Below are 72,089 nucleotides of genomic sequence, written 5' to 3'. Positions count from 1 at the left end.
GGGAATGCCTATGACTGCACCCATGTTTGGGAGAATCTGGTTGTTCATAAGCCTTGAAGTCTGGATGAACTCCTTCAGCACCTGCTCACCATTCCCTGTAGACTTTAGCAACTTTAAAGAAATCTATAAAGTACCAAACATTCGCATAATTATAGCAACAGCCAGAAGAAATCAAACAGCAACTAATCTGAAAGATGTTCCCTTTAAATAACACTGGTGCAGGGATCCATCCTGCTTCTGAACGCATGCTCAGCCCTGTGTGATTAAGAGATGGCATTAGCCGGAGAGTTGATCTCCAAAATAGCAATGTTAGCGTCAAATCAATGTTACATGCTGATTGATGTCATAAGCTGCCTGCACTGCATGCTTCTGCCAGATGCAAACTGTGCGTGTGCTAATGCCCACGCCAATATGGTGTCACAGACATGTGTGTTGTGCCACAGATGCCATTTTTGATGTCTAAAGCTGCTCGTGGCCCTCAAAAAAATGGGTGTTACACATCCGAATTTTGTACCACCTAAATGTGCTGCATTTAGGACCCATAGAGACAGCAGAGAAGTGTCTCAACAATCAGAACTAGTTTTGAGCTTAAGGCATTGAGGCGTGCGTACAGTGCACTAACTAATGTGACCACCTTGTCTCCCAGCATTAATACTTTTGCAAAGTGACAGATACCTACAATGTTTTAGATAGTTAATGGGTTTTGCACTCCACTAATATTTCCGACAACCCCCCTTTGTGCATTTTATGAAGAAATCTCTTCCTATGAACTCACTTATAATTTTCCTGTTACTGAATTCTTGTTGACAGTGTGATGTAGTATTACATGATTTCACAAGCACACTGTCAAAAGGTGAATGTTCCTAAAGATGCTACTTGCACACAGTGTAAAACACATAATGTTCCTCACTTTTCAAATGGCTCTGACACTGATTGACAAGCCAATGATTAAAGTGACTATTGCCTTGACACATTTGTTATGGGAGAGGCTGATTGCTGCCACGTCTTCTCCTTTCACGTGTGCAGCATATGACAGCTTTGCTGAAATCTGTTGCCATTTATAAATATTTTTCACTTGGATTAGTACCACTTGGCACTGTAAATTACAAATTGGCAAGTGGATGTTTATATGGCCATTAAATTGTGTTCTTGCAATGCAGAGCTTTGGGCTGCCATAAAATTACCAAATTCAAAGTCCAACCTGATTTTCAAGCGTACAATCCCTCCAGCAGGGAACTGCTCACGACTTGGGTCTTCCACCGACTTCACATTACATTAATAGTGACAAATATAAACACCAGCAACTGGGACTTTGTGCTGTGATCCCCGAAGCATTGCATAAACATCAGCATAGAAATTCAGCAATTTTTGGGCACCTCACCCGCAAGGTGTTACAGCCAGGTTTTCATAGGGAGGCCCAAGGAGTTTGGGATTTGGGGCCTCAGATCCCATTATCTTGTACGTGGCATAGTGCTGAGAACCTGCCCAGTTTTTGCGCCAATGCCCTGGTAAGAGATGGGATATAATCACAAGGGTCCGCAGTATTGTTGGCTAGGCCTCAGAGTGCGATTATGTAGTGGCTAAGAAATCGGGGGAATGGAACTGGAAGGAGGTTGGAGTTTGAGTGAGGTCAGGGATTTCAGCACTGGTGGTGGCATTTTTAAGTATTAACCTTTCCTTTATTCCATGCCGCTTAATGTTGGTTTTCTCAAAGGTAATCAGCATTGATGCTGGCTGCCTCAGGCACATGCCAAAGTTGCAAGAGGGTACGGTTGCAGACATTAGGCCCCTTATTTTCATTTGTTAATGGCCCAATGGCAGCTTCTGAGGGGATTACAGGAAATCTCTTGCTTCACCTTTACCAAAATAATGTTTGGTGCAGTGTGCACAAAAATGGTCCACACCACACATGATGCAGGTGAAATGTTGGACACAAATAAAACTTGTAGTGCAGGAAACCTGGGCACTAGGGAGACAAGTTCCTCAGTATCCAGGAGTTTGGTTTCAAAGTCATCCCTGTATTTGTACGATACCTTTCATTGTTGTGATGCCATAACAAAGAAAGAAAAGGAATAATTTTCATTTACATAACTTCTTTCAGGACCTCAGTACATCACAAAATACTTTACAGCCAAAGAAATGTATTAGAAGTGTGGCCGCTGTTGTAATGCGGGAAACATGACAGCCAATTTGCATACACAGCAGTGAGAAAATGATCAGATAATCTACATTAGTGACGTTGGTTGAGTGATAACTGCAAGGACAATGAGGAGAACTCTCCTGAACATCATGCCATGGGATATTTTGCATCGACCTGAGAGAGCAGACTGGACCTTAGTTTAAAACTTCATGTGAAAACTGTGCCTCCAACAGTGCAGCACTCCCTCAGTACTGCAGTGGAGTGTCAGTCTAGATTATGTGCTCAAGTCACTGGCATGGGGTTAAAACGAATGCCCTTCAGACTCAGAAATCTTTCAGACAAAGAAATACAATAGAAAGAAATAGAAGACAATAGAAAAACAATAGAAAGGTTCTTTGAGAAGGATGCATAATCCATGGTTGAATAAGAACGTTAAGGGTAACATTAAATCGAAAGAAACACTGTACAAATCTGCAAAGATTAGTGGTAGGTCAGGAGATTGGTCAATTTTTAAGAGCCAGCAAAGAATGACTGATAAAAAATAAAGAGGAAGAAAGTTGAGTATGAAAGCTACTTAGAAATATAAAAAAAGATAATAAGAGTTTCTACAAGTATTTAAAGAGGAAAACAGTAACTAAATCTAGTGCTGGCTCTCTAGAGAGTGAGAATGGGGAATTGATAATGGAAAACGAGGAAATAGCAGAGGGATTTTGTGTCTGTCTTCACTGCAAAAAACTTCCCAAAGATATTGGAAAATCAAAAGGTGAACAGGAGAGATAAACTTAAAACAATCACCATCACTAGGGAAAAGATGCTGTGAAAACTATTAGACCTAAAAGCTGACAAGTCCCAGGACCAAGTGGCCTGCTTCCTAGGGTTTGAAAAGAAGTGGTTGCAGAGATTGTAGATGCATTGGTTATAATCTTCCAAAATCCCTTAGATTCTGGGAGGCTCACCATGGACTGGAAAATAGCTAATGTAACAACTTCATTCAAGAAAGGAGGGAGACAGAAAACAGGAAATTACAGGCCAATTGGCCTAACATCTGTCATCGGGAAATTGCTAGAATCTTCTTTTTTCTTTTTTTATTCATTCACGGGATGTGGGCTTCACTGGCATTCAATGCTCATCTGTAGTTATACTTGAGAATGTGGTGGTGAGCTGCCTTCTTGAACTGCTGCATAGTAGTATTGTCACTAGACTGGTAATCCAGAGATCCAGGGTAATGCTCTGGGGGCCTGGGTTTGAATCTCACCACAGCAGATGGTGGAATTTGAATTCAATAAAAAATCTGGAATTAAAGTCTAATGATGACCATAAAACCACTGTTGATTGTTGCTCACTAATGTCCTTTAGGGAAGGAAACCTGCCACCCTGGACTGGCCTACATGTGACTCCAGACCCACAGCAATGTGGTTGAACCTTAATTAGGGATGGGCAATAAATGCTGGCCTAGCCAGTGACACCCACATCCCATGAACAAACTTTTTTAAAAGCCCATGCTGTGTAGGTATACCCACTGTGCTGTGAGGAAGGGAGTACTGGGATTTTGACCCAGTGGCAGTGAAGGAATGGTGATATATTTCCAAATCAGGATGGTGAGTGACTTGGAGGGGAAATTCCAGGTGGTGGAGTTGCCATCTATCTGCTGCCCTTGTGTAGTGGTCATGTGTTTGGAAGGTGCTGTCTAAGGAGCCTTGGTAAATTCTTGCAGTGCATCTTGTAGATGGAACACATTGCTGCCAATGTGCATCGGTGGTGGAGAGAGTGAATGTTTGTGGATGTGGTGCCAATCAAGAGGGGTGCTTTGTCCTGGACGGTGTCAAGCTTCTTGAATGCTGTGAGAGCTGCAGTCATCCAGGCTAATGGGGAGTATTCCATCACACTCCTAACTTGTGCCATGTAGATAGTGGATAGGCTTTAGGGGGTCAGGAGGTGAGTTACTCATTGCAGGATTCCTAGCCTCTGACCTGCTCTTGTAGCCACAGTACTTACTTGGCTAGTCCAGTTCAGTTTCTGGTCAATGGTAACCCCCAGGATGTTGATAGCGGGGGATTCAGTAATAGTAACGCCATTGAATATCAAGGGATGATGGTTAGATTCACTCTTGTTGGAGATGGTCATTGACTGGCACTTGTGTGGTGTGAATGTTATTTGTCACTTGTCAGCCCAAGCCTGGATATTGTCCAGGTCTTGCTGCATTTGGACATGGACTGTTTCAGTATCTGAGGAGTTGCGAATGGTGCTGAACATTGTGCAATCATCAGTGAACATCCCAACTTCTGACCTTATGATGGAAGGAAGGTCATTGATGAAGCAGCTGAAGATGGTTGGGCCGAGGACACTACCTTGAGGAACTCCTGCAGTGATGTTCTGGAGCTGAAGTGACTGACCTCCACCAACCACAACCATCTTTCTTTGTACTAAGTATGACTTCAACCAGGGGAGAGTTTTCCCCTGATTCCAGTTTTGCTAGAGCTCCTTGATGCCACACTCAGTCAAATGTGACCTTGATGCCAAGGGCAGTCACTCTCACCTCACCTTGGGGGCTCAGCTCTTTTGACATGTTTGAACCAAGGCTGAAATGAAGTCAGAAGCTCAGTGGCCCTGGCGGAACCCAAACTGGGCGTCAGTGAGCAGGTTGTTGCTAAGCAAGTGCCGCTTGATAGCACTGTTGATGACCGCTTCCATTATTTTACTGATGATTGAGAATAGACTGCTGGGGCAATAATTGGCCGGGTTGCATTTGTCCTGCTTTTTGTGTACAGGACATACCTGGGCAATTTTCCACAAAGCTGTGTATTATTAAGGAAGTTATAGCAGGATACTTAGAAAATCATAATTTGATCATGCAGAGTACACATGGGTTTGTGAAAGGGAAATCGTGTTTAACTGACTTATTGGAGTTTTTTTAAGAAAGTAACAAGCAAGGTGAATACAGAGGAACCTCTAGGTGTGGTGTACTTGGATTTCCATAAAGCATTTGATAAGGTGTCACATCAAATGTTACTATACAATATAAGGTTATATGGTGTACAAGATAGCATATTAACATGGATAAAGGATTGGTTGACTAACAGGAAACAGAGAGTAGGGATAAATCGGTCTTTTTCAAGTTGGCAAGCTGCAACTAGTGGAGTGTTACAAGGATCGGTGCTGGGTCCTCAATTATTCACAATCTACATCAATTATTTGGATGAAGGGACTGAATATATGGTTAAATTTGCTGATGACACCAAGAGGGTAGGAATTAAGTTGTCAAGTGAAGGTAGAGAGGCAAAGGGATGTAGACAGGATGTTAGTGGAAAAAAAATGGCAGATGGTGTATTGTGTGGGGAAAATGTGAACTTGTCCACTTTGGCAGGAAAAATAGAAAATTAGTATACTCTATAAATGGAGAAAGACTGCAAGACTTGGTGGTACGGGGGCATCTGGGTGTCCTGGTGCATGAATCATAAAAGTTTGGTATGCAAGTACAGCAATTGATTAGGAAGGCAAATGGAATATTGACATTTGATGCAAGGGGAATGGGATATAACAGTAGCTCAGAGAAGGTTCACTTGACTCATTCCTGGGATGGGAGGCTTATCTTATGAAGAAGGATTGAATGTGCCTATATTCATTGGAGTTTAGAAGAATGGGAGGTGATCTTATTGAAACATATAAGATCCTGAGGGGATTTGATAGAGTGGATACCAGGAGGATATTTGCATTTGTGGAAGACACTAGAATCAGAGGACACAGTTTAAGTATAATGGGTCTACCGTTTAAGACTTAAGACAGAGATGAGGAGAATTGTTTTCTCTCAAAATGTCGTTAGTATGTGGAATTCTCTTCCCCATAAAGCAGTGGAGGCTGGATCATTGAATTTATTCAACCCAGAGTTAAACAGATTTTTGATGGACAAGGACGTCAAGGGATGTGGGAGGCAGACAGCAAAGTGGACTTGAGGCCACAACCAGATCAGGCATGGTCTTACTAAATGGTGGAGCAGGATCAAAGGGCTGAAGGGCATATTCCTACTCTTAAGTCCTATGTTCCTATATTCTTATGTACAAGTTCCTCCCACTAAATAAAAAAGAATTGATGTTCCTCCTGAATGTCTCGCTTTCTTTGTGCACATTTACTCCAATGTTTCATAATACTATCAAGCCAGCATCAGTAACGTCAGAATGGCTTTGCAATGAGCAAGTGAGATCAGATGCAGAAGAGCCAGCTTAATTCAACTCACTAGAACTGTAACAACTTAGGCCTTTTCAAAACTAGTACAGGGGCTTCTTAATATTAGGAGTAAAATGATGCTCCTAGTTTTGCTCTTACAATGGAAATGAGCAGCACAGGGAATGTGTGTGTGTTCATGTGTGTCGAAGCTCACATGTACTGAGCTGCTTTGACACAGCGGGATGTACAACAAGTTCAGTTCTAAAGCTTGGGGCTGCTGATAGCACTTCCCATTATACAAGCAGCAGTTTCTGTTGAAAGCCTTTAACAAATCCCATATTTATACCTCTGCAATATTTTTATAAACATAAGTTCTCTTTGGAATAGCTAAGAAAACAAAAAAAGACAAACCAAAATGTTCTTTATGAGCTTGGACTACTGAACATTATGTCTGTACCTTTTAATTTTTCTGTTTCTCAAAGTGTTGAATGTGAATGTGGGCAGATGAATCATTTTTCAGTGTGACACGTTTCAGTATTCAGCTCTCTTTGGTTTAGTATTAGGCACAAAATTAAGCTCCTTCCACACGGCATTCATCACCCTCATCCGAAACTCAGAAGAACATCTCTACTGTACTCGTGTGACATTTCACTTCCCCACACCAGTTAGCTGTACAACATTTCTAGATGAGATTGGTAAACAGTGCTAAATTATGGACCAGTGCATGCTGTGCAGTCATATTGTCTAAGAGCTAGCTTGACACTATCAAAGCTAATTTCAGTTAGGGTACATTCATTATTAAAGAGTACTGACCTTAATCTCATCACTCTGAGGTGGATTTCAATTCACTTCCCAAAGGTGAAAGGGCACAATGCTGACTCATTGTACTAGAGTTCTCTCGCATAAATATCCAACAGAACAGAATGAATGGCAGCTTTGAAACATTTTGTAACCAGAATGTTTTCACAAGAATGCTAGGAAATCCACAAACATATTACAAATAATAATTCTGTGAGGACTGGATATCAAAAGTGATAGGAAAAAGCTCAGTCATATTGGAAATGGATACAAGTGCTTTTAACAGCTGACAAACTGTGGCCAGAATTTCGACTCACAAAATGTAAGTCATGGTGAATACCAACATATTTCCATGAAAATTATCAGCACTCAACAATAAACACATTGTTTCTCATAAAAATGATTTTTTATACAATCGTTGTTATGTCTAACAAGATTTATCACATTTTAAAGTGATAAAAAATGTATTATGCGGTGTGACAACATCAGAGCCTTAGCTCTTTCTTCCTGTGTATTGCTGTAAATCTGTCATAATCAGGCGCTTTGTGGCTGCTGCTTCACAGTTACTGCCTTCTCTAAGAGCAGGAGTGGTATTTCGTTTCATAGCTTGTCCAACAACAAATTAGGCCACAGAGTTGATTTTTTTACCTTTGCATAAACTTATTATTTATACCAGCCCAATGACTCACTAATGAAAAAGGTATTTCTTGTAGCAAAAAAGCACCCGTACATCCTTTTCTCACACTGTTTTTGATTTTAAAATGACCCCGAAGAGAAGATAGATTTCATGTGAGTGTAATTTAAAGCTCCTTTGAAGATGTTAGGAGGCTAATGTCAGCCATTTCTTTTTCTTCTGATTAATGAAATTGCCACCATCGTTTGATTTGTTAATTTCAGCAATAAGAATTAATGTTCTGAACAAGTAAGATACAATATAGTTCCTGCACAATTTTGAGTATAACACTTCCAAAGTACTTCTTTGGTTGCAAAGTGCTTTAGGACATGCTGAGGATGTGAAATGTGCTATATAAATATAATTATTTCTTTTTTATGGATTGGCTGAATACATGCTCAATTATCTTTACGTTGCAAAGCTATGATGTATTTTTTTCAGGAGCTTAGGGTTTAAGTCACCTGCACTTCTAATGTATTCCACTACCTGAAAAGTCTTGTTGATAACAGCTTTGCATTCAATAGTGTCAGCTTAGCTCAGTGCTGCACTGTCATCTCCAAGTCAGGAAACCAGCATTCAAGCCCCAATCAAGGACTTAAGCACATAATCTAGGCTGTTACTTCAATGTAGCACTGAGGAACTGTTACATTGCCCAAGATGCTGCCTCTTCAATGAAATGTTAAATCAAGGCCACATTTACCTATTCAGGTGGATGTAAAAAAAAAACCCACAGTACGATTTGAAGACGAGAAGGAAGATCTTTCAGTGTCCTTGTCATCATTTCTCCCTCAAATACCATCATAAAAACAGATTAACTGGCCATTTAGCTTATTTGTCTATTGTGGGATCTTGCTGTGTACAAATTGACTGTTTTGTTTGCCTACAAAAGTGATAGAACTTCAACAAAAGAATAGTCATTCTTTGACTGTGAAGAACTTTGTGGTGTACCGAAGACATGAAAGGCGCTATATAATTTTTAAGTTTTTCCTTTCTTATATGCTCTCAGTGAAGGATCAACAATCGTTGCTTTTGGTTCAGCAGCCAGCTGACAATCGGCTATGCTTATAAACATTGGCTACTAAGGTGAGATGATGTAGTATAATGTTCACTATCCAGCATGAACTGCCATCTCCTGGGCTGAGGGGAGAAAACTCAGAGAATTAATTGGAAGTTAAAAAAAAGCACAAGCAAAATTGGCTTTTATTTGAAGGGCTGTGTCACTATTAATTCCTGTTAAGCATCAATAATCAATTTAAGAAAAACTGCAGGCTTTTAAAGTTTTGTTTTCGTTGAGAATATAATTAATGATTTTGAAGGAGCTATTGTATTCATGAAGATCTATGCAGCAAACCTATTATTTAAGGAATTGGTGGAAGCATGAGAGCCAAAGGGTCATTTTAATTGTGCTGATAACTCAAGTACAAGTGATGTAATATGTTTACAATACGATGCATGTCACTGCATCCGGTGTGTGCTTTTAATAGGAAGTAGTTTTGCTACTATTAGGTTATGTACAGCATAGAATCAAGTCTCACATACATTCTGTGTTAGGAGCTTCTAAGATGATAAACTCATTTGCATAATAACTATTTCTGATCCACCTCCTTTCCAATATTATCAACAGGGGAACAGTGTTAGAACTTAGATAGCCACATTGATAATAGCCATAACTCACCATGGTATTCCTCACTGAGATGACTCCAGGATATATTTCGTGATTTCCTGTTTGCTGATGATTGTGCATTAACTGCCGGTTCAGAGCTGGACATGCAGTGCTAATGGTCTTGTTCGCCAATGCATGCCACAACTTCGGCCTTATAATCAGGATGAAGAAAACTGATGTACCAGCCTGCTCCAGGAAAGCCCTATAACAAGCCCAAGGTTTCAGTCCATGACCAGAACCTGTAAACAGTAGATAAGTTACTTATTTCAGCAGCACATTCTCTTGAGTGATTTATATTGATAAGGAGACACATGCAAGTGTTGCTAAAGCAAGTGTAACCTTCGTCAGGCCTTGGACATCGGTCTGTGAATGAAGAGGAGTAAGTCTCCTACCGAACTGAAAGTTTATAGAGCAATAGTCCTGCCCAATCTGCTCTACACATGCAAGACTTGGACTGTGTACCAGTGCCATGCCAAGAAGTTCCCCGACTTTCATTTGAGCTGCCCTTGGAAGCTTCTGAAGATCAGGTGGCAGGACAAAATACCAGAATCTGAGGTGCTGAGCTGGCATGTCAAGCATCCACACCATATTGAAACAGTCACAACTGAGTTGGGCCGATCATGCAGCCAGAATACCTGACGCCCACTTACCAAAGACAATCTTCCATGGAGAGCATGAGTCTGGGGTGCGCTTTCAAGGCAGTCAAAGGAAGCTACAAAGAATGCTTCACTTAGGACTTCTGCTATGTACTTCGAGTCCTGGGAGAAACTCGCCCAGGATCGCTGCACCTAGCGCAACCAAATAAAAATGGTGTGGCCTCCTTTGAAAGCAAGTACAAACCAGAGGCAAAGAGAAAACGCAAGGAGAGGGAATCCCAAGCCAGCAACTCATCCAAAACTCAATCGCCTGCAGTATCCTGTCCTGATTACAGCAGAAACTTCCGTGGAACTCAGCCTTAGCAGCCACCCATGCATCCACTGGAGCCCTATTAAACACCTCAGCTGATGAACATGACCATCATCACCTCGATGGGCAAACAAGAAGAAGGAATAGAAATGAACTAACTGCCACAGCCACCTGCCTTCACTGTGTCCAGAGAACCTTATTATGGATGTGTGACTGTGCTCAGTATCAAAGCGTTGTTTCCTCCTTTGTATTATTTAGCCCAATAATTCCTCTACCAAATGAGTCTGAGGATTATGGATTTGGGAGCATGAAGTCCCACCCCAATGCACTTCCACTGAGAATCCTACCTCGTAGGAATACCCAGGAAGTTCATACGTGAGCATATATCCATACCTTATTAACCCATAATACTGTCCATGTTTTGTTCAGCTAGTGTTCTCCATTTCCACTGGTATAATGCAACCAGGTCAAGAGGAGAATCAGAATTAATGCATGAGCATAGCTAGTTCAGGTCAGAAAGCAAATATCAGAACAAACTAAATGTAAGTTACAATTCACCTCATTGTAGCCTGTGTACACTGATTCATAATGGCAGAATGACTCATATCTTACTTAATTATCATGCTTATTGCAGTTTGTGGTGTTTACAATCTTTACAAAAGTAGAGTGACCATGATATTGTAATAAAACTGCAAAGCTGGCTGCACTATAGATTATTTTATGGATTACAATCTTTAAAAATCACAACTCATTTTTATATTTCTCTTTGAAGGACAGGAATGGATAGAGTTGTACAGGTGATTAGAATGTCATTGATGTATCGATGTTTAAACACAGCATGTCTATGAGTAAATCAAAGATTTATCACCATCCTTTTTGAACTCTTGACACCAAATAGGGTGCACAGTGTACCTAGTACTAGATCTTTGTGAATCATTAAACTTGAGAGTGAAAGATCCCTTAGCATTGATTCTGCTGTAATAAATTGCTAAGGTAACGTGTACTGAAGCTTTAGCTTGTCATTTTATTGGTGCCTGGGGTAACCTCATGTCTTTTGGTCTGTTTTTCTATCTGTGTGAGCAACCAGAAAGAGTACATTCTCTCCCACCTGTAAAATTGTGAGCAGCATGAAGTTCAGACATTACGGTTATCTTTATCATGTTACAGAGTAATCAAATTGATAGAATCATCAAATGATACAGCATAGAATAAGTCTTTTTGGTCCATCGTGTCTGTACTAGCTCTTTGAACAAGCTATCCAATTAGTCCCACTCCACTGCTCTTTCCCCTTCGCTCTGTAAATGTTCCACGTCAGTTATTTATCTAATTCCCTTTTGAAAGTTATTATTGAATCTGCTACCAGCTATCAGGCAGTATATTTCAGATCATAACAATTCACTGCGTAAAATGTGTTTTTCTTCAAGCCATCTTTTAGCAATAAGGGCAGAATATTAGCTTGGCGGGCAGGTGTGCACCCGACCTGCTTGAGTGTTAAATAAAGCGCGTTGATGTTGGCTGAGTGTGCTGATGTCAATATGCACTCTCGTGATACTTCGCTAGGTGGGTGCGTGATGGAAATGGCCCTTGTGACACAAATTGTCTCCGACTTTACATAGCCCGTGCAATATTTAGCTGTCGCCCGTGCAAAACGGGCAGGCGGGCAGGCCACAATTTGCAAAACCTCATCCACGGGTGGGATAAGAGGGGTCAGTGGCCTTGTCAAAGTGATTAGTGAGGAGTGCAGGATATCACTTGCTGCTGGTTGCTTCTGTGAACAGCTTCATTTCACTTCAGAGCTGCATTCAAAGAATTTAGAGGCTTCAGTTCAGGACTCAACTGTTGTTTTACAGGCCCCTGGAGGGTTCACACCGTGTGGGGCCTTCCAGGTATCAAGCAGCCTTCTCTTACCCTGGGAATGTGGATTGTGGCCTCTGCTGTGGGCACCTCCTTTGAGGAGGAAGAGAGGGCCAGAAGGGGGAGGAGGCCAGGTGTTCCTATTCAGCCTCCAGGGGAGCGACCTGTGGGAGGAGAGGCGCAGACACAAAGGGCACAGGGCCAACAGGAAGTCCAAGGTGGAAGGGGCTGCAGAAGACGTCACTATCCTGCTGCCAGGGTTTACAGGCGGAGATGCAGCCACCTCAATTTGTCTGAGGTGCAATGCCAAAGGAGGCTCCATCTCTCACGGGAGACAGTGACCTCCATCTGTCAGATGGTCGGCCCTGAGATCAGTTCGGATTGTGTGGGTGGACACTCCATGCCAGTGCTCTGAAGGTCACAGTGGCCCTCAACGTCTATGCCTCTGGCTCTTTCCAGGGTTCAGTGGGGGATTTTTGTGGGGTGTCCCAATCAGCTGTCCACAGTTGCATCACACTGGTGACAGAAGCTCTGTTCAGACGCGTATTGACTTTCATTCATAACTGTATGGACGAGACTAGCCAGACGCAGCGAGTCAGAGGCTTTGCAGCGATTGGTGGCTTCCCCCGTGTCTAGGGTGCAATAGACTGTACACATGTGACCAGCAGGTGAGCCCGGTGTCTTCGTCAACAGGAAGGGCTTCCACTCCATGAACGTGCAGATAGTGTGTGATCACAGGATGCAGATTCTACAAGTCTGTGCAAGGTACCCTGGCAGTTCCTATGACGCCTACATCCTCAGGCACTCCCAGGTGCCGGGGCTCTTCAGTGCTCCAGCCCGACTGGATGGCTGCTGGGTAACAAGGGCTATCCCCTCAAAAGATGGCCCATGACGCCTCTCCACCATCCAAGAACAGAAGCTGAGCAGCGGTAAAATAGGAGCCACACCTCCACAAGGGCTGTGGTAGAGAGAACCATCGGTCTTCTCAAGATGCTCTTCCAATGCCTGGACTGTTCAGGAGGCGCAGAGCGTGTGTCACTGATATTGGTTGCATGCTGCGCTCTCCACAATCCGGTACTGGAAAGGGGGACCCAGTGGAGGAAGAAGGCTTTGACGGAGCTGCACAGGCAACAGATGATGAGTCCAGTAGTGAGTCCGAGGACGAGCATGGTGAGGAGAAAGCTGAGGGCATAGACGCTGACCTGGGTAACCTCCAGGGAGGCAGGGACATCCAGGGCGCTTTGATCATCGCTTCTTCAGCTAGACTACCAAATAAGAATCACCAGCACATCCCAGGGCTGCAGGCTCCATGCTCGATCCCGGACAGGACCAGTTCCTTGGCCAGCAATATACACTCTGTGCCTTTGTAATAAAGTTTCAGGAGACACACGTCCCTCATAACATCATGTCCTACCCTGCACCTACACAACAAATGAAGCATACAGATGCACAAAATAACATCTTATTTACTTGTGAATGTTAAAAGTTGCATGAACCAATGTTTTTCATCATACCATTAAAAAATGAAGAAAAATGGGTGAACCACGTATCACCCGTGATAAGCCTGTGTTGTGCTTAAGGTGCTTTAAGTTTTCGCTTGCAGGTGCTATGTCTAGGTGCTCCCCCCTTGCTGGCACTGGCATTGGAGACAGCCTGCTCACTCTGCTGTCTTGTTGGCCTTGATAGCCTTGGCAGGCATCCTCTTGCCCGTGGAGCCTATGCTGGCCCCAACTGGGAGGGAGCGGCCAGTGCCATGGCTGGCATCTCCTCAGTTGCTGCAGCCTCATTGGATGCCACAGTCACTGGCAGAGGGGTGGAGGAGCTGCTGCCATCAACCGGAGCGCCCTGAGAGGAGCCCGCAAAGATGACAAGCAGCTTGTGTGCCAACGTCAGGTCACTTTGGACCTCCCTACCCATCATTGATGGACGGGCACCTAGTTGGGATACTGGATGCGCATTCTGTCTTCCACACTGACACTGACCAGCTGAGGCTGGTATGTATCTCCGTCAGATCCTCCCGCAGACCCTGCTGGATATCCAGCATCTGTGCCTCAGGGACGACTCTAGAGGTCCATCATCAGCCATTAACTGAGCATTGTCCTGGTTCCCAGCAGTCCTCCAACTGCCAACGCCCTGGGCACTCTCTGCTTCCGCCTGCACCTCAAGCGAGTGTGAAGTGCCCTCACCGCTGTGCACTGAGATCTTTACTCCTATATTCCATTCCCCTTGCAATAAATGACAATATTCCATTTGCCTTCCTAATCACTTGTTGTACCTTTCTACTAACTTTTTGCGATTCATGTACCACAACACCCAGTTCCCTCTGTGCCTCAGAGTTCTGCAGTCTCCCTCCATATAAATAATATGCTGCTTTTCAATGAAATTCCTCATTGATTGTCACAAGATTGTCGAGTTCCTTTCTGCTTGTACAGGTGGACAATTTGGCGTAGTATTAATGTGGCTGGATTTTACAACCCCCGGTGGTGGCTTTGCATGAGGTGAGGCCCATAAAGGGCCTTGGGAGCCACACCCATTGCCTACCTGCCCACCCCTGCCCCACCTCAATTTTACCAGTGGTGGTGCAGGGGTGTTGGGCATCCCACTTGCTTATGGGTCAATTGAGGCCCTTACTTGGTCAATTGATGTCCATTTAAGGACCTAATCCTGCCACTGGGATTTAACCGATATCAGGAAAGGCCCACTCCAAGTGCCCAGACCAGCAGCTTGCCCTGTGCAAGAGACAGGATGCCCCCTTAAAGGGACCCCTTGCTTCTCAACCCCAGCTCCCACCGCCTTCACTGGAATGTGTCAGCCTGGTCCTGGCAAGAACCCACCCCCCAACTTAACGCTTACTCTGGCTCAAGTTCCAACTCCTTGGTGTCAGGGACTGGATTGAATCCCAGGTGTGGCCACTGCTCCTGGTGGCACTGCTGGGGCTGAGCAGCTCTTGACCATTTGATTGGCTGGCAGCTCTTAGAGGTGGAACTTTCTGCCAGGATGGGGGTGGTAGTCAAGTCAATTAATGTGCCTCTGAGCATTAAATGCCTGCAGGGAAAGCTGCTGAGGTTGGGGTAGGCTTGCTCCTGACTTTTACGCCAGCAGTGAAGGGGGCTGCTCCATTGACCCATTGATTCCAGCCCACGGTCCTTTCCCTTGTAGCACACCTAAATGTTCATGTAATTCCTTTTTTTGACAATGATATGGGAATTACAAGGGGAGCAAGCATTTGATGTTCATGAGCTGTCAGCAGATCTTTGCACACAATGGGACGAATTTTGAGTTTGCCGTGCGAATGCAGTCGGCGGGCCTGAGAGTAGCAGGAAACAGGCCGCCACCCACGATCGGCCCCCGATCATGATTTCACGCTGGTGGGCCAATTAAGGCCCGCTGAGCATGAACGGTGGTTCCCCAATGGTCAGGGGTTGGGTTCCTGTCGGCAGCCAGGTCCATTGGCGACCCAGCGGCTGGTTTTAAACCGGCACAGTCAGGCCCTGCAAGGCTGCCGGCGATGAAGGCGGTCAGCAGGAGAGTTAAAATTATGGGTTCAAGTGCGGCTGCAGACACCAGACGGGAGGGCAGGTTTGGCAGGCACCTCCCCCCACCACCCAGGTTTTTCAATGAGTGCTTCGCGGTCCTCCTGGAGGAGGTGGCTGCCAGGAGGGACACCCTTGTCCCCAGGGATGGAAGGAGGGTGCCTCCGCACCCAACAAAAAGAACTTGGGGGGAGGTGCCAGCACAGGTCAGCAGCCATGATGTGGTGTGGTGCACCTGGGTCCAGTGCTGCAAGAGGTTTAATGACCTGCTGCCCTCAGGAAGAGCGAGTACCATGTTGGCATGGATCAATGTGTTGAAGTGTTAAGGTCTGGTCGTCACCCCGTGGAGCTCAGGGGTGTTAGAGTCTGAGTGCCAGTTGTCAGTGACGCCGGAGGGGGCCAAGGGGCTGAGCCCTGGCTGCTTGGACTGAGTGCCTTGCAGCTCAAGGGCCACGACTCGGCTGAGCCCTGCGCGGTGTTCCTCAGGTGGGGTTGGCCAGGCTGCAATGGCGCTGCAGGTAGAGAGTGGACTAATCAATGCTCCTCTGTCCTTTCAGGAGAAGGCAACCCATAACAACATTGAGAGGTCACAGACAGGTGGAGGACCCCAAGCCTCCTAATGGTGACCAGATATGAGCAGGACGCCTTGGGCTGTCAACCAGAATTGGAGAAGCTGGGTGTCAGGCGAAGGTAGGAGTGCAGTGCACAGAGGTAAGAATTTCAGATGGTGCAAACATTCTTGTGTAGTCTCATCATTGATGGGAGCCTCAAAACTGGATTCCCTATTGATCAATGAAAGACGATGGCACCATGATGCAGATCTCCATTATCTCACCAGGGTGCCTGGCATGCACAGTGACAGTGTGATGAATTAAACGAATGACATGTTTGGGTTTGCCACCATACATCCAATTGCAGGACCCCGCAGACCCATCCCTGACGCTAGAGGACTGCCAGGCTCCACATGCACCTGCGTCATACCCGCTCTCTGAACCAGGCACCAGCACAAAAAAGCAGCACCTTAGTGGGCATTAGATCTTCGGCTAGAATGTTGGTGCATAGTGGTGAGGGCACTTTACACTCACTTGAGAAGCAGGCGGAGGCAGAGAGTGCCCAGGGTGCGGGCAGTCGGAGGACTGCTGGAGACCAGGACAATGCTCAGGTGAAGGCAGGTGATCAGTCTCTGGAGTTGTCCATTAGGTGGCAGATGCTGAATGTCCAGTGGGGTGTGTGGGAGGATCTGGTGGAGATCCATGAAGCTATGCGTGCCATGGTCTCTGTTGTGGAGGTGTTCATGCAGAGCATCAACACCGCGTTGACCGTCATGGCTGAGCGCACTGCCCCCTCCATTGACAGAGTGGCGACTCTCATCGAGAGGCAGCTCCAGGGACAGAACCAGGGGTTTGTGGGGTTGCGCTTGGGCCTGCAAGCCCTCATACAGACTGGTCAGTGTCAGTGTGGGAGATAGATGAGGCACCCAGTATCCCAGCCAGGTGCCTGTTCATCAATCGTGGGCAGGGAGGTCCAGAGTGACCTCACGTTGACGCACGAGCTGTGTGTGATCTCTGCGAGCTCCTCTCAGACACTCTGGATGATGGCAGCAGCTCCTCTGCCCCTCTGCCAATGACTGTGACATCTGATGAGGCTGCGGCGACTGGGGAGATGCAAGCCGTGGCATTGGCTGCTCTCTCCCAGGTGGGGCTAGCACAGGCTCCACTGGCCAGAGGATGACCGCCAAGGTCACCTAGGTCAACAAGACAGTAGAGTCAGCAGGCTATTGCCAATGCTGGTGCCAGCAAGGGGAAGCATTAAGACACAGCACTTGTAAACTTAAGTTTAAGGCACCATGAGCACAAGAGGGACTGGTCACCGGTGACCTTCTGTTGTGCAATGTTTTGTTTATTTTAACTGGTCTGGGGTTGAAGACCAGAGAAGGCCCTGTTAATTTGTTTTGACTGTTAACTTGAGATAAATTTTCTTTTGTCTGATTATGCTTCACCTTTTTTATTTAGTGTGGTGCAGGGTAAGCCAGTATGTAATGCTGGACATGAGTACCTCGAGACTTTATTGCACAGGCACTGAGTGGACTTTGGGGTCAAAGGAAGGGGCCATTTCAGACATCCAGGATCGAGGCAGCAGTCCTGGCATAAGGTGGTAGTGCTTATTTGACAGCCTAGCTGAAGGATCATTGGTTCAAGGCGTCCCTGGTGTCTCTGTCTCCCTGGAGGTTACGGAGGTCTGCCTCCATGCCCTCAGCATTCTCATCACCATGTTCCTCTTTCGAATCACTACTGGATTCATCCTCTGTAGCCTATGGAGCTGCGTCAAGATCCTCTTCCTCCACTGGGTACCCCCTTGCCATTGCCAGATTGTGGAGAGCTCAGCATGCAACCACTCTCAGTGACACCCACTCTGAGGGGTATTGCAGTGCGCCCCCCGAACAATCCAGGCATCAGAAGCGCAGCTTCAGAAGACCTATGGTCCTCACTATCACCGCCCTTGTGGAGGCATGACTCCTATTATAATGCTGTTCTTCCTCTGTTCTTGGGTGGTGGAGGGGCGCCATAGGCCAACTTTTAAACTGATAGCCCTTGTCACCCAGCAGCCATCCATCCAGTCGGACTGGAGCACTGAAGAGCCCCGGCACCTGGGAGTGTCTGAGGATGTACGCGTCTTGGGAGCTGCCTGGGTACCTTGTACAGACTTGTAGAATCTGCATCCTGTGATCACACACTATCTGCACGTTCATGGAGTGGAAGCCCTTCCTGTTGACGAAGGCACCGGGCTCACCCGCTGGTGCCTTGATGGCCACATGTGTACAGTCGATGGCATCCTGGATGTAGGGGAACCCAGAAATTGCTGCAAAGCCTCTGGCTGGCTCAGCCTGGCCGGCCTCATCCGTACAGAAATGAATGAAGGTCAATACCTGCCTGAACAGAACTTTTGTCACCAGCTTGACACAACTGTGGACAGCTGATTGGGAGGCTCCACACAGATCCCCCACTGACACCTGGAAGGAGCCGGAGGCATAGAAGTGTGACCTTCAGAGCCACTGGCATGGGGTGCCCGCCCACACAATCAGAGCTGATCTCAGGCCCAATCATTTGATAGTTGGAGGTCACTGTCATGCTTGAGAGGCGGAGCCTCCTTTGGCATTGCACCTCGGACATATTGAGGTAGCTGCATCGCCGCCTGTAAACCCTGGCAGCAGGATAGTGGCGTCTTCTGCGGCCCCTTACGTCTTGGACTACCTGTTGGCCCTGCGCCCCTTGTGCCTGTGCCTCTCCTCCCACAGGTCACTCCCCTGGAAGCTGCATTGGGACACCTGGCCTCTTCTCCCTTCTGCCCCTCTCTTCTTCCCCAGAGGAGGTGCTACCAGCAGAGACAATAATCCCCATTACCAGGGTAACAGAAGGCTGTCTGATACCAGGAAGGGTCCACACAGTCTGAATTCTCCAGGGTCCTTGGAGACACAAAGGAGTCCTGAAATGAAGCCTGGAAATGCTAACAATGAAGGCCCGAACAGGGATGAATCTGCCATATACCAGTGTGTCACCTGCAGCAAACTATGTACCAAACTCCTCACTACTCACACTGACAATGCTACTGACCCTTTTTATCCCACCCGTGGATGAGGTTTTTGAAATTGTCAGCTGGCCACCTGCCTGTTTTGCCCATGCGACAAGCATGAAATCACAAGGGCAATGAAAAATCCGTGTCAATTGACTGTTTAATGGCCTTAAATGGCGTCTTAATTAATGGCGGGTGTGACTCCGGGGCCCGCCGACTGAAATATCGCGCAAGTGTGCAAAGATGTCTGGGCGTTTGCCCAACATCATCGCGCGCTATTTTACACTCAAGCGTGTCAAGTGCGCTCCCGTACACTGAGCAAAAAGTTCTGCCCACTGTGAATCACCCATTCCCTCCGAAATACCAGCCCCAGAAACACCCACCGTCAAGAATTCGATGGTGAGTCCGATAGGAGTGAACAGAGCAATCCACAGAGCTAGAATTAGCAGCAAGAACTAGAGGTGGAATAAGAGGCAGCACTATTGGACAAAGGGTCGTAAAATATGTGTTATTGACATTAGTGCCTCAAACGTAAGGGCCCAGTTTTTAGAAGAACAGTGCTATCCAAGCATTAGAGGATTTTGTTATCCATAGCTATGATACAATATAGATGTATATTGAGCATTGCACTGCACCATGGAATGTATGCCAGTTCTAGGCCTATCTGCATTGGAGTGTTCAACACAAAATCCTTATGGTCAGCTTTAGTTCCTGGCTTGGATTCTCAAACTTCTGTCACTGAGGCATCAGATGCCAGAGGAGAAACAGTTGTCTTTAATGGCTTTGGAAGCTTTGAGATAATTATCAGACTGTGACTATTTGGCCTGCTCTCCTGTTGACTAGTGCTCAAGCAGAGCCAGGCCTAGCGCTGTGATCACATGATGCTTCTGTCTGTCTTCCTGCTACCGCCTCAAATGGGTCCCAGAAAAATGCACAAGTGATGCTGCCTGCAGCAGTTCCATTTCCAGTCTCCTGAAACAAGGAACAGTTATATTGAAATGGAATTGTCAGTGAGCTCATAAACCCCTGTCATAGGTTATACATGGGACTGGTAGTTGATTAAGGGAATGAAGTCAAAATCGCACACTAACACCAAACAGTGGTATAAAAATTATAGCATCATTGACTGTTTCACAATAAAAATGATGGTAGTTGATGCAGCCATTGCTTTCAGTTCAGACTGGAATTGGTTTTGGTGGGACCAGAAGAATGGGAGCAATTTCATTTGACATTCACTGACAAATATCAGAACATGGGTGCATTGCTGTCGTAGGAAAAGGGGAAGTTGTTAATGCACAGCAGATGGTCAAGAGGAGGTTTGCAACACCAGATTGGCATGAATTTGTCTCAAAACAAATGTTTATCTTTTACATCCTCTTTATGCTGCAGTTGCAGATAGTTGGCCTGACTGTCACCATCCTTTTGCACTTTCCATTTTTTCCTCCAGGATCTCTATGGGTAGGTATCTTTGCAAGACAATGTTATAAAGCATACAACTAGGTGCCCTAGTCAGACTACATTGTAGAGATGCCCCTGTCCCCATGACTAATTTACACAGCTGAAGCATGCCTTCGGAGTGCCAATAGTCAACTTCATGATTATTCTGGCGGCTGAATGAATCTAACTGCAGCAGTGCTCGGCAGGGAGCCTGGGAAAGAATCATCAGCAATGAGTCTAAAGGGAAGCCTCGATTTCTGAGCAGCCATCCAGATGCTCGACTTTGTGGTAGAACGGCACACTGTTTAAGAATAAAAGCACTGTGCTAGCTGCCAGAAAAAGAAGTATTGACATGCATGACTTAGTGCTCCTGGCCACGAATGAGCTGCACATTAAGTGAGAAAATGCATTTTCTGTTGATAAAAATATAACCCATGTGTGTAATCAATGACCCTTTGCACTTTTGGCCATCCTGATACTGGTGCCAGGGGTCAATGATGATATACAGGCTAATTCAAGCAATCAATTCATCTGCTTGATGACTCAGTGCACAGCTGATTGGCTACAGATGTCTCCAGACTCTGAATCAAATAATCCTGTCAAAGGTTTTCACTAACATTGGCAGTACACTGCCTATGGTGGATGTGAACAAAGGGTTAAGTTATAGACTGTGGCACAACACATGGATGGCTTCCCTTATAAATTGCAGCCACTTATCCTGGATCTTGAGGAGGTAGAATGCTTCAGCGTCTACATATCCTCGTGTGATGCCCCACATGGGAAGGTACTAAACACCTCCTGCAGAAGACCTCCAAGATTTCCTAAGTCAAAGGAAGAATTTTCCCTAACTTCTGTCGGTATGCACCTCTGCCTATTATGACTGCAGCATTTAAAAGTTCACCTTCAGCTAATTACACTTCTGTGCCCATTTTTCATGTCCTGGAAACCCACTAAAATAAGGAGGAGTTACAAGCTTTGCAAAATCTGGGCAGAGTCCCAATTTTGGCTACAGTACAGAACTAGGGTTTTAGTTTAATTTGAACAAGTTTATTCCGACAACTTATTATTTCTGGTAACATTCCAAAATAAAATTCCAAGCATCACAGTGCAAGCATTTTATTCTGTACAACAGTGCTAAACATTAGAGTCAAATAACTGAATTAACATTAATAATTAACATTTCATGGGATCTTGCTGTGTGTAAAATGGCTGCTGCATTTCCTACGTTACCATATCACACTTCAACATTATTTAATTAACTGCAAAAAGCTTTAAGACATCCAAAGATTAAAACAGATGCAAACTGTTCTTTCTCTCTAACCCCAGAGCTCCAGAGCTGCCAAAATAACATGTTAGACCACTTTGCTCCTCCTCATAAACTCTAACATTAGCAATTAATTTTGTGTATGTCTTGCAAGTCTATGAAGGAATGCAGCTATAAACCTGGAGTTAAAAGATAATTTAGCTATAAATACAGACTTCTGAGATTAAAATGAGTGATTCTGCTATGAAGTAGGGACTAAAAATTAAAAGCAGCGTTCATAATCTTATAAATATACCTGCACATAATTGTGTGCTCAAGGACACCAACATCCTGTGGCATAGGATATGGTATATCCTGTAACACAAGGTAGTTCCTGAAAAAATAGGAACTATCCTCTACATCACCTCATCCAGGCATTGATAAGTTGTAAGATACCACTGGATGCCCCCACATCACTTGTCAATTGAATCCTGGAAACCAAATATAGCAAGGAAGTGACCACCATCTGCACCTCTCAGTATCTTGTTTGCTTAAAGGTGTTGACTAAAGTGAAGGATGTTGACTAAAACAAAGGAAGTTGTCCAGCACATGTGCTCATCGTGCTTCCTGCTGGTTCAGCTCTTTTATGGTATAAATATTGCAACCATAGTGGGATTTTTAGATTATTTGGATTCACTCCAGCGTCTCTCATGGTAAAGGTATAGCTGCTGTAGTATACTGATGATAGTTCTCTCCTTAACTGGGATAGAGGTGTCTTGCTAGACTCTGTAGCTTTCTACTCAGGGATTTAGGGTAAATACCACTTTAAATATTGATGGATAAATTAAATATCTCTCTGTAATATTATTTAAACCTGGATTCTCTATTAGAAACAAGATTACACTTACTTTTCCTAGAACTATCAATGTTGTGATTTTCTTATCATCAAATGTGAATTGTATGTTCAGTTCTTTAATAAACTTTTGTATAACTTAGAAAATATATTATCTCATATAGTCTCCTTTAACCAAACTCTAGAAACCGTCTTCATACTCTCTTCATGGAGGGGTGCATTGTTGAGGAGAGATTCCTGGACCCTTATAACATCCAGGTTGTTATAACCTAACTAAAAATTGTTAAAAAGGCTACCAGGAGGACATAATATTCTCTCTGGTGGTTCCTTTCTTTCAGGGAGAACTGGATCAGTTCTTCAGACCCAATTAAGGGTCGGTGAGGTCTGACTTTCTCAACCTTAACTGAGAATGATCATCTGAGTATGCCTGATCCGAAATAATACTAAAAAGGGGTTAGGATTATAATCCACTTCAAATCAAATTGCTTCATGACATTTAAAAGCTGTGTTTCTTTCAAATCCTCAGGATTGAAAAGGCAACAATAGCATGTGTGCTTAAACTTGATTGTGCGTTGAATATCGCAGTGTTTATATGATCTTTCTCTTTATCAGGTTTGGACTGATTCACCAGTGGCTCAAATCCAAAGATACTGTACTACCAAGCAAGGCAATAATTCCATTGCTATCTCTTCCTGAGTTGCAGGTATGCAGTTTTCTAAATTTCACCCACTGTAAGATGATTATTGTTTTCTCTGTTGATTTTTATCTAGGAAACATTTGCTGCTCTGCATCTGGTTTAAGGCCTGATGGGCTCAACTTAATTCAAATCATGTCAAACCAGATTCCTGAATAAAAGTCATCTGCTTTATCCGATTCAAACCATTGAACCTGATAGTTACTTTTGCTGACACCTTGTGCTGTTTCTCTGGTACAATTCACTGGTAAATCTGGAGTCATGCAAAATAAAGGATTTTCCCTGTGTGGCTGTGTACAAAAGAAAATAACAATGAATCAGTTCTAAAATGACTGTGCACAGCTCCAGACTACTGCACTGATTATGTACTTCTGTGTCCAAAGCATGGGGGATGCTTTTTCCCAGGGGATGATGCCAATATCTTATCTTTGATTTTCAGCATTAATATTGGAGCTCATTTGTGAATTGACGGATCAATTGGTTAATAAGTTTTTTTTTCTTTTTTTACACATTTTCTATTCCTTTTCGATATCAATAAAAGACCAGAGGCTAAAATTAAACCCAGTACAAAAAATATTTTTGTGCCTTCTCTCTTGGGTAAAATTGAAATGACTGTGTGGGTGGAAGTTCATGTTTACGATGGGGCTCTCGCCCACCGCGGGAGACTCACAACGCTTTCCTTGAGGCAGGTCCACCATATTAATTGCCTGTCAGGCACTTAAGTAGTCAGCATCGGGTCTTCTCCAGGGTGAAGGACCCCTGGGGCAGAAACCCTGCTCCCCCAAGAGCTGCTGGCGAATCAGAGGCTGGCAGCTCTCCATTGCCAGCAGCACCACTGAGACTAGTGATTGCTGCCGGTAATGCACACACCAGAGGCCCAGGACCAATAAGGGACTCCAGGCCAAAGATGACTGAGGGTTGAAATGGGGGTCGCAGGATGGAAGCTAAAGGGGAGGGGAGGGGAGGGGAAGGGAAGGGGGGTCAGAAGCAAGGGCAGTGGGGTGGCTTTCAGAAGTTTACCCCCTTCCCAATGCCTGGTCTTTTGATAAGGCCCCAGGAGCCGGTAAGAGGATTTGCTTTTCTGGGGTCCCACGTGGCATCTCCCCACCCGACACTGGGTGGGTACCAGCAGCAACAAGATGAGGCATTTAGGTGGGCATTAATTGCCCACTGAAGGGCCTCAAATGGCATGGGGACAGGAAGATTGTCCATGAGTCTTTCCACTCCCGACTTAATTGGGCAGATGTGGGAAGGCAGCGGGGTCCCCTCACCACACCCTCTTGCCCGATGAAATGACCAGGAATTGCTTCCAGGGATTCCGCCATGTGTGTGAGGGTGGAACCTTGTGTAGGCGACGGGGGTCTCGTCTGCCAGCTGGAGAGCCAGCACGAATCCCACATTGCCTCTCTTCAAGAAGGGCTGCCACATCCTATGCTACTCAGGCACTTAACAGGCCAGCAGTGGGCCTTCCCCAAGAATAAAAGACCCCGGGGCAGAAGCCCCACCCTCTGAGATCTGCCGGCAAATCAGGGGCCGGGCAGCTCTTCTGTGTTCAGCAGTGCCATTGGGGAGGTAGTGGCTGCTGCTGCTACTACACCCAACCAGGGCCTCAAATCGAGGAGAAACCCAAATACAGGTAAGTGTTGGCGGGAAGGGGGTCATGGGGCGAAGGCCGTGGGGGAGTACGGCTGAGGGTGGAATCAGCAACAAGGGCACTGGGTTGCTTCAGTAGGCCCCCCTTTCTGGTGCTGAGACCTTTGATCAGGCACTGAGTGCCTTTGAATGATGGACCACGCCCCAGAAGCCTGCAAGCAAACATGTCAGGTTTTGTTTGTCATGCTCCCTGCATTATGAGCCCCCCACCCGCCGCTGAGTTAATATCAGTGGCGGCAGGATGAGGCCCTTAAGCGGGCATTAATTCCCCGCTTAACCTCAATAGGTGGCAGGACGGGAAGCTGACCCACACGAACATATGAATTAGGAGCAGGAGTAGGCCACTCGGCCTGTCGAGCTGCTCTGCCATTCAATAAGATCATGGCTGATCTTACTGTAACCTCAATCCTACATTCTTGCCCAACCCTGATAACCTTTCACCCCCTTGTTAATCAAGAACCTATCTAACTCTGCCTTAACAATATACAAAGGCTCTGTTTCCACCACCTTTTGAGGAAGAGAGTTCCAAAGACTCACGACCCTCTGAGGGAAAAAAATTCTCCTCATCTCTGTCTTAAATGAGCGACATCTTATTTTTAAACAGTAACCCCTAGTTCTAGATTATTCCACAAGAGGAAATATCCTCTTCACATCCACCCTGTCAAGACCCCACAGGGTTTTAAAAGTTTTAATCAAGTCGCCTCTTACTCTTCCAAATTCCAGTCGATACAAGCCTAACCTATCCAACCTTACCTCCATTAAGGTAACCCACCATTCCTGATATTAGTTTAGTAAGCCTTCTCTGAACTGCTTCCAACACATGTATAAGGAGACCAGTACTGTACACAGTACTCCAGATGTGGTCTAATCAACGCCCTGTACAACTGAAGTATAACCTCCCTAGTTTTGTAATCAATTCCCCCCACAATAAATTATAAAGTCCTACTAGCTTTCCTACTATCTGGCTGTACCTGCATTCTAACCTTTTGTGATTCATGCACTAGGACACCCAGATCCCTCTGAATCTCAGAGCTCTGCAATCTCTCACCATTTAGATAATAAGCTTCATTTTTATTCTTCCTGCCAAATTGGACAATTTCACATTTACCCACATTATATTTAATTTGCTAGATCTGTGCCCACTTACTTAACCTATCTATGTCCTTTTGTAGCCTCCTTATGTCCTCTTTGCAGTTTCCTTTCCTACCTATCTTTGCATCATCAGCAAATTTAGCAACCATTCCTTTGGTCTCTTCATCCAAGTCATTTACATAAATGCCTTCCTGCCCTGGACTTAATCAGGCTGGAGGCAGGAAGGTGGCGGGGTCCCCATCCACCACCCTCCCACTCATTTAAATGCCCCCTTACCACCAAACCACAGGGGAGGGCACAAGATTCTGATGTGTGTGTGTGTTAGTTAACATGATTAATGTACAGAGGTGCTATTATTTGTAAGCATATTAGACATTTCAGTGCAACTCATTATTCTCCTCACAAAAAGTGTTTAAACAGCTCCAAATTCTGTATCATTAAATGAGTAAATTATAGCAAATAATTACTCAATGTTATTTCATTTGTTGACTTTAATCAATCAACATCACCAAAAACAGATGATCTGATCTATTAATCTATTTGCTATTTGTGAAACCTTACTGTGCAAGTATTTGTGGCTGCATTTCACTACAAAACAAGAGTGACTGCACTCCCAATGTAATTTTTCAGATGTGAGGCATTTATGACCTGAGGAGAATGAGATAAAATACCATATCTGTCCATGCAACTTAAATTAGACTATCAAACCCATTTCAATTAGGAACAGCCAACAAAGTAGAGAATGCTTTCAATACATCAGTCTGATTTGAACTCAAGACTCAGAGGTAAAGGTATACGATCTAACCCATTATACCAAACAAAACAAATGCAACAATAATGTGTTAATAATGACGCTGACCTTGGCTTTTTTGGCAATTTCAAGTGGGGTACCCAATAAGGTGAAGTAGAACAGCACTTAGAGAATTTCCAGAATAAATATTGCTTGAATGTTGGTGAGATCTTAATAAAATGGTGAGTGTCCATTTAGGTAGTTCTTGAAATTGACATCAACGACGTGTTTACCCTGCAAGAGCTAGTCGCTGGAGAGGGTGTTAGGACAAGAACTAGCCACCAAAATGGCATGCAACCTCTTTAATTGATGCTAGCAGACAGTTTAAGTGGAGCTGTTTAATGAGTCTCTGGGAGACCGTACCAAGCACAAGCTTCAACTCCCTCACCAAGATGGCATTTTATGCTCAACATGGGTTAAATCAGTGTTGCAGATCAAGACTCCATTTTCACCACCTTGGAGGATTGTTAACTCCTGAAAATGCTGCTTAAGATTGCCCAATTGGTGCCTTATATTTTATTGGCCATCGTCAGTTCAAAGTTGCCTAAATTAACGTCGGATAAATTCTAAATGTTTGCACAGCCCATTCATTCTCACCACCAGTTTTCTAATATAAATTATATCCACCTGGGGATTAAATCAGCAAAAATGAGATTGATTTCAAACATAGGTATCAGTGGTAGCATAGCTAAGTGGTAGCATTCACATCTTGAATGTAGGTTGTAGGTTCAAGTGAAGACCTTCACCACTCCCCACTTCCACACCCCAGAGTCACCTCCCAACACAGCCTAACTTATTAAAGGTAATGCCATGAGAGCTATCCAAGGACAACAGACACAACTGAGATTTTCTTTGGAGATCAGCAACCTGTCATTGCATCAGAGGCCAATATTCTTTGCAACAGATGTTAGCAGAGATTTTCACAAAGCAATATCACAGTTGGGTTTCAGCTCCGCTTGTTCAGTTATTCAGGTGGTCTGAGTGATGATCTTACTGGTGATTGCTATGGGATCAGTCTTCAACTGGATCAAGCCTTATCAGAAGCTGGCTCACCATAAATGCCTCACATTGAACTCCAGAAAACTAAGCACCTAAAATATAGATTGGCACTTCAATGTAGGACTTGAGGGAGTGCTGCACTCTCAGAGGTGCTGTCCTTTGAATGAGAAACTGAGGTCCTCTCTTACCTCTCCAGCAAATTTAAAAGAACCCATGGCATGTCTTTGAAAAAGAGTAGGGGGATTCTCCTCAATGTCCTGTCCAATATTTATCCCCCGACCAAGATCATGGATTATCAGGTTGGTGGCATTTGATGGGTGCTTTTGTATATAAATTGGCTGCTGTATATCCTGCATTATAACATTGAAGTGGTTTGGGACATTCTGGAGTCATGAAGAAAATAGAAGTCTTTTTTTAACTGATGCGCTAAACAAGGCTTTGTGGTATTATCTTCTATCTTTATGTTCTCTGACTTACAACATTTTTTTTATTAGGCAGGCGAGAGGGAATAAATTACAGGCACTTCAAAGGGTGTGGAATGTGGCACTCGTGTCAAGAGAAAAACACTGATCCTCTGCAACATCCAGACAGCACTCCCAGTCTGGAGTTGGATGGGCCAAGGGTGAGAGAGAGTTCAACTTTTGGGAATTCATTCTGTTTGTTGCAATTGGGCCTTTCTCCCCACCCCCAACCTTTGGATTAGCATATCCAGCAGCACACCAAAGATAAATTCAAGCCTTTATCTTTTTTTAATGATGGATATAAGGGTGACAATGGCATCTCAGGGTTCATGGGAGCTGCTGAGATAAAAAATTCCTTTCAAGATTTCTTTCCTTTGTTTAAACATTTTCTTACTTGTGTGGTTCATTTTGTTCTTCCAATGACCATATTACTGGATAGAAGACACATCTTCTAAATGGCAGATAATGGTGAGCCAGCTTCTGATAAGGCTGTGATCCAGTTGAAGACTGATCCCATAGCAATCACCAGCAAGATCATCACTCAGACCACCTGAATAACTGAGCAAGCGGAGCTGAAACCCAACTGCGATATTGCTTTGTGAAAATCTCTGCTAACATCTGTTGCAAAGAATATTGGCCATTGATGCAATGACAGGTTGCTGATCTCCAAAGAAAATCTCAGTTGTGTCTGTTGTCCTCAGATATCTCTCATGGCATTACCTTTAATGGCTGTGTTGGGAGGTGACTCTGGGGTGTGGAAATAGGGAGTGGTGAAGGCCTTCACTGAAGATATTCAGCATGACATTCATAAACGATCTGTCAAGAGAAAGCAAAGGAAATTTTTTTGATTGGTTTGTGGAAAATAATTAAATATTCTGGAATAATAAAGGCAAAAGGCTCGAATAAAATAACTTGTGAGAAAGAATTTGGCTATGAAGCAGCAAGAGATATAAACACTGCTCTTTTGGGGGCAATGGATATTACAAACAATAACACCCTGATTATTGTATTTGAGGCTCCCACCTGAAACAGGCAGTCAGCTAGCCACCATGAGAATTCCCCGAACAAAATGACAACCAGTGATAAAGGAGTGGTAAATGCTGCACCATGTTTTTTGACCCAATAATGTCTGTTTTCCCTTCACCCAATCCCTTGATCCCACCAGACAGAGTGACTTAATATTGTTTCAGGGAGGTGGTGCAGGGCAAATAATTTAGAGAGTAAGAGTAAGGCAACAACTGGGAAAAAGTGGCCCTAACAAAGTTAGGTTCTATGTAAGACGAGAAATGAATAATGAAGAGTCTCGGTCCTGAGATCCTTCTTCCTAACCTGGTATTACGTGCCATTAAAATGGCACTTTCTGCTCACAATAGATGTAATATGTGAATGCAGTCACCCAAAGGGCCACACTAGGTGAAATCCATCCCAAATGCCAGCATCATATTGACAGTGCCAAAGAACCACATGCAGGTCTGTGTCAGCCATCATTGTTTTGAGTATTAACAAGCATTTGCTCAAGTTTTTTTTAATGTGTTTGTTTCTACTGTTGTATATGTCAGTTTTGTATGAATCTCTTAAATGTAAAAAGTTACAATACGCTTTTTTCATTTCTTAAAGCCCAAGAAATGCAACGAGGTAGAGGGCATTTCAAAGATACTTGACAACTCGCAGCAGTCAGGATAGGGGAATATTTTAGGAGCACTGGTGAGAATGGATCCTAGGATATATCTGAAATGGGGTGAGGCTCCTGGGGTTTTACAGCACTGAGAGGGAGGGTGTGTGGGCATTTTTATTGTTGTGAAGTTGGCTTAATATCATAGAAGGTTCTGGAGGTTAGATCTGTATAAGAGATGAGGGATGTACAAAAGTGAGGAAGGCATGTATTCTGGCACCATTGAGGGGCTGGGTTCAGCAACCATGAAAGCGCGGTAAAGAATGAAATAATATAAATTTTTCACACTTTCTACCCTTCAAGCTCTGACTTTTCCTCTAACACACTTTAAAAAAAAACACACGCACACTGGGCTAGGAAATTAGCTAAATCCATTTTATGGGCACAAATCAGGCCTAGAATGGCCCAACATATTGGGCTGCATGTACTTTCACATTCTGTGCCAGAAGCGCGCCTGCCACATTAGTAATGGAAGCTTTGTAGTCATCCAGGGCTCATCTCTGAAACAAACATGAAGATTTTCACATATTCAAACAGGGGAGCCCAATGCCTGTTTGAGGTCCCCTTTGCAAATTATCCTGTTTTTGGGGAAGACAGTGGGAGGGGTACCAATTGTGCCCAGCAGGAATGTTCTACATCAATTTTAAATCAAACAATTGAACTTGTCTTTTAAGCGGCTGCATGTCAAAAAACCTATGACATACGTTGCTCTTAAGGCAGCCCTACTTCCCAGCAGGTTCCGAAAACAAGCATGAGGCCACTATTAGCGCACATAATGGGCCTAATACCTGTTTTAGGCAGCCATCCCGGATGTTTGAAAGCTGACCATACCCAATTTTGGTTTGGATATTTTTCCGACGTCCTTGGGCATGAGATTGGAAAATTTACTTCCATAAATCAGACACAACAATATTCATAGAATAAGACTTTAAAATGCTGGTACTGTGAATATCTTTTCAATTCAAGGGCAGTCAAAGGATTTACATTCAAAACTATTAGCAAAGCTCAGTCTAATAATTCAAAGGCGTCTTCAAAACTAGGGTCAAAGTCATTCGGAAAAGCAGCCTTAAATAATTCACAAAAGCTATTGGACTAAGTCAACAGAGAATTAATCTTCTTTAAATGATCAACGTTTTAGGTATAAGCAATCAATGGTGCTCTTACAAAAGCTATATACTGCAGATGCTGAAAATTTGAAAAAAAAACAGATAATGCTGCTAACTCAAAAGGTCACGCAGTGTCAGCAGGAAGAGAAACAGGGTGAATATTTCATTTCTATGAAGCTCCATTGAAACAGAAAAAGTTAAAGATTTAACAGGTTTGAAGCAAGTACAGAGGCAAAGAAGGCGGGGTGAGGCGAAAGGTGAAAACCTGAAATCTTAACTCTGTTTCTTTCTCCACAGGTGCTGCCTACAGAGTATTTCCTGCATTTTCTGCTTTGATTTCAGATTTACAGCATCCGGAGTATTTTGCTTTTATATAGAAGACGTGTAAATGTGATAGTGGTTATGATCTGAAATGTTGAACTCAATGCTGAGGCAAGAGGGCTGTAAAGTGAGTAATCAAAGAAGTGTTGTTCTTCAAGCTTACACTGAGCTTCATTGGAGCGGTGTAGGAGGCTGAGGACAGAGAGGTCAGAGTGGGAGTAGGGCGGAGAATTAAAATGGCAATTTAAAAGGTGCTCTTATCCTGTTTATCTCCCATTTACTTCATAACACTTTAAATAGCTGATACTGCAATAGTTGCCTCCACTGTGAGGAGGGTGTTATTATACTGAGACAGTTCACAGAGGCCATTCCCATTTTACATGCGAAAATAGGAATTTATAAAGTAAAAAGTTTATCGGAAGCGCAGACAGATGCACTTTTTTCAATGTACTATAGAATTGCTCCTTTACTTCTGCTTTTGTTTTTTTTTAATCTCTTATCATTTTTAAAGCTTAGGATATACACCAGGAAGGTATGTAAGATGCAGCAGTTGACTCCTGGAACTCCATGGAGTATTACTTCCAGGCTTATGTGCTCAAGCAGGATGTACTCAATCATGGCCACCAGCACTGGTGTCTCTGATGTTTCTGTGGTCAGGGAGGGTTTGAGGAGAAGTAGATCTTTGGTAACATGGTGGCATATTCAGAGCTACCCCACAAAAAAACCCAGAAATAGCAGAGGGCAGGGTGTTGAGCTTCACCCCAAAGAATAACCTGAGCGCCCCATGATTTACAAAGGGAAATTTGTAAACCCAAACCCAAAATATATCGTACCCCTCAAAACTATCCCCAATCCCATGTCCTACTCAGGAGGATTCTGCTCCAGTCAAAAGGATTCAGACCAGATCAGGCTCAGCATCCTCATAGAGTCATAACAGCACAGGAGGATCCCATTTGGGCAATCAAGTTCATTCCAGCTCTATGGAGAGCAATCCAGTCAGTCCACTTCCCCCTGCTGTATCCTGTAGCCCTGCAAGTTTATTTTCTTCAGTGCCCATCCAACTTCCTTTAGAAATCATTTATTGTCTCTGCTTCCACCACCTTCATAGGCAGCGGGTTCCTATGGCTGTGCTGAACCTGACTAGCACAGAAGTGTAGGTCATTCCTTCTGTTTATCTCTCAGCTCAATATCATTTTTTAAACCCATAGAATATTTATGGTTTGATTATAATACAATATGCAACAGGTCTGAAATCTGTCATATGGACTGAAAATATTGAAATTTTGGCCAGAAATTTCCCCCCCGTCGGAGGGGTTGTGCAGGGGCAGGCGGTGGTGGGCGCGAGCCCGGTCAGCGGCCTCGATCGGGTCTGTGCTGCCATTTTATGTGGGCAGGCTAATTAAGGCCTGCTCAGCATGACGTGCGCCTGGAAGTGCTCAGCACTACCTGTGCAGGTGGGTGGAGGGGGTTCCCTGAGTGGTTCCCTGCACTCTTTTGCACATGCGTGTGAAAGACCACAGAAATCTCCTTGAGGCACAGCGGTGCCTCAGGGAGATTTGTTTCAGTGTTAAACTTTTAAGTAAAGGTTTTTAAAACTTTTAAAACATGTCCTCTCATGTGGCACCATCACATGAGTTGGGACATGTCAAAGAATAAATGTATAAATTTTTATTAGATTTTAAAACAGTTCATGAAACCTCATCCTGCCTGTGGATGAGGTTTCATGAAAAATGCAAAGGCCGCCTGGGCTCTTCGCCTGCCCGCCAACCTTAAGGTTGGACAGGCAGCTCATTAAATTGAGTTAATTAGGTTTTAAATGGCCTTAATAGGCTTTTGACAGTTTGGCGGGCGCACAGCTGACTCAGATGCGCTCCCGCCGAACTGAAAATCTAAATGATGCGCAGTGACATCGGGACGCACGCCCGACATCACCGCATGTCATTTTATGCATTGGCGAGTGGGCCCCGCCCCCCACTGGGCCCCACCCCCCCACCCCCCCACCCCCCCCACCCCCCCACCCCCCCACCCACCAATGGGAAAATGCTCATGTAACAGATTCATTTTTGGCTGCATATTATGACTGTAGTTATGCCTGTGATGCTGTGAGAATGTGTATAAGGCACGATCAGATTAAGTCAAATTGGCCACTATTAAATTTGCCAGCTTGGTCTTTGTGGGAACACAGGGTTAAAGGAGTGAAAAAATAGTAAAAGTCAAGCAAGCACGTAACAGAAAATCAGTATGAAGTGTTTTGTGTGCTGTATTCCTGCAGGCAGGGCATAGACAATAAAATGACTAAGAACTTGTAATTATAAAGAGTCAGGAAACATTCCAATTGTACCAATACCAATGATTATCAAGGCACTAACAGGATGGACTTCATTAAGGAAATCTTGAAATGTCTTCTGATCTCATGAGGTTATCTTTGTGGTCAGGGAGTCAGGACCCTAGAAACAGTATGAAGATACACCTGTGTGAATTTTATCAAGAACGTGAAATGTTTGGGGTCTTGTAACAGTCAATAAGGACATTTTGAAACGGTTCATAGAGACTCTGTCCCTGACGGGTGACATAATTTTTGACCACTCACAGAGTTGACCATGCGGGAGTAACCAAACCCTGATCACCATAGTTTGAACACATGCACAGAGTGGTATAAGAAAGATATACTTTCCTTTGTCTTTTGCTGTACAGCCAGATGATAGTCAACGTGTCAGAGGTTAGTTCTTTTGCCCTGGCCACCTGATCAGTGCTCCAGGTGCCAACAGGGATGAGGGTATTGTATCACTCAGGAAATATGCAACCTTTTTGTCTCCCAGTTGAGTTAAAGCAGAGAGCTGGAGGGAAGTGCCAGTTTTTCTGCGGGTTAGTTCAAGAATTTTTTAATCCTATACCTTTGCCAGCATCACTATTTATTCTATTCAAGTCTGAACCCTCGTAACAGTTCAAGTGTTACAAATCCCACATCATCCCGCCAGTTTCTGACAATAGAGAAGACAAGTGGGCACCGAAATTGGAATTATGTAGACTGTTAGTAGACTTCAATTTTTCAGTTTTTCTAGGTTGACATCACAAATAAAGAGAGAATGAGATAGAATGAGGCCTTGGGACAGGGCTATCCTGGATGTTGAGCAGTCTAGCAGAAGAACCAGAGATCACTGTCCCCATGAGGATTTTACACTCTGGAGGGGACTCCTCCAGTGAGAATGAAATGAGGAGAAGGAGACAGAAGAGGCCAGCTGTACAGGTACAGGTGCACCCTGCAGTCGAGACAAGTGTGGGACCTGCTGCTGCACAAGGTCCAGCACAAGACAAACAACAACAGCAGCAGGCAGCCGGTGGTAGGAGAAAACGCTACCCTGCACAGAGTCTACAGCCAAAGGATGAATTATCTTCAGCTGTCAGAGTGTCAGTGCCTTCACAGACTGCATCTCTCCAGGGAGATAGTGACCTCCCTTTGTGAATTGTTGTCTAGGGAAATCATTTCAAATTGCATTGGTGATCACCCTATGCCTGTTATTTTTTAAGATGACTATGACCATGAAATTTTGTGCATTGGGGTCATTTGAGGATCCAGCCGGAGATCTTTGTGGCATATCTCAAGCTTCAGAATTGCACAGATGCAGTGCTTAGGTGAGCAAGTGACTTCATTTCCTTCATCACTAATGATGTTACCTAGGCTGAGAAAGCCAGAGGCTTTGTGTGTATTGCTGGATTCCCCAAAGTTCAAGGTGTGATAGACTGCACGTGGCCATCAGTGCTCCATCGGGGCAGCCAGGGGCATTTGTCAACCGTAAAGGTTTTCATTCCATCAATGTCCAACTTGTGTGTGACAATCATCAAAGCACCATACAGGGGTGTGTCCGTTATCCTGGGACTAGCGACAGCTCTTATGTCCTTGGGCATTCCCAGGTGCCACACATGTTCTGTCCTCAGGTATCATTGGAGGGTTGGCTTCTTGGAGACAAGGGATACCCACATGAGAGATGGCTCATGATGCATTTGAAAAATCCACAGACAGAGGCTGAGATGTGTTACAATGAAAGCCATGCATTGACCAGAGCCATCACTGAGCAGGCTGCTGGTCTGCTTAAAATGTGATTTTGATGCTTGGACCGTGCAGACAGCTTATTCTGCAATATTCTCCAACTCGTGTCTCACTAATCATCGTAATCTGCTGCAGCATACATAACCTGGAACGACACAGAGGGAAGGCCCTGGCAGAGGATGATCTAATAGAGCAAGCAGTATCCTCTGATGACAAGTCTCAGGACGAGCCTGAGAATGAGCAGGAAGTCATCATCAAACTGTGGGGCCGCCCATGGTCTGAGCCCCACCATTTGGCCTGGCAGCTGCAAGAGATGGTGAGGATTTGAAGCAGAAAGTGCTCTCACCTGCTGCTGCTCCACTGCTTCAGTGTCCGCTATGGATGCTGCCTTTTTAAAAGAGTGCAGTCACCAAACATGGATTTCTCATGAAGCTGCCACCAGCCCGATGCCAGTGTGTCTTCAAACGGGTGGCTGTGACCAACTTCTGGTTCACAGCCTAACCTCAGTCCCACCGAATGTCCTACCCTATACACCTGATTGGGCACGGAGCCCCCCTTCCCCACGCTAAGTGGCTGGCCTTCCTGCCAGGTGGCTATTAATTTGCCAGCCGGTGCTTGATTCGGAGTCTGAAACAGCAGAGGCGGGGACAAGTGGACCTCACACTTCCCATTCTGCCTCCCTCACGTGCTGGAAATTGTAAAACCCAGCCCATAATAAACTTTTGCCTGAATAAAGCTTTTGAACATTGTTTCCCAGCTCTTTTTTACAATAACCTTGAAAAACACACAGATTTACTTGGACATTCGGAGATCAGTGTTGTAACATTTAACTAGCTAAAGTCTACTGATAGAAAATGACACGTTGTAGATGTTCAGACTTGAATCACTTTTAACTGAAAGGATCATTCTCTCTCTTCAGGTACCATGCCCCACGAGTGTGTCGGCAACCATGGAATTCCATGTGTTGGTCCATGGTTATGCTTGGCAAAGTACCGCAGTGGTTTGCCATTGAGACTATCCCACTCTTACCGCCTGCCATAGGCGTATTGGAAGGATTCACAAGTTGATAATCAACATGTTTGGCCACATTATGAACGCACCTTTCATGGCCATCAAGTCCTGGAGTGGGACTCAAACCTGGAGCTTCTGGCTCAGAGGCAGAGACACTACCCACTGCACCACAAGACACCCTGGCACAGTTATTACACTGGGCAAAAACATCCAGACCAAACACGGACAAAAAGAAAATACTGTGGATGCTGGAAAACTGAAATAAAAAAGCAAAAAATGCTGGAAATATTCAGAAATTAGGTAACATCTGTGGAGAGAGAAACATTTCAGGTCAATGGTCTTTCCATGAAGTGTGCAGCGCATGTACCCTTACTCTGTGGTGCTCTCCTGATGCCCTGATTAGGATGTTAACCCAGGTGTTAGGAGCGTGCACCAGGCAGACCATGATGTCAGTGGGCATCAACGATTTGACATCAGTACTGCCATTTTCAACCTCGCTACTCCAACTAATGACTTCTCTTAAACACACACAGCTGAATTTCATTCATCAACAGGAAGGACCCCTGACCAGCACTAATAAAGGGTTCATCAACTACTTTTAGGTTAGTTGTTGTGAGTACTCTACTGCTGTTTAAAGTTGGTGAAGTCAACAGTGCTGCACGTGGAGAAGGCCTGGGTTCTCATGGGTTCAGGACACACTACTTACTCCCAGTGATGGGTACTGTAGTTATCATCCTCCTTTGAGATGCCAAGTGAAAGGAAGATTGAGCAGAGCGAAAGCAGAGGATGCTAGGCTGTTCACAGATAGGGAAGGAAGAGGAGGAGAAGGCCTCTCAGCAGGAGGCCTTCTTAATCCAGGGTTATCAAGGAGCATTTCTCTTACCTTAACCTGAGACAGGAGCAACATGTGTGTAGCTTCCATTTTACAAAAGAGGTGCCCACTGAACTCTGCCACATTTTGCAGGCAGACCTGCAAGCATAGTACCAAGACAGCACTGCCACAGGTCACCACCTGTGACCATGGGCATGAACATCTTTGTGTCTGGACCCTTCTAGGCTTCCCTAAGATCTTCCAGTTTGCCATCCACTGCTGTATAAGAGAGGTGGCTGACATTTCCTTACATGAGGAGAGGGGAGTATATTGTGCTCTCTCTGACCAGAGGAAAGCAGGTGGAACATGCTGGTGGCCTCGCCAGGATAGTTGGCTGCTGTGAGAGCCTATGTGCTAAATTTGAGCACTGGTATCTGCAGTCGTGATGGCACTTGTCAGAGAATGCATGGTGAAAAGTTGAGATTACGTGACTTCAGTCTGAACTTCCACTGGAAGCTGCAATGGAAGCTGAGACATTGGCCATCAGATGTCACATCCTGGCTGGCTCCATAGTTGTCCTCATGGAAGTGAACCACTATGCTGGAAAGGATGGACTCTAAGCTCTATGCGAAGCCCTGTGTCATATTCGTGCCAGATTTCTCCATATGCTCCTTGATAGTGACAGCAGGAATTCTGGCATGCCTGGCAATGCACCAAACATTTCATTGTGCAGGCGCATCTGTTCATTTTCTGTTCATCGCCCCATTCAAATCTTGATCTGAGCCCCCTACAGCAGAACTCGTGTGTGACTCAGCCTCTGCAGAGCTGCCACCCATGCTATCCATTCCCCTTGCCCTGGCTGCAGGCCACTCGTGTCCAGTGACTCATTACATACAGATTCTGCCTCTATTTCTACCCTCTAAAGGGTGCACAGTGCCAGCCTCTGAGCTGGTGGCTTTGAGTGTGAGTTCGGGTGATGGTGTTTCATCATCATCAATATTCGACTCCTCTTGGACTTCTTGCTCTGGAATGCCTACCTGAGCAGGTGGCAATTCTTGAGTCTCTGAAAGGAGAATGGCTCATGGCTGGGGTTAGGATGAGGAAAGTGGGGGGTGAAAGCAACAGGTGCATGCTTACACCATCTGGAGCTTGTAGATCAGAAGAGATTGTAGGAAATGAGAATTTTGGGGTGAGAAGATTGATTAGATAGGTACTACCTGTCACCCTTTGAGGTTTCAGCCCTGGCCATGGTCACAGGCTCAGTTATGGCTGCTCCAATGATTGTCAGTACTGTTCCTCCATAAGGGTGAGGGCATGAAGCCATGCCTGCTCCCCGCTAGTTAGCATTGCTGTTAGTATTTATCTGCCACCCTGTCCTGCAAGAGAGAGGGCAGTGTGTCAGTGAGTATGGTGCAATGTGTTTGGCTGATGTGCCTACCAGGTGGATAGCTGGCAGTGTGTACAGGTTGTGATTTGTGGGAGTGAGGCTTCGAGCAATGCTAAATGTGTGACAATGAGGTAAGGCTATAAATGTTAGGCTTGAGTCATGGCTGATAAAGAATAGTGGTAAGTGTGTGAATGGTACCTTGGGAGTCAGAGAGGCGGTGGACCTGCGAGGAACAGCCCGAAGTGGGAGCAGATAAATTGGAACTGAGGCTTGAAGCCTACGCTTACCTTGGGTGGCGAAGAGGCACGTCCAAGGCACGCCAGTCAGGTGCTCGGAACTGGCCCACGCTGAGTTCGAAAGTAGGGTGAGAATAAACAAATAGTGACATCACAAGAAAACCGTAAGTTCATTGGTAGATAAGAAACTGCAGTGAGGGACTGTGTTTAAATTGCTGTAAATTAGAAAAGCATATTATTTTTAAAGAAGTAGCTATAGTTGGATTTAAGTGAGAAACACCAGGAATAAGGGAAAGTCAAGGAAAGTATAATAAAGTAATATAAGTAAACTAAAGTAAAATAAAGTTGACGTAAGGGAACTAAAGTTAAGACATGGCAGAGCAACTCAGTCGATTGGAATGTGTGTCCTGTAATATGTGGAAGTCAAGGTTATTAATGGTATCCTAGATATACAGGAAGTGCTGCCAGCTTCAGAAACTTGACCTGTGGGCTTCAGAGCTTGAGCAGTGGCTGGAGTCACTGTGACACCTCCATGAGGCTGAGAGCTATGTGGATAGCATGTTCAGAGAGGTGGTCACACCGCAGTTTAGGAGCCTGGAGGCAGAAAGAGAACTAAGCAGGTAGTGCAGGAGTCCCCTGGGGTCTCAGTCACAAATTGGTTTTCTGTTTTGGAAGCTAGTGAGGGCACCGGTTCCTCAGAGGAGTGCAGACAGAGCCAAGTTTGTGACACCACAAGCGGCTCGGCTGTACAGGAGAGGAGGCCGAAGAAAGGGGGAGCAATAGTAATAGGGGATTGGCACTTTAGGAGATCATGAACTCTCTCCTCCATCCCCACCCCCTTTCCGATCCCCCTTTTTTCCAATAATTTATATAGATTTTTCTTTTCCCACCTATTTCCATTATTTTTAAATGTATTTCCATCCATTGTTTTATCTCTACCTTTTAGCCTTTTTCGATCCCTTCCCCCACCCCACCCCCACTAGGGCTATCTGTACCTTGCTCGTCCTGCTTTCTACCCTTAATGTCACCTATTAGCACATTCCTTAGATAATATCACCACCTTCAACACCTCTTTGTCCTTTTGTCTATGACATCTTTTGGCTATCTCCACCTATCACTGGCCCTCTATCCAGCTCTACTTGTCCCACCCCGCCTTAAACCATCTTATATTTCACCTCTTTTCTATTTTTCCTTAGTTCTGTTGAAGAGTCATACGGACTCGAAACATTAACTGTGTTCCTCTCCGCAGATGCTGTCAGACCTGCTGAGTTTTTCCAGGTATTTTTATTTTTGTTTTGGATTTCCAGCATCCACAGTTTTTACTTTTATCTTATTTTAATAGGGGATTTGTTAGTCTGGGAAACAGACAGGCATTTCTGTGGCCGTAGATGTGATTCCAGGATGTTATGTTGCCTCCCTGGTGCCAGGGTCAAGGATGTCACAGAGCGGCTGCAGGACATTCTTCTTGGGGAGGCTGAACAGCGAGAGATCGTGGTCCACATTGGTATCAATGGTTTAGGGAGGAAGGGGGATGTGGTCCTGCGATCAGAATTTAGGGAGGCAGGTAGAAAATTAGCAAGCAGAAGCTCAAATATAACAATCTCTGGATTATTCCCACTGCCGTGTGCTAGTGAGGATAAGGCAGACAAATGCCTGGCTGGAAAGATGGTGCAGGAGGGAGGGCTTTAGCTTCCTGGGAACAGGGACTGGCTCTAGGGTAAATGGCATCTGTACAAGACGGATGGGTTGCACCTGAACAGAGCTGGGGCTGAATTCCTTGTGCAGCATTTTGCTAGAGCTATTGGGGAGGGTTTAATCTAACTCAGCAGGGGTGTGGGAAGCAGGAAAGAATATCAGAGAGGATTACCAGGGTGCACAAAATACTGGGAAAGACAGATAGCACAAGTATAGAGAATAGTAGGTTAATAGGTGGAGCTGGAGTAAGGGAGAAAGTCATGAAGTCTAAATCAGGGTTACTGTGCAGGCATGTGAATGCACTGAGTATAGTAAATAAGATTGGGGAGTTACAGGCCCAGGTTGCCATGTGGAAATGTGATGTTGTGGTGATAACAGACAACTGGCTCAAAGAAGGGCAGGACTGGGTGTTAAATACCCTTGGGTATCAGAAAAGATAGGAAAGGAAAGAAAGGAGGAAGGGCGGCGGTATTGGTTAAGGAGAGCATTGCAGTGCTGGAGAAAGAGGATGTCCCAGAGGGTTCAAGGACAGAATCAATTTGGTTAGAGCTAAGGGACAAAAAGCGTGCAACTACATTGCTCGGTGCAGTGTATAGACCGCCAACTAGTGGGAAGGATGTAGAGGAACAAATCTGCAGGGAAATTACAGAGAGATGCAAACATTATAGAGTAGTTATAATGGGGGGACTTTAATTACCCGAATGTAGACTGGGACAGTGGTCGTGTAAAGGGCAGAGAGGGGCAAAAGTACCTGGATTGTGTTCAGGAGAATTTTCTACAGCAGTATGCGCCCAGTCCAACAAGAAAGGATGTACTGTTGGACCTGGTTCTTGGAAACGAGGTGGGCCAAGTAGAACAAGGGCGGAGTTTTCCCAACACACCCGCAGCAGGTTTTGTGGCGGGTGGGAGTGGAAAACCCAGCGGCAGGCAAAAAGCCGGAAATTTGCCAGCGCAAAAACAGCTTGCAATTCTCCCAATAGTGGATTTATGGTAGGTCGGTTATCCTGCCAACTAGTGGCGTGAACGCCATTTGCATTAATTAACATCTCATGAATGCTCATTAAAATGGCTGCTCACCGGAATCTTGTCACGCCTTCCAATCTTGCCAGTGGGAAACCACGTCGGCCTCAAACCTGCTTGAAAAGAGATGGCGTGCACAAGTCGGACCTCAGTTTGCTGGTAACTTCAAGATGAGTAGAACATACCTACCATAGCACTGTGCTGGTTTTGTTGCAATGAACGCCACTCTGCTGGGGCTGTAGGGTTCATTTGCCCCTGCTCTTTGCTGACATTTTCCCAAAGAAGGCCATTGTATTGTGGTACTCATGCAGGCCTCCACTTTCAGAAACTCGCACTTCAACCTGGCGTGGGCTGTGAGGCAAGGGTGGGATTAATGAACACAAGGTGGACAATGGGGAAAGAAGGCTGTGGAATGGCAGTGAGGGGAAAGGGCGAACGTAGAAACATATGCCTAAATTTTACCTTTGGTGGGCAAGCATGCGCGATTGGTGAAACCGGGAGTGGCCAGGAAACGGACTACTGGTCGCGATCAGCCCCCAACCGTAATTTCACGCTGGCTAGCCAATTAACGGCCAGCCAGAATGAAACGCACCCTGAGAAAGGCTCAGCACTGCCAGGGTGGGGGCAGGAAGAGGGCGGGCAATGACGTCACCACGGATGCGGGTGAGCACTGCGAGAGAGAGCTCCCTGAAGGCAGACAGTCACCTTCGAATGATGAAATAGCGGTTTAAAAAGCTGCAAAAAAAATGTCCATACATCACAATCAAGCACCTGAAAGTATACCTCATAAAAATGCTGTCCACAGGTATTTATTTTTCTTTTATTTCATAACAGAGATCTCACCCCACCCTTGGATGAGGTTTGATGAAAAATGTAAAGGCCGCCTGGCCGAATTGCCTATCTGCGAATTGTAAGGTTGGACGGGCCATGAGAAATAGGAGACAATTGTGCTGCTAATGGGCTTAATTGCCCTCTTAATTGTTGGCAGCCATACTTCCGACTTTTGCGCACGCCTGCCCAGCGAAATATCAGGACGCTTGCCTGACGTCATCTTGCATGATTTCATGCCCGATCAGCTCGGGTGCGCACCTGCCCTGGGGCATAACATTCTGCCCATAGAAACATAGAAAAACAGAAGCAGGAGTAGGTCATTTGGCCCTTCAAGCCTGCTCCACCATTCAATATGATCATGGCTGAACCTCTATCTCAACGCCATACTCTGCTCTCTCCCCATACCCCTTGAAGCCTTTAGAGTCTAGAAACCTATCCATTTCCTTCTTAACTATATTCAGTGACTTGGCCTCCACAACCCTCTGTGGTAGAGAATTCCACAGGTTCACCACCCTCTGAGTGAAGAAGTTTCTCCTCATCTTAATCCGAAATGGCCCACCCCGTACCCTGAGATTGTGACCCCTTGTTCTAGAACACCCAGCCAGAGGAAATATCATCCCTGCATCCAGTCTCTCCAGTCCTGTCAGAATTTTATACGTCTCAGTGAGATCCCCTCTCATTCTTCGAAACTCCAGTGAATACAGGCCTATTCGCCCAGTCTCTCCCAGGAACATGAGGGATTCTTTCTAGGGTCACTCTCTAACTTCTTGTTGCCGCAGGACTCTGCTTAGAAAGAAAGGAGGAAGACCTCCTTGCGCTGAAAGCAATTGAAAGCCAATGGCTTCATTAGCATTGTTAAAGGGATATTCAGAACTCAGTGGCTTCATATCACAGTCGCTGCATCTCAAGAGTAACGTATAGGAATTTAGAATTTGGGAGTGTAGGTAATAGTGAAGGACACACGGCTGATTCATATATGGTATTCCATTGATTGTTCACCAAAATTGACACTCCTAATGAGCCAAAGGGCATCCACTTATTGAGCATGTTGTGGTGGTTGGAGGTCAATCATCATGTTCCAGGGTAGCACTGCAGGAGTTCCTCAGGGTAGTGTCCTCAGCCCAACCATTTTCAGCTGCTTCATCAATGACCTTCCTTCCATCATAAGGTCAGAAGTGGGGATTTTAGATGATGATCGCACAATATTCAGCACCATTCACGACTGCTCAGATACTGAAGCAGTCCATGTGCAAATGCAGCAAGACCTGGACAATATCCAGGCTTGGGCTGACAAGTGGCAAGTAACATTTGCGCCACAGAAGTGTCAGGTAATGACCATCTCCAACAATAGAGAATCTAACCATCACCCCTTGACAGTCAATGGCATTACCATTGCTGAAAACCCACTATCAACATCCTGGGGTTACCATTGACCAGAAACTGAACTGGACTAGCCATATAAATACTGCGGCTACAAGAGCAGGTCAGAGGCCAGGAATTCTGTGATGGGTAACTCACCTCCTGACTCTCCAAAGCCTGTCCACCATCTACAAGGCACCGGTCAGGAGTGTGATGGAATGCTTCCCATTTGTCTGGATGAGTGCAGTTCCCACAACATTCAAGAAGCTTGCCACCATCCAGGACAAAGCAGCCCGCTTGACTAGCACCGCATCCACAGACATTCACTCCCTCCAGCACTGACAACCAGTGGCAGCACTGTGTACCATCTACAAGGTGCACTGCAGAAATTCACCAAGGCTCCTTAGACAGCACCTTCCAAACCCACGACCACTACCATCTAGGACAAGGGCAGATAGATGGGAATACCACCACCTGGAAGTTCTGATCCAAGCAACTCACCATCCTGGCTTGGAAATATATCACCATTCCTTCATTGTCGCTGAGTCAAAATCCTGCAACACCCTCCCTAACAGCACTGTGCGTGTACCTACACCACAGGGATTGCAGCGGTTCAAAAAGGCAGCACACCACCATCTTCTCAAGTGCAACTAGGGATGGGCAATAAATGCTGGTCTAGCCAGTGACAACTACAACCCATTAATGAATGAAAAAAAATGATTGATCATTAATATGCCACATCAGAGATTGGAGCAAAGAGCTATGTTGGGCTCACTCATCTGAATTAAACTTTAGCATCCCACGCAGTGCTCAAGATGTTACACATCTTTGATGCCATCTTCGTCACCTCGATGTGTGTGCTAGTATCCCAGGGACAAGGCGGCATCAACCACCATGAAAGTAGGGCAATAAAAACTATGGACACTCACAGTTTCCATACGTGTCATTTTCGGAGCTTCACTTTCTTGCCCCTTGAGTCATTAATGTCTTCAAATTTCCTTTCAGAGAGAAGGCAAAAGCAGATATGGATCCAGGGCTCAATGCTGCCTTTGTCAGGACCTAATACAATGGAGGAGGCGAAGGAGGGAGAGGTGAATCCGCGCACAGCTTCACCAGCAGGGATATGTTCAAGCAGAGCCAGAGCATGAACAGGAGGGTCGTGAGGAGAGACTCAGACAATGGGGTGACTCACCAGACCTGGGGTTTATCGTAGAAGAGTCTCCTATTTACAAATGAGTGGGGAGCAATGCCATGCACATCTGCACTTGTCCTGAGCCCTGGTACATCACATTCTTTGTGAAGACCTGATGCCACGTGCAGATGAAGGGTATCCCCTGCCAGTGGCTTTGAAGGTGACTGCAACACACCAATGCATAAAGAAGGTCACAGGTGCCCTTTACAGGAAGGCCCATCATTATGTCAGGTTTGCTCTGGATGAAGATAACCAGGCTGCGAGATTCACTGGCTTCACCACCATCTCAGGCTTCCCAAAGTGCAGGGTACAATAGACTGAACCCATGTGGCTATACGGGCTCCATGGCAGCAGGCCCTAATGTTTATAAACTGCAAGGGCTATCATTCCATCAATGTACAACTGGTGTGTGATCACCAGAAGCACATACTGCACAGTTGTGCATGGGGAGTTGCCATGACTCCTACATCCTGAGTCCCTCCCAGATGCCTGAGATTTTCGAGGGGCCATTACATCTGCAGGGATGGCTGCTTGGGGATAAGGGGTATCCACTGAAATGCTGGCTGATAAAACCAGTGTGTTGTACTCAGAGTCGTTCTGAGAGAGGTACAAAGCTGCTCACAACTCCATACGCTGTCTTATGGAGTAGACCATAGGGCTTCTGAAGATGCGCTTCAGATGCTTGGACCACTCAGGTGGCTCACTACAATACACTCCCAACAGGGTTTCTCACATCATCTTAGTGTGTTGTGCCCTTCACAATCTGGCAATGCAAAGAGGTGACACCTTGCCAGACGATGAACTGGAGGAGGATGACAGCTCATCAGAGGATGAAGATCCAGAGGCCCAGGAACCTCACGAGGCTGCTGAGGGCCAGAATGAGCGCGATCACGCCATGGAGGAAGGAAGACATGGGGGACGGGCCCATGATACATTAATTGCTGACAGGTTCCAGGAAGAGTTAAGTTAAGGGAAGGAATATGGCCACATCTCTCCTAGCCCTTAATGCCATTTACTTTCAGCTCAGGGGATGTCCCCGCACTTGCAGCGAGAATGAGTCCTGCATTCACACTTGCCTCATGAATCGCTAAGCCATGATCTTTGCTTTCGTCCTGTGAGTGAGCTCACTCTGGGAACTGAGAGTCCACTAGGAACAAGAGCGATGCAAGAGAAGACTTGAAACCTTCGCCACCATCTAATGATGCGAATACTGCTGCGACTGAGATGTGGACAGGCCTAGGGATCTCCTCCTCCTGTGTATGTCTTTTCTTTTACCACTACCACTGAGGAGACACAAATGCCGCTAGAATATCAATGCTGATGAGCTGCCCTCTCTCAATGTGTTCCTTGAGGAAGAAGAGTTAGAAATGGTTACATCACACACTTAAAACCCGCCAGGTGATTCGGCCCAATACTTGCCTGTACATAACCAGTGACCCTGTAAGCGTGGAATCAGGTGTAAGTTCCGGCCATTCCAGCCAGCGGGGTGGGCGCTGCCAAAGCTGCCTACCACTGCATTTAGTCTCATAAATACAAAATTCCACCCCAAGTGTCAGTGGGGGAACACTTAGGAGACAGTGATCATTGTATCATAAGGTTTAGGGTGATGGTAGAAAAGGACAATAGGCAATCTAGCGTAAGAATAATTAATTGGGTGAGACCCGACTTCAATGGGGCAAGAATGGAGCTGGGCCAGATAGACTGGAACCAAAAGTTGGCAGGAAAAGCTGTGGCTAAACAAAGGGCTACCTTCAAAGAAGAAATGATTAGGGACCTAAAAGGGGATTTATACATGGAGGCAGGGGCATGGCTGGGGTGTTAAATGATAATTTGCATCTGTCTCTACCAAGGAAGCAGATGCTACCCAGACCATGGTGACAGAGGAGGAACCTCTGTCAGTAGAAGAGTTCAAAATTGATAAGAAGGAAACGTTGGATAAACTGTCGTGGTATAAAGTTGATAAGACACTAGGACTGGATGAGATGCATCCAAGACAATTGAAGGAAGGAAGAGTAGAAACTGCAGGGGCACTGGTCATAATCTTTCAATCTTCCCTAGACTCAGTGGAGGTGCCAGAGGGCTGGACAATTGCAAACATTACGATTTTGTTCAAAAAAGGTCGTAAGGATAAGCCCAGAAATTACAGACCAGTCAGTTTAACTTCAGTGGTGGGGAAGCTTCTAGAAACAATTATTTGGGATAGAATTAGTAGTCACATGGAAAAATGTGGGTTGATTAGGAAGAGCTAACATGGATTTCTTAAGGGGAAATCATATTTAACTAACTTGCTAGAGCTTTTTGAACAAGTAACAGAGAGGGTTGATGAGGGTAATGCTGTCGATATGGTGTATATGGATTTTCAAAAGGCATTCCATGCAGTGCCACATAACAGACTTGTGAGAAAAGTGATTGCTCATGGAATAAAAGGGACAGTAGCAATGTGGATACAAAATTGGCTGAGTAATAGGAAACAGAGAGTATTGGTCAATGGATATTTTTCGGGCTGCAAGAAGGTTTGTAGTTGAGTTCCCCAGGGGTCGGTATTGGGACCCTTGATTTCCCTGAAATATAATGATCTAAATCTTGGTGTGCAGGGGACAATTTCAAAGTTTGCGGATGATACAAAACTTTGAAGTATTGTAAACTGTGAAGAGGACAGTATAGAACTTCAAAAGGGCATAGACAAGTTGGTGGAGTGGACAGATAGGTGGCAGATTAAATTCAATGTGGAGAAGTGTGAGGTGATGCATTTGGTAGAAAGAACATGGACAGACAATATAAATAAGGAGTACAATTCTTAAGGAGGTGCAGGAGCAGAGGGACCTGGGTGTATATAAGCACAGATCATTGAAGGTGGCAGGACAGGCGGAGAGAGCAGTTAATAAAGCATATAGTATCCTGTGCTTTATTAAAAGGGGCATAGAATACAACAGCAAGGAGCTTATGCTGAACTTATATAAGACACTAGTTCTGGGTTCCACACTATAGGAAGGATGTGAACAAATTGGAGAGAGTGCAGAAGATGTTTACAAAATGGTTTCAGGTATGAGAAACTTCAGTTATGAAGATAGGTTGGAGAGGTTGGGACTGTTCTCCTTGGAGAGGCGAAGAGCAGTGGGAAGCCAGGGGATTGGGAAGCCTACAAAGACCAACAGAGGACAACTAAAAAAGAAATAAGGAGGGAGAAGATTAAATATGATGGTAAACTAGCCAGTAATATAAAAGAAGATTGCAAGAGTTTTTTTTAGATATATAAAGGGTAAGAGAGAGGCAAAGGTGGACATTGGGCCGCTGGAAAATGACACTGGAGAAGTAATAATGGGGAACAAAGAAATGGCGGAGGAACTGAATAGGTACTTTGCGTCAGTCTTCACGGAGGAAGACACGAGTAACATCCCCAAAATTCAAGAGAGTCGGGGGGCAGAGGTGAGTATGGTGGCCATTACCAAGGAGAAGGTGCTAGGAAAACTGAAAGGTCTGAAGATGGATAAATCACCTGGACCAGATGGATTACACCCCAGAGTTCTGAAGGAGATAGCTGAAGAGATAGTGGAGGCGTTAGTGGTGATCTTTCAGGAATCACTGGAGTCAGGGAGGGTCCCAGAGGACTGGAAAATCGCTAATGTAACCCCCCTGTTTAAGAAGGGAATGAGGCAAAAGACGGGAAATTACAGGCCGATTAGCCTGACCTCGGTCCTTGGTAAGATTTTAGAGTCCATTATTAAGGATGAGATTTCAGAATACTTGGAAGTGCATGGTAAAATAGGGCAAAGTCAGCATGGTTTCATCAAGGGGAGGTCATGCCTAACAAATCTGTTAGAATTCTTTGAGGAGGTAACGAGCAGGTTAGACAAAGGAGAGCCAATGGATGTTATCTACTTGGACTTCCAGAAGGCCTTTGACAAGGTGCCGCACAGGAGGCTGCTCAGTAAGATAAGAGCCCATGGTGTTAGAGGTAAGGCACTAGAATGGATAGAAGATTGGCTGTCTAGCAGGAGGCAGAGAGTGGGGTTAAGGAGGTCCTTCTTAGGATGGCGGCCGGTGACTAGTGGAGTTCCGCAAGGGTCAGTGTTGGGACCACAACTTTTCACTTTATACATTAATGATCTAGATGAAGGAACTGAGGGCATTCTGGCTAAGTTTGTAGGTGATACAAAGATAGGTGGAGGGACAGGTAGTATTGAGGAGGTGGGGAGGCTGCAGAAGGATTTAGACAGGTTAGGAGAATGAGCAAAGAAGTGGCAGATGGAATACAACATGGGGAAGTGTGAGGTCATGCACTTTGGTAGGAAGAATTGAGGCATAGACTATTTTCTAAATGGGGAGAGAATTCAGAAATCTGGAGTGCAAAGGGACTTGGGAGTCCTAGTCCAGGATTCTCTTAAGGTTAACTTGCAGGTTGAGTCGGTAGTTAGGAAGGCAAATGCAATGTTGGCATTTATTTCGAGAGGACTAGAATATAAAAGCAGGGATGTGCTGTTGAGGCTTTATAAAGCTTTGGTCAGACCACATTTAGAATATTGTGAGCAATTTTGGGCCCCGTATCGCAGGAAAGATGTGCTGGCCCTGGAGAGGGTCCAGAGGAGGTTCACGAGAATGATCCCAGGAATGAAAGGCTTAACATATGAGGAATGTTTGAGGACTCTGGGTCTATACTCGATGGAGTTTAGAAGGATGAGGGGGGATCTGATTGAAACTTACGGAATACTTAAAGGCCTGGATAGAGTGGACGTGGGGAAGATGTTTCCATTAGTAGGAGAGACTACGACCCGAGGGCACAGCCTCAGAGTAAAGGGAAGACCTTTTAGAACAGAGATGAGGAGAAACTTCTTTAGCCAGAGAGTGGTGAATCTATGGAATTCATTGCCACAGAAGGCTGTGGAGGCCAGGTCATTGAGTGTATTTAAGACTGAGATAGATAGGTTCTTGATTGGTAAGGGGAACAAAAGTTATAGGCAGAAGGCGGGAGAATGGGGTTGAGAAACTTATCAGCCATGATTGAATGGCGGAGCAGACTCGATGGGCCGAATGGCCTAATTTCTGCTCCTATGTCTTATGGTCTTATAGCTAAGACGAGATTTGATAGAGGTGTTCAAAAATCATGAGGGAGTTGGATAGAGTAGACAGAGAGAAACTGTTCCTGCTCGTAAAAGGATCGAGAATGAAAGGGCACAGATTTAAAATAATTTGCAAAAGAAGCAAATCTGACGTGAGAAAAAACTTTTTCACACAGTGAGTAGTTCAGCTCTGGAATGTACTGCCTGGAAGTGTGGTGGAGGCAGGTTCAATTGAGGCATTCAAGAGGGCACTGGGTGATTATTTGAATAGAAACAATGTGCAGGGTTACGGGTAAAAGGCAGGGCAATGGCACTGAGTCATAATGCTCATTCGGAGAGCCGGTGCAGACACGGTGGGCCAAATGGCCTCCTTCTGCACTGCAACAATTCTGTGATTCTGTGATTCTGTGGGAGGTGATGAATTGAGTTGTGGCTGAGGCTAATGGTTTGTTCTTAAGAATGGCATTTGAAATTACATATACTGGCCTTAACCACTTGTATGAGGTCATTAAACTTCTTCCTGTCCTACATCCAGGTCTTCAGGACTACATTGCTTGCATTGACATTGATATGGCTATCTGCTCCCACTGCTTTCTCAAGGTTGAGGTTTACAGGCCACCTGTGGGCAGGAAAGCAGACGGGTGGACCTGTAAATTCGGGTACCATGCCATCTCCTGCCTCTACCCCACTGCGATTTTATGTGTGGCAGGTGGGTCGCCCACCGGTGGCCCAATTGATGCCCTTAAGTGGGCAATTAATGCTTAATTAAGGGACTCATCCTGCCACCTCTCTGATTTAAGGTATCTTTAGCTGCAGGCCATTTTAACTGGGTTGTTGTGGGGTGGGGTGTGCTTCTTGCTGGGCCCCTGCTGCCAATCGGAGGCCCCTCCTCACAGTTTTGCCTCCCCATTTCCAAACTCCCTCCCACCCTGCCCAACATGAACCCCATTTCGCCCCGTCACCGGGACCCTTCAGCCTGGCTCCGCAAGATCCTGGACGTATCTGAATCGCCGTATGCCACATCCTTGGCCTACCTGCAGTACCAGCAGTGGCCACCAGTCCTGCTGGTACTGACGGTTGTGCAGAGCTGCTGGCCTCCAGTTGGCTGGAAGCTCCATCAGGTGGGACTTCCTCCTGGAGATGGACAGAAGTCCGCTTCATACTAATTACAGGGCTGTTACCTAGAAAATTAAAGCGGGGTGAGCCGGCTAAACGGAGGCAGGCTCACCCCCAATATTTCCACTGGGGAATAGGGCACCCCACCCTCAGCATATAATCCAGCCTTCAGTGTCTGTCTGGAGGGCCTTCTTGCTGCTTGTGAGTAGAGGATCACGTCCTGCATCAAGCCCCCACTGCTGTGTCTGAGAATCTTGGAGCACATTCTTTGCTCTGTTATTCTATTTTCATTCTCCTCCCAACTCAGAGTCTCTTCCACAAACAGTTCCAACACCTTTAAGAGGTGCAGGCTGGCTTTAATTAGTGCTGTTCTCACATAATTATGGTCCCCATCCAAAGGTGTGCAGCCACTTAGTAGCACATTTAACTCTGGGCTGCGCGCTATCGGGAATGGTAGCATAGTGCTAATGTTACTGGACTAGTAATGCAGAGAACCAGACTAAGGAAGCTGTGGGAATTTAAATTCAATGAATTAATAAACATGGAATAAAATGCTACTCTCAGTAATGATGATTATGAAACAAAGCATTAGTGTAAAAACCCATCTGGTTCAGAAGTGCAAAGTGATTCATTTTGGTAGGGAGAAGCAGGACAGGCAAAGGGTACATTCCAAAGGAGGGTTAGGAGCAGAGAGACCTGTTTTTTTAAAAATTCATTCACAGCATGTGGGCTTTTCTGGCTGGGCCAGAATTTGTTTCCAATCCCTAGTTGTACTTGAGAATGGTAAGCTGCCTTCTTGAACTGCTGCAGTCCATGTGGTGCAGGTACACCCACAATGCTGTTAGGGAGGGAGTTCTGGGATTTTGACGCAGTGACAGTGAAGGAACGGCGATATATTTCCAAGTCAGGATGGTGAGTTAATTGGAGGGGAACTTGCAGTTGGTGGTGCTCCCATCTATCTGCTGCCCTTGAATTTCTGGATGGTAGTGGTCGTGGGTTTGGAAGGTGCTGTCGGAGGAGCCTTGGTAAATTCTTGCAGTGCATCTTGTAGATGGTACACACTGCTGCCAATGTGCATCGGTGGTGCAGGCAGTGAATGGTTGTGAATGTGGTGCAAATCAAATGGGCTGTTTTGTTCTGGATGGTGTCAAGCTTCTTGAGTGCTTTGGGAGCTGCACTCATCCAGGCAAGCGGAGAGTATTCCATCACACTCCTAAATTGTGCCTTGTCGATGATGGACAGGATTTGGGGAGTCAGGAAGTGAGTTACTCATCGCACAGTTCCCAGCCTCTGACCTGCTCTTGTAGCCACAGTATTTATATGGTTAGTCCAGTTCAGTTTATGGTCAATGGTAACCCCCAGGATGTTGATAGTGGGGGATTCAGTGATGGTAATTTCATTGAACATCAAGGGGTGATGGTTGGATTCTCCCTTGTTGGAGCTGATCATTGCCTGGCACTTGTGTTGCGCGAATGTTACTTGCCACTTGTCAGCCCAAGCCTGGATATCGTCCAGGTCTTGCTGCATTTGGAAATGGACTGTTTCAGTATCTGAGGAGTCACGAATGGTGCGGAACATTGTGCAATCATCAGTGAACATCCCCACTTCCGACCTAATGATGGAAGGAAGGTCATTGATGAAGCAGCTGATGATGGTTGGGCCAAGGACATTACCTTGAGGAGCTCCTGCTGTGATGTCCTGGAGCTGTGATGGCTGACCTCCAACAACCACAACCATTTTCTTTTGCACTAGGTATGACTCCAACCAGCGGAGAGTTGTCCCCCTGATTCCCATTGACTCCAGTTTTGCTAGGGCTCCTTGATGCCAAACTCGGTCAAATGTGGCCTTGGTGTCAAGGCAGTCACTCTCAACTTACCTTGGGAGTTTAGCTCTTTTGTCCATGTTTGAAGAAGGCTGTAATGAGGTCAGGAGCTGAGTAGCCCTGGCAGAACCCAAACTGGGCATCAGTGAGCAGTCATTCCTAAACAAGTGACGCTTGACAGCACTGTTGATGCCACCTTCCATTACTTTACTGATGATCAAGAGTAGTCTGATGGGACAATAATTGGCCGGGTTGGATTTGTCCTGCATTTTGTGTACAGGACATACCTGCGCAATTCTCCACGTATCCGGGTAGATGCCAATGTTGTAGCTGCATTAGCTGTTATAGTTTTGTATTTGGCTAGGGGCACGGTAAGTTCTGGAGCACAAGTCTTCGGCACTATGGCTGGAATATTGTCAGGGCCCATAGACTTTGCACTATCCAGTGCATTCAGCCATATCTTGATATCACGTGGAGTGAATCGAATTGGCTGAAGACTGCCATCTGTGTTGCTGGGGACCTCTGGAGGAGGATGAGATGGATCATCCACTCGGCACTGCTAGCTGAAGATTGTAGCAAATGCTTCAGCCTTATCTTTTGTACTGATGTGCTAGGCTCCTCCATCATTGAGGATGGGGATATTTGTGGAGCCTCCTCCTCCAGTGCATTGTTTAATTGACCCCCACCATTCACGACTGGATGTGGCAGGACTGCAGAGCTTAGATCTGATCCGTTGGTTGTTGGGTCGCTTAGCTCTGTCTATCACTTGCTGCTTGTGCTGCTTGGCATGCAAGTAGTCCTGTTTTATAGCTTCACCAGGTTGACACCTCATTTATGGTATGCTTGGTGCTGCTCCTGGCATGCCCTCCTGCACTCTTCATTGAACCAGGATTGATCCCCTGGCTTGATGGTAATGGGTAGAGTGGGGGATATGCCGGGCCATGAGGTTACAGATTATGGTTGAGTACAATTCTGCTGCTGCTGATGGCCCACAGTGCCTCATGGATGCCCAGTCTTGAATTGCTAGATCTGTTCGAAATCTATCCCATTTAGCACAGTGGTAGTGCCACACAACATGATGGAGGAATGTGTATTCAATGTGAAAGCGGGACTCTGTCTCCACAAGGACTGTGCGATGGTCACTCCTACCAATACTGTCATGGACAGATGCACCTGCGGCAGGCAGGTTGGTGAGGAAAAGGTGAAGTATGTTTTTCCCTCTTGTTGGTTCCATCACCACCTGCCACCGACCCAGTCTGGCAGCTATGTACTTTAGGACTCGGCCAGTAGTGGTGCTACCGAACCACTCTTGGTTTGTTTGCCCATGTTTGACCTGATGCCATGAGACTTCACAGAGTCTGGAGTTGAAGTTGAGGACTCCCAGGGCAACTCCCTCCCGACTGTATACCACTGTGCTGACACCTCTGCTGGGTCTGCCAGTGGGACAGGACATACCCAGGGAGGTTAATGGTGGTGTCTAGGACATTATCTGTAAGGTACGATTCCATGAAGATGACTATGTCAGACTGTTACTTGACAAGTCTGTGAGACAGCTCTCCCAATTTTGGCACTAGTCCCCAGATGTTGTTAAGGAGAGCTTTGCAGGGTTGACAGTTGTCGTTTCTGGTGCCTCCACTGGTTCGCAATATAGTAAGAGTTCGGGGGACGTCACTGACAGGCTTCAGGGAGTCGGGGTTTGAGAAGCCTTTTGGCTGGGGAAGCATAGGTCCATGCAAATTCATTCCTTTTTTGTGACTTTGAAGCGGTTTGATACAACTGAATGGGGGACACAGGTGTCACTGACAAGGCCAGAATTTGTTGCCCGTCCCTAAATACACTCGAACTGAGTGGTTTGCTCGGTCATTTCAGAGGGCATTTAAGTCAACCTTAAAGGCATTTAAGTCATTAAGTGGTTCTGGAATCACATGTAGGCCAGGGCACAGCTGGTACTGCCTTTGGGGTTTGAGGAGGTGAACTCCGCCGGTTCATGATATAGTAAGAGTTGGGGAGACATTGCTGACAGGCTTCAGGGAGCTGCGGTTTGAGAAGTAGTGTGGGTGGGGAACCTGAAGAAGAAACACCTTTTGGGGGCCTCCAATGGGCCAGGAGGGCCACTTAAGGAAGAGCACACCCTGCCTGGCACCAGCCTGCACTGGGAAACCTGCCAGATTTGGCACTGGACACAGGCCACCGCTGCCACCAGTTAAATTCTAGCAGCAGTGGCGTGAGACCTTTAAGTGGGCATTAATTGCCTGCTTTAGGGCTAAAATTAGTCCACTGGCGGGTGAGCCACCTGATGCCAGACCTACCACTGGTATAATTGTGGTGCAGGCAGGCCTCCCACTGTAATTTATATACCCCCCTGCCCCCCATCTTCAAACTTGCTGGTGGGGGAGCGTAAAGTCCAGCCAAAGAGTGCAAATAGCAAGAAAGTTCTGGTAAACCTGTATAAAACACCAGTTCGGCCTCAGCTGTAGTATTGCGTCCACTTCTAAGCACCATACTTTAGACAAGATGTGAGGACATTAGAGAGGGTACAGAAAAGATTCATCAGAATGTTTCCAGGGCTGAGGAGCTTCAGTTATGTGGATTGCTTTGAGAAGCTGGGGATGTTCTTGGAGAAGAGGAGATTTGATAGAGATGTTTAAAATCATGAGGGGCCTGGACAGAGTAGGTAGGGAGAAAATGGTTCCTTTGGCAGAAGGATCGAGAACCAGAGGACACCAATTTAAGATGATTGCAAAATAAGCACTGGAAAGACACTGTTATGCAGTGAGTGGTTAGGGTCTAGAATGCAGTGCCTGGAGCCTGGTATAGACCCTCTAGCTCTGAAAGTTCTAGCCTTTACTCTGGGTATCAGTGGCATAGAACAACTTGGATATTGTTCCAATAAATTGGTACACCTTCAATAAGCCACTAAACAATACTCATGATAACACTGGTTACTTAGTTATTCTGCAAGCCACGGTCCGTCTCAGTGGTCAATCTGCCAACATGTCCTCTGTGAGCAACTTCTGAGTAACTAACCAGGTCACCCTAACCACTACAGCAACAATCGGTGGGATCATTCCAAATTTGCACTGAGTGCGGTAGCGGGAGGGAAAAAGCCATTTGACCCGCTGGCGGCAGTGATGGCTTTTCACGGCATATCGTCCCAATCCCGCCTCACTGATTATGCAGCCACAGGAAACACGCCATTTCACTGGTAGGCGGCCTCTGAATTTCCCTCCATGCCATTACCTTGCTTTTTCCTCACTCTGGGTGCCATATCTAAACTGCAGCCGCCCACATAGTTCCAAATGCTTGCAGCCCAAGACTGCTCCAATGAAGACATGGCCCTGAAAGCCAAGAAGAGTTCAGTGATCCATCAGTGGAGTGCCTGTCGGAGGCCCACCGTGATGACCTCATCCCCCGCTCTGGCTGCAAGAGTTCCAGCAATCTCATTATTCCAGCTTGATAGACAGTGGCAGTGGTAGTCAGTGCCAATGCTGCACAGGAAGAGGTTGGCCATCTAGTGCAGAAAGAGGATGAATGATCTCACCTGTGCCACCAAGGTAAGGCAATCATCTCATCACTCTAAACTCACACACTCACAAGCCCATCACACATTCACTGGCATCTCACTCACTGCCAGCTCAAGGGACATCACCACTCACTTTCTCTCACACACCCTCACATCTCCATCTGGCCTCAGCTCCTCTAGGGGCTGCCTCCACAGCCCTCACCATCTTGAGGCCACTAGCACAGATCAACATGTGCCCCCACACACACACCCTGAGATACCCTCCTTCCCTAGTACAGCCCTCGCCCTGCAGCCTCTTCCCTTGTCTGAAGCCACTTCTCCTCCTTCCCCAAGCAAGACATAGCCCTGCAGCCAATGAAAAGCCACCCCCGCCATACAGCTAGTCTGGTAGGTAGAGATCTACCCGTGAGCCCCCCAAAAAGTGATGTGGTGCTGTCTGTGAAGCCTAACGCTGATGACTGCGAGTGCTGCCCAAAGCAAGGTAGGCAAACAAACCTTGAAGTCCTGAGCGAAGTGCAGCTTGACAGGTGCACGACGCTTATGCACAGTTCTGAAACATTGGCGTGCAATCATGACAACATGCTCGGATGATCCAGTGTGGGGGATGATTCCGGCAAGCTGGACTTATAATTACATGCAGATGTATTACAACGAAGCTCCCGATGTGCATCAGCGGGAAACGTGGCCTGACATTGATGGGTGGAATGGATTCTTGCAAACTAATTTCACGACGTCATAAAACTGACTTTTGGCCTTCCCGCCATATTGTCTTTTCACTCCCTCCATGATGCTTGATGCCAGCGGGCAAAGAAACTTCCACCCAGTGTCTTTGTATGCTCTTTCTTTATATTGTTTTTGGTTCTTATCTTATGCCATGTGAGTTAAAACCTGTTTTCAACCCATTCAATCGATCTGTAATTATCTCACTGGGCTCCCAATACAAGCCAGTGGCTTTACAGCAACTTTTCCAGATGTCTCCTAGCTGGGCCTCTTGCAGGAATTTCAATGCCATGTTTGAAGTAACAAAGCCAGCTATCTCTAACACTTACCAATGCCCAAAACTGAGAGAAGGAGACATGTTTGTTAGCCTTCATAAGGGGAGTCTATGGCCTGAGTTTTCAGCTCGGTGGGCGGGTGCGATCGGCGGGCCCATGAGCAATCAGGAAACAGACCCCTGACCGCGATTTCTCAGTGTGATGCATGCGCGGAAAAGCTCAGCGCTGCTGGGTTGGGGGTGGGAGGAGGGTGGGTGATGACATCAACCTGGGCACGGGCGAGCACTGACATAAATCTCCCTGAAGGCAGAGAGCTGCATCAGGGAGCTGAAAACCACAAAACCCAGGAAATACATTTTTTAAAATCAGGATAAAAATGTCCAAGCATCACAATGAGGCACCTGAACGTATAGATTATAAAAATACTGTCCATAGATTTTTATTTTTATTTTATTTAATAACAGAAACCTCATCCCGCCCTTGGATGAGGTTTGCTGAAAAATGTAAAGGCCGCCTGGCCGATTCGCCCATCCACCAACCGTAAGGTTGGATGGGTTACGCAAAATGACAGACAATTGCACCATTAATATCTTTTTCCTGATTCAAGCAATTCTGCAGTTTAATTCATTTGCAGAACTTGCTAATTCTAGCAAGACTTAAATTGTGTTGGCTAAATTAAGTTTTGCGTCTTTCTCTGTGCCCACATGTACAGTTCTTTGATATCTTCATTCTGGGTTCTCCTTTCACCTTGCTGTTCCATCTTCTACCACCTGACAAACTCTGTACACAGGGCCACACCATAGCCAGTCTATATATTAATATAAAAGTAATTACATAGTTTAAATAGAAGTGATTAATAACATGTTCTCTGATACATTGGCTTACAAGACAGATTCAATTGTGACCTTCAAAAGAAAGTTAAATAATCATCTGAAGAGAAAAACATTGCAGGGACTATAGGGAAAAGACTTGGAAGATGACCAGGTGAGTTGATCTTGCTGAGCACCAGAACGGACACAATGGGCCAAACGGCCTCCATTTGTGCTGCAGCCATTCTATCATTCTATGATTCTACTATCATGTAAATTAGCAGGCCACACAAGGTATACATGCTGCCTGCATCACAATGAAAAGGCACAGATTAATCACAGAATGCGATCCTTGTGTTTACTTTTGGACTTTACCTAATCTTTCCCCCACAGAATTGTATTGCACAGAGGGAGGCCATGGTCTACGGTGGCTGTTTGAAAGCTACAAGTCCCACTTCCCAGATAGCTCTGCATTTTTTCTTTACCTTTGAGAGAGATGAGATCCTTTAAGTAAAGAATTTAACCTTACACAATAAGAGGCACGTGAACAGATAAATATAAGATCCGAACCACTCGTGTGAAAAAGTTTTTTCTCAACTCACACTTGCTTTTTTCGCAAATCTCTTTAAATCTGTGCCCTCTCGTTCTTGATTCTTTTACAAGTGGGAACAGCTTTTCCCTCCCTACTCTGTCCAGCCCCATCATGATTTTGAACATCTCTATCAAATCTGTTCTCAGCCGCCTTCTCTCCAAGGAGAACAGTCCCAACCTCTCCAATCTATCCCCATAGCTGAAATTTCTCATCCCTAGAACCATTCTTGTAAACCTCCTCTGCACTCTCTCCAATATGTTCACATGCTTCCTACAGTATGGTGCCCAGAACTGTACACAATACTCCAGCTGAGATCTAATGAGTGTCTCATATAAATTCAGCATAACCTTCCTGCTCTTGTGCTCTATGCCCCTATTAATAAAGCCCATGATACTGTATGCTTTATTAGCTGCTCTCTCCACTTGTCCTGCAACCTTCAATGATCTATGCACATATACACCCAAGTCTTTCTGCTCCTGCACCTCCTTCAAAATTTCACCCCTTATTTTATATTGTCCGTCCATGCTCTTCCTACCAAAATGCATCACCTCACACTTCTCCGCATTGAACTTCATCTGCCGCCTATCTGCCCACTCCACCAACTTGTCTAGGTCCTCTTGAAGTTCCACACCATCCTCCTTACAGTTCACAACACTCCCAAGCTTTGTATCATCCACAAACTTAGAAATTGTCCTCTGCACACCAAGATCTAGATCATTAATATATATCAGGAAAAGCAAGGGTCTCAATACCGACCCCTGGGGAACTCTACTACAAACCTTCTTGCAGCCCAAATAATATCCATTGACCATTACTCTGGTTCCAATTACTCAGCCAATTTTGTATCCACATTGCTGCTGTCCCTTTTATTCCATGAGCAATCACTTTTCTCACAAGTCGGTTGCGTGGCACTGTGTCAAATGCCTTTTCAATGTGTTGATATATACCACATCAACAGCATTACCGTCATTGACCTTTTCTGTTACCTCTTCAAAAAACTCCAGAAAGTTAGTTAAACATGATTTCCCCTTTAGAAATCCATGATGGCTCTTCCTTATCAACCCATATTTTTCCATGTGACTACTAATTCTATCCAGAATAATTGCTTCTCGAATCTTGCCCACCACTGAAGTTAAACTGACTGGTCTGTAATTACAACCCTTTTTGAACAAGGGCATAATGTTTGCAATTCTCCGGTCCTCTGGCACCTCTCTGAGTCTAGGGAAGTCTGAAAGATTATGGCCAATGCCTCTGCAATTTCTACTCTCACTTCCTTCAATATCCTTGGATGCATCTCATTGGGCTCTGATGCCGTGTCAACTTTAAGTACTGACAGTCTATTCAACACTTCCTCCTTATCAATTTTGAACCCTTCTAGTGACAGAGATTCCTCGTCTGTCACCATGGCCTGGGTAGCACCTACCTCCTTGGTAAAGACAGATGCAAAGCATTAGTTTAATACCTCAGCCATGGCCCCTTTGTCCATGTGTAAATTCCCTTTTAAGTCCCTAATCGGCCCTACTCCGCCCTTTTCCACTCTTTTACTATTTATATATTTATATAAGTTGATTTTCAGTACCAGAGAAGTTTTCTGGCAGTAAGTGAGACCTACACAGTGTTAAAAGGGTAGTTATATTGGAATAGACAAACCCTACCTTGTGAGTTTAGTTCATAATTGTGAGATAAGTACAGCAACTTCACGCTTTTCAACGTAATAGATGAGACAGGTGGTGAGATGCTGTTTTCGAGAAGCTTATTGAAGAATGTTGGAGACCGCAGCATCAGGATTTCTGTGTTAGCTGTGCATGTGTGGTCACTGGAGTTTATGCTTAAACAGTTAGTACTGCAAGCCTCACTGTTATTTCTACTGCAAAATACAGCCCATTCCTGTCACAGTTCAGGAGAGGTGAAGCTCTCAAGAAATGAGGAGAGAATCATGAAAAGTAAAATGGGCCATAAAAGTGCCTGACAAGCATTCTTCTTGGCTTCAACACAACATAAGGAGCTGACACAGCACTAAGGTAAATTGCCTTTCAGAATTAACAAAGCAGTCCACACTAAAATGAAGAATGTCTGACCTCTCAGTTAGAACTGCATTGTCCCTTTTAATCTATCAAGACACCTTCAGTGTTTGGACTTATTATTGACTATTTTTCATACTTCCTATCAACATAACTTTGATTGTGTGCATCTGTGTATAGCAGTGATAACAACTTTCATTCATATAATGCTTTTAACATAATAGATGCGTCCAAGTGGTTCAAAGGAGTGTTATAAAGCAAAATTTGTCACTGTGCCACATCAGGCAATATGAGAGCAGATAAGCAAAGCTTGGCCAAAGAGATAGATTTTAAAGAGTGTTTCAAAGGAAAGTGAAGTAGGGATGTTTAGCAAGGGAATTCCAGAGCTTATAGCCTAGGCAGCTGAAGGTATGATTACCAAGCGTGGAGTGATTAAAATCACAGATACTCAAGAGGACAGAATTAGAAGAGTGTAGATATCTGTGCGTTATGGGGCTGGCGGGGATCACATTGATAGGGAGGAACATGGCCTTTGATCAATTTGAAATCAAGGAAGAAAGTTATAACATTGAGCTGGTACTTAACCCAGGGGCAATGTTGGTCAGCAAGCACGGGGTAGATAGGTGAGCATGGACAGAGGCAGCATCCTGAAGCAAGTCAGGCCAATTATGCTGGGCAAACATATATCTACTGGTAAGGGGCCTGGATCTACACAAGGTAAAGCATGGTCTAGAAGGACAATTTAATGTCATGCTTAGGTTAAAATAACATTAAAACATATGTAAAACTCTTGAACGTAGCTGTGTAGACCACCAATAGGGTGCCACTATGGAATTATTCTGCTTTGTCATAAAAGTTGCCCAAAGAATTTTGGAAGCAGGCGAACAAAACAAGAAATTTTGCAACATGCCACATGGCTACGGCAGAAAACTTGGATACAAGTCAATATAAGAAGACTATGGCCAGGATTTTCCGGCCCCTCTGTGGTGGGACCCGCCGCAGGGGATGCAGCAGACCAGCCAAAAGTCAATGACTTTCAGCAGAGCTAGAAAATCCCGACCCATGAGATAATGAACATGACTGTGATTTCTAAACATGGTCCGAGGCATTATCCCATTGCTTGGCACCTTTCGAGGGGGCGGAGGTTTTTATTTCAAACAAAGCAATTCAGGAGCAATTTTTAAAACTAAGGCAACAAGGTTTCATGAAAGACTGATCAAATCTATTCAAATTCTTTGAAAGTACAGGAGAGTAAAGTTACTGATATTATAGTGCTAGTTCTCAGCTCCCTACGCAAACCTGTGGGAATGCAGACATGGGCCTGAATTTTTCCCTTGGTGGCCACATGCCATCGGCGGGCCCGAGAGCGGTCAGAAAACAGACCCCTGACCACGATCGTCCTACAACCGCGATATCACGCTGGCTAGCCAATTAAGGCCCACCCAGTGTGAAACGCGCCTTCCCAATGGTTGGGAAGGGCCGGGCCGGGGCAGGGGCAGGGGCCTATTGGGCACTGGGTCCAATGGCGACCCAGCGGGCAGTTTAAAATTGGCAGAGGCAGCTCCCTGAAGGCTGCCAGGGAAGAATCGTTCTGCAGTCTGGAGACTGGAGCAATGGCCTCAACAGTGGCTGGAGACATCGGGCGGGTGGGCCGGTTGGGTGGGCACTCGGCCCTCGTTTTTTGGATGATTGCCTTGCAGCACTTGTGGAGGAGGGCGGGGGGGGGATATCAGGCGGGACACTCTCGCTCCCAGGGAAGGCAGGAGGAGGCCACCACATCAGACCAAAAAAGCTTGGGAGGAGGTGGCAGCCGAGATCAGCAGCCACAACATTGTGAGGTGCAGATGGGTGCAGTGAAGCAAAAGGTTCAATGACCTGCTGCGCTCGGCAAGGATCAGTGTGGAGAAGTGTTAAGGTCTGGCCGTCCCCCCATGGAGCTCAGGGATGTAAAGAGTCTGAGTGCCAACTGTCAATGACACCGAAGCTGGCCGAGGGGGTGAGCCCTGGCTACTTGGCCTGATGCCTTGCGGCTCGAAGGCCACAACCCCGCTGTGCCCTGCAAGGTGTTCCTCAGGTGGGGTTGGCCAGGCTGCAATGGTGCTAAAGGTAGGGAGTGGACTAATCAATGCTCCTTTGTTCTGTCAGGAGAAGAAAAGCCATAACAACACCAAGAGGTCAAGGACAGGTGGAGGCCCCCCAAACCTCCTAATCTAGATGAGGTTTGACATGGACACTTTGGAGCTGGTGAGCCACCACCCATGTTGGTCAGCCGGTCGTGGAGAGGCAGGGGTCTCTGATGAACATAAGAGTGCAGTGCACAGAGGTGAGAGTTTTCGATTGTGCAAAATCCTTATGTAGTCTCATTATTAATGGGAGCCTAAAACCTGGATTCCTCATTGATCATTGAAAGACGATGGCACCATGATGCAGATCTCCATTGTCTCACCAGAGTCCCTGGCATGCACAGTGACAGTGTGATGACTTAAACTAATGACATGTCGTTGTTCTCCCTTAGAATTGACAATTCGCACTCGTATGCAGGACCCCAAAGAGCCACCCCTGATGCCTGAGGACCACACTGGGCTTCAGATGCACCTGCATCACACCCTCTCTCTGAACCAGGCACCAGCACAGATATCAGCACCTCAGTGGGTGTTAAGTCATCAGCTAGAATGTCAGTGCACAGCGGTGAGGGCACTTCACATTTGCTTGAGGAGCAGGCGGAGGCAGAGAGTGTCCAGGGTGCCAGCAGTCGGAGGACTGCTGGAGACCAGGGCGATGCTAAGTCAAAGGCAGATGATGAGCCTTTGGAGTCGCCCATTAGGTGGCAGATGCTGGAGGTCCAGTGAGATGTGCGGGGGGATATGGCGGAGATCCATGAAGGTATGTGTGCCATAGTTTCTGCTGTGGAGGAGTCCATGCGGAGTATAAGCACTGCGTTGCCCCTCATGGCTGAGCGCACTGCCTCCTCCATTGAGAGAGTGTCAACTTTCATGTACAGGCAACTCCAGGAACAGAATCAGGTGTTCCAGGGTTTGCGTTCGGACCTGCAAACCCTCACACAGGCAATGACCTCAAGTAGTCAGTGTCAGTGAGGGAGATGGATGAGGCACCCAGTATCCCAGCTAGATGCCCGTCCATCAATGGTGAGCAGGAAGGTCCAGAGTGACCTTACGTTGGTGCAAAAGCTGCTTGTCATCTCAGGGCACTTTGGATGACAGCAGCAGCTCCTCCACCCGTGACCGTGGCATCTGATGAGGCTGTGATGACTGGGGAGATGCCAGCCGTGGCACTGGCTGCTCCCTCCCAGGCGGGGCCGTCACAGGCTCCACTGGCCAGAAGATGACTGCCAAGGTCATCAAGGCCAACAGGACAGCAGAGTCAGAAGGCTGTCTCCAATGCCAGTGCCGGTGAGGCAGGGGGAAGGGGGGCACCAAGACACAGCACTCATAAACATATGTTTAAGGCACCATGAGGACAAGAGGGATTGGTCTTCTGTACTCCCATGTGTTTATATGTAGGCTTTAACACCAGGTATGGTTATGTTAATTTGTTTTGAATATCAAAATTACATAAAATGGCCTGAGTAAGCTTCACCTATTTTTTTTGGTGCAGTGTATACCAGTATGTAATGCTGGACATGAGTTGCTGTAAACTTTATTGCACAGGCACTGAGTGGAGTTTGGGTTCACATGACGGGCATTTCAGACAACCAGATAGAGGCGGGAGCCCTGGCATGAGGTGGAAGTAGACCTTTGGCAGCCTAGCTGAAGGAGCATTGGTCAAGGCACCCCTGATGTCCCTGCCTCCCTGAAGGATACAGAGGTCTGCCTCCCTACTATCAGCATTCTCCTCACCGTGCTCCTCTTCTGACTCACCACCGGATTCATCCTCTGTGGCCTGTGGAGCTGCCTCAAGATCCTTTTCCTCCAGTGGGTCCCCCTTGCCAGTGCCAGATTGTGGAGAGCGCGGCATGCAACCACTATCAGTGACAGCTGCTCTGGGGGTATTATAGTGCTCCCACTGAATGCTCCAGGCATCAGAAGCTCATCTTCAGAAGACCTATGGTCCTCTCTTGCACCGCCCTTGTGGAGGCATGACCCGTATTATAACGCTGCTCTGCCTCTGTTCTTGGGTGGTGGAGAGACATCATAAGCCAACTTTTCAAGGGTTAGCCCTTGTCACCCAGCAGTCACCTATCTAGTCGGGCTGGAGCACTGAAGAGCCTCGGCACCTGGGAGTGTCTCAGGATGTAAGCATCATGGGAGCTGTCAGGGTCCCTTGCACAGCCTTGCAGGATCTGCATCCTGTGATCACACACTATCTGCACGTTCATAGAGTGGATGCCCTTCCTGTTGACGAAGGCACCGGGCTGACCCGCTGGCACCTTGATGGCCACATGTGTGCTGTCGATTGCACTCTGGATGCGGGGGGAACCCAGCAATCACTGCAAACCCTCTGGCTCGCTCAACCCGGCCAGCCTCATCCATACGGAAACAAATAAACGTAATGACCCACCTAAACAGAGCTTCTGTCACCAGCTTGACACAACTGTGGACAGCTGATTGGGAGACTCCACAAAGATCCCCCACTGACCCCTGGAAAGAGCCGGAGGCATAGAAGTTGAGGGCCACAGTGACCTTCAGAGCCACAGGCATGGGGTGTCCATCCACACAGTTGGAGGTGAACTGTTCTGAGCTTAATCAATTCACAAATGGAGGTCACTGTCTCCCTGGAGAGGCAGAGCCTCCTTCAGCATTGCGCCTCAGACATATTGAGGTAGCTGCATCGCTGCCTGTATATCCTGGCAGCAGGATAGTGGCATCTTCTGCGGCTCCTTCCGCTTTGGACTACCTGCTGGCCCTGTGCCCCTTGTGCCTGTGCCTCTCCTCCCATAGATCGCTCCCTGGAAGCTGCATTGGGACACCTGGCCTCCTCTCCTTTCTGCCCCTCTCTTCCTCCTCAGAGGAGGTGCCTCCAGCAGAGACCGCAATCCCCATTACCTGGGTAACAGAAGGTTGTCTGATACCTGGAAGTGTCCTCATGGTCAAAATTCTCCAGGGATCTTGGAGACACCAATGAGCCCTGAATGATGCCTAGAAATGCTAAGAATGAGGCTCAGAACAGAGAGGTAGCTGTTAAGTTTAGATAAGCATCCAGCGGCAAACTATCTCCTAAACTCCTCACTACGCAAAATGACAATGCTGCAGACCCTTTTTATCTCACCCTTGGATGAGGTTTTCAAAAAGTGGGCTGCCCGTCTGCCCTTTTTGCCCATGCGATGAGTGCAAAATCACATGGGCAAAGTAAAATCACAAACAATTGGCTTTTTAATGACCTTAAGTGGCCTTTTAATTGTTGGCAAGTGCGGCTCCGACACCCTCACGCACCTGCTGATCTGAAGATTGCTCGTGTGCGGGATGACGTCCAGACGCTCGCCCGATGTCATCTCGCACGATTTCACGCCCAATTGGGTCGATCATGCGCCCACCCGCGAGTCATAAAACTCTGCCCATGGATTTTACACCTGCCTGATTGGGTTAGTGATAACCCTACAGGAACTTCAAGGGACAATCTGATTATAATGATCAGACTGGATTGTAAGTAGGCTAAGCTAGGAATGTTGAATGCATGGGTAACCTTACTTGACATTGATAGTGCCAACCCTATGCAGCAAATTGGCTCCAGGTGTTCTTCTAGCAGATGGTACAGCTCAATAACTGGCTTCCTACTGGCTTGAAGTCTGTTTAGTCAGTTCCCCTGTTCTTTGCCAGATGGGCGTGTAGAGAGCTGCAGATGTGGTTGGTGAGATCATTTCAGGTACAGCCCACTCTGGCTGCATTATCTTCTGATCTTCCTGTCACGCTGTATTTCTTCTTCTTCCACATAAAGCATGGAATACAATGATTAGGCTTTTCCCAGATGTTCTGCAGAAGGATAATAACAGGGGCTTGTCAAAGGGCATGGCGCCTAATGTAGCTTTCAGTGGTGCACCTTGAGGTGATAGAAACGCTGGGCTGAATTTTACGCTGATCAGGCGGATGTGCACCCGGCCCGATCAGGCAATATGACGTTGGGCGAGCGTCCCAATGTCACCCTGCACTCGTACAATATTTCAGTCAGTGGGCACATGCCAATGTTGGAGCCATGCCCACAATCAATTAAAAGGCTACTTAAGGCCATTGAAAAAGGCAATTAACTAAGATTTCCCATTGCCCGTGCGATTTTGCATTCGTTGCACGGGCAAAAAGGGCAGGCGAGCAACCAATATTTTGCCAAACCTCATCCAAGAGCAGGATAAAAAGGGACTGCAGACTGCCAGTGTGGGTAGTGAGGAGTTTTGGAGATAGTTTTCTCTGGTTGCTTATTGGTACTTGGCAACTTCATCTCTGTTCGAGGCTTCATTGTTAGCATTTCCAGGCTGCATGTGAGAACTCATTAGTAGCTCAACGACCCCAAAGGATTTGACTGTGTGGACCCTTCCAGGTATCTGACTGTCCTTTTAAAGGGGGACTTCAAGCAGTATTTCTTTAACATATGATTATAAAAAGGGCAGGTATATTGAAGACGGCATTGGGAGGGAAATGTCCCTGGTAAAGACCTTCACTAGCATGTCATATGGAGGCTTAGAAAGGCTTCTGCTTAAAGAGATTGGAGGGATTGGCACTGTATGCAGCTCCAACATGGACTGGGTGCAATTGCACACCCAAATTTCACCAGTGGTATCCAGCAGGTAATTCATCCTATTTTTCATACCTTTTTGCAAGAACTGTATTTGAGGTCCCTTGATAAAGACCTGCAGCTAATAAAACCCTGAGTGAAATCATAAATTGGATGAATAATTGACAACATAATCAAGACCTTGAGACAGTAAGCTCACAACTGCAACCCCTCATGAATTGAGATGTGAAGCAGTGCTAAGTGGAGGTCATGAGTGTATGAAGATATTCAAAGCAAGCTGCCCTAAAGATTATTTCAGAGTGGTTTTAATGATGACTTAAGAGAACTTCTGGCTTAAGGGAACTTCTGGCAAGAGTCAGCACCTTCAAGAGAGGAAAGCATTGGTTTAAATACCTTAGTGCTATCCAGTAGGTATGGAAATACAATCTAGATATAGAAATGTTTTCCAAAGCTTGCAGTGCCTTCTTAAATCTGGCTTTAAGCTGAGGATCTCCCAAGTGATTAGAATATATCGCATCTGCTAATCGTCTGGCGAGGAACTGCATTGAACTCCAAAGCATGTTGTAATCCCTTGCACCAGTGGTTGTTAGCATGAGACTATTTGAGGAATTGTAGCTAGGGTAGCTCCTTCTGTGGGCCATGGAGTACCTATCAAGGGGAGGAATTGGCAGCCAAGCTGCCCAAGTCTTACCTGTCTCCAAGAAGTCACACTCAAATATCACTTACACATAAAGGGTGTGAAGTTCTCTCATTCTACCCAGAAGATGCAAGAATAAAAAGGCCACATTCTGTTTGAGTAATAAAGACTGAATTTTCCAAGCCCTATGGTGATGGGCTGGGAGACAGGGGTGTCAGCAATATGACAGAGGAGCTGGCAGCCTTCCAGCAGGTTCCACGGCTGAGATCCCCCTTGATAGGTGCTCCATGGCCCACAGAATGAGTCACCTTAGCTACAATTGCTGTCCCCACACCCAAAGCACAGCTGGTGCACCATGACCAACCCCACCCCTGCCTGTTCCAAACCGTTGGGGTCTGACTGCCTGGTCCTGGCTGTTCCTAGATAGCTTACCTACTCTTTGAAGGTGCCTTGACATTGAGGTACCCTTTCCTTTGTGACATAGACTTAGTGCTGACCGTTGTAGCTGCTGAATGGCTGTCTGTCTGATTGTGTCCTTAATTGGACAGCAGACCTGCGACAGCCTGTTAATTGGTTGTTGCTGGCAAAATGATGTCCCAGAATCCCGCTGCCCACCAGAAAAGGTTTGGCTCCTTCTTTTGTATTGGTGGTCCTTAAGAGTCTAAATGGAGCAGAACACCAAAAGGGTACAGGTACACAATATCACAAAGTCATGGCACAGGTTAATTAGGCCATAAGAATAAAGCAAATCAAACCATGGGTTTCATTTCCAGAGAGATAGAACTAACAAGATAAGAACTTAAGATCATAAGATATAGGAGCAGGAGTAGGCCATTTGGCACTTTGAGCCTGCCCTGCCATTGAATGAGGTCTTGGATGATCCGATTGTGGCCTTTACTCCACTTTCCTGCCTGTCCCCCATAACCCTTGACTCCCTTGCTGATCAAAAATCTGTCTAAGTCAGCTTTGAATATATTCATTGATCCAGCCTCCATTGCTCTCCGGGGAAGAGAATTCCAAAGACTAATGACCCTCTGAGAGAAGAAATCCCTCTTCATCTTAATCTTGAATTTGAGACCCCTTATTTTTAAACTATGTTCCCTAGGTCTAGATACTCCCATGAGGGGAAACATCCTTTCAGCATCTGCCCTGTCAAGCCCCCTCAGAATATTTTATGTTTCAACAAAATCACCTCCCATTGTTCTAAACTCCGATGAGTATAGGCTCAAACAGCTGAAGCTTTCCTTATAAGATGACTCTATCATCACAGGAATCAGCTTAGTGAACCTCTGAACTTCCAATACAAGTATATCCCTCCTTGAGCTGGTAGTGAGTGAGATGCCACTGAATGTGTGATGGGGTTGTGAGTGTGTGAGTTTAGAGTGATGAGATGGTCGCCTTGCCCTGGTGGCACGGATGAAATCATTCATCCTCTTTTTAGTGCGGATGATAGTTCACCATGCCCATGCCCAGCACTGCCCCACACCACATGACCGAGTGATGGAGCAATCATTGGCACTGTCAGGAATTAGTGCTGCTTGAGTGGGCACGATTGCTTGACCAGCCTGACTCCAAGCATGTCAATTGAGCTCAAGCTAAACGCTCTAATGCTACGGACGAGTGCTCATCTTTGACATGTTTTGGCATTTGCCCACCCATTTTATTCCCCTCAGCATGTAGTTGTGTTCAAACTTCAGTTTGTGCTGCCATGACACTCACCCCCACTCCTCCCCTTGCACTGTCATCCTTGCCCTGGAACCACAAGCCAGCCACGAAGATGCCTCTGAGGGCACTTACCTGTAATCCCCCTCCCGCCCCAAACCTGTGAAGCTGCCTCCTTGCATTGGGATCATCGTGAGCACTGTGCAAAGTTGCGTGCACTCACCTCCGAGTTCCCCTCAAAGTTCAGGTTGCCAGGTGCAAGCCTTTTAAAGGCAGTTGTAAATCGCACCATCATGGGCTTTAGATTTGACATGGTGGGGGTGTGGGGTTGATGATTCTGGATGTGGCCACAATAATGAGATGCAAATGCATTCAAATTAAGTGCCCGATGATTGATGACAGGAAATGCAGCCCACTATTGATGGGGTGAGGGGACAATCTCTTCCTGGATTCATGTCGCTGGGAAACATGCCTAGGGCCTTCTTGCGAGATTCTCTGATCGCGCCTTCGAACAGTCTCGTCATGATCGGGCACGGAAAATCGCAGCCAAGGTATCAATTTTGAAATAACAAAAATGTTTGCTCAGAAAGGTATTGTCATTAAATAAGAACAGGAAAAATTATTTAGTTGACAGGAGTTTGGAAAAAACGATTGTCAGCATACAAGTTCAAGAAAATGATAAAAAGATCCTATAAAGCTTTGGTGAAACCCCATTTAGAATTCTTAAACTTAATGCCTCAATGCACCATTCAGGACAGCCCGCATTCTCAGAGAGGCCTCATTAATTCACGTAAGATGCATTAGCTTCAGTTTGGGTGGTAGCTGGGAGACATCTGAGAAATCACCGTGAATTAGTTGCCTTTGGGCCCCATCCTCACCCAAAAAATGGACATAGCGGTGTCCAATTTTTACCCATTGCAGCTTATTTTGATCAATACATTGTTAACACACATATTGGAATGGATTTACAGAACAGCAACAGAATTGGCATTGATTCCTGAATCAATCAATTTGACAAAACAGAGAATGTGTTTAATCTGTTTTCATTGGGAGCAGAAAGATAAGGACGAAATGAACCAAGCATTTGAAGTCATGAAGGGGATTTGTGGGCTTGATGTGTAAACAGTCTATAGGAGGGGAAGTGGCACAAGAGAACTGAACGTATGATTGCAAATGATCAATAGTTATTATGGAGATAGTTTAAAGATGGAAACAATGAATGAACACAACACAAGAAGTAACTATTGAATATTTAGAGTTAACTCATATTACCAGTTCCAGAAATGAAGCAGGGTGTAAAGCAAACAGGTTGACCACTAGATGACTGCGATTAGAGGTGGAACTCAAATCCACAAGGCTACCATCTCATGTAACAAGCACCCAAATTCCAGTTGGGTAGGTTGAGCAGCTAAGTCTCACACTAAGCCCACTTCATCCTTGTCCCACTCCACTATATCCTAGAACTGCTGTTGGAGTCTATTTTGCTCTACCTCAGTTTATTTATCAACCTAATAAAAACTCCAAGACAGCCCAAGAAAACAGTAATTGATCCCAGAAAGAAGCAATTACCTTTAAATCTGTATCAGCTTGCTCAATTAAGCACAGATAAAAAATGAACTGCATTGTTTCTTTAGCGCATTCAGACCTTCAAGTCCCCATTAGGGAGCATGCAGCCTCTCCAAGCTCCGCTGGGAGAATAGGGAAAGATACCTTTAATGTGTCAATCCAGACAAGGCCTTCAATGTTGCCCCCTCCCCATGATTTGAGTTAGCAATGGTAGATTAGGAGTTCCGCTCCATCACAGATTTTGTGGTGGAACAGGGATGATAAAATTCTAAGAAATTACAGGTTCAGAAAAATTCGAAGACTAAGGCCCAGACTTTCGTTCCCGTTCCAGTTTCGCCAAGTCCAGAGGTTTCCGGGTTCAGTGAACCTGACCTTTAAAAACGTACGCCCACAGGTGGG

The sequence above is a fragment of the Cetorhinus maximus genome, chromosome 10 (assembly GCF_964194155.1).
Source record: "Cetorhinus maximus chromosome 10, sCetMax3.hap1.1, whole genome shotgun sequence".
Lineage (NCBI taxonomy): Eukaryota > Metazoa > Chordata > Chondrichthyes > Lamniformes > Cetorhinidae > Cetorhinus > Cetorhinus maximus.
This window is presented reverse-complemented; position numbering follows the sequence as displayed.